The following is a 72,089-nucleotide window of genomic DNA, read 5'->3' as shown; positions in this document are numbered from 1 at the left end:
TGCATTTCCTTCTTGCACTTTAGTTTGACCAGGAGGTCCTTACTCAGCCATGCTGTTCTCCTGCCTTCCTTGCCTGATTTCTTACATGTGGGAATCAAGAGCTCTTGTGCTCTAAGAATAATGTCCTTGAAGAGCTGCCAGCTCTGTTCAGCTCCTTTGTCCCTCACGGCAGTTTCCCAGGGGGTCCCATCCACTAATTCCTTAAACAACTGAAAGTTCGCTGTCCTAAAATTCAGGGTCCTGACTCTACTCTTCACCTGGCCCATATCCCTCCACATTGTGAATTCTACCAGGGCATGATCTCTGCAGCCCAGGCTGCCACCAGTCTTGACATCCCCAATTAGTTCATCTGCGTTGGTAAGAAACAGGTCTAGTAACACATCTACTCTGGTTGGGCTATCTGTCACCTGGATTAAGAAATTATCCTCAGCACACTGCTTACAGCTTGCTGTGCTGCTTTTCCAGCAGATTTCAGGGTGATTGAAGTCCCCCAGCAGGATCAGAGCCTGCGAGCATGATGCTTCCTGTAGCTGAAGTAAGAACACTCCCCTTGATTGGGCGGCCTGTAGTAAACACCAGCCATGAGGTTTCCTTTGTTGGCTTGGCCCCTAATTTTTACCTATAAGCTCTCAACCTGTTCATCGCTGTTTTTCAAAAACAGCTCTGTGCAGTCAATCCATGTTTTTACATAGAGGGTAACCCCCCCTCCCCTCCTTCCTCGCCTGTCCCTTCTGAACAGTTTATAGCCATTGATTGTAGTGCTCCAGTTGTGCGATTTGTCCCACCATGTTTCAGCGATAGCAATTAGATCATAGCTTTCTAGATGCACAGTGGCTTCCAGCTCCTCCTGCTTGTTACCCAGGCTGTGTGCACTGGTATAGAGGCATTTCATTCAACCTTTTACTCTGGTTTTATATTCTTCCCTCTTTTTTTTTTTACACTTCACCACTTGAAAAAAAAAGAAGAAACAACCTCTGCTATCCTTTCTACTTTCATCTGTATCCCTACTCTATTGTATATCTTGTCAAGCCTTCCCCACTTTGTATTTATCTTTTGTGTATTTTAGATATTTCCCATTTTCCTTTCAACTAATTTCCTAACAGCAGGGTTGCTCAAAAGGTTGCTCAAGGTTTTCCTTTTTTGTTTTTTTGGTTTTTTTTTAATGCTACAAGCTGCTTTTGGAGCTCATAACTGGCAATGTTTAATTGTGAAATAGTTAGCATGTCACTCTAATTAGAGACCATCCATTAAAAGCAGAATTTATTGATAAAACTGTTTGTACATGACCGTGAAACTTAAGACAGAATGTTCTGTAACAATTAGGCTGTAATCAGACTGATTTCTAATGAGGGAACAGATTACCTTAGAAATGTATATAAACCTCACATATTTTTAAAGGTTATAGGAAACTCATTTTTGTGTTTGCATTGAAGACAGTACTGTCAGATTTTCTAGCAATTCCCTTGAAATATAACTCACTTTCTCTCAAGTCATGATTAAGTTTAAAGCATAGTGTTATTGCTTCTATTAGTTCCAGCATGATGACAGAGTGAGTCAAGACCACACATGTAAATTTAGTCCTCTACTTCCTGTGTAAAAAGAACACACAGTTTCAGATCTCAGATAATGTTTTATTACTATTAAATCTAAATATCATTCGTTCCAAGGAATGACTCTAATTATTATTGTATTCTTGACAGTAAACATGGGTGGTGGTGTTCTTTATTTGACCATGACATCCAGAATACAATGCAAAAGATGAAAGACAGGCAAACTAAGACACCCCCATACAAGTCTGTAATTCACAGTTGACCTGCCTTGTACAAATCATTACTTGTACAAATCATTCAACACTTTAAATATGACTGTAATCATATGATATTTACTAAAGCCAGTCTTTTTATGGTCTACTGCAGTAATGGTCTTTAGATGATCTGCTTGCTAATTACTGTGAATACTTTTTAGATGTTTTGAATGTCTCACAATAAGGAGTAAAATTAGCTAATATAAAGTACATTGTTCATAGAATTATAGAATAATTGAGGTTGGAAGGGATGTCTGGAGGTCTCTAGATGAACCCCCTGCTCAAAGCAGGGCCACTTAGAGCAAATTGCTCAGGACCTTGTCCAGTCCATTTTGAGTGTCTCGAAAGATGGAGACTTTACAACCTCTCTGGGCACCTGTTCCAGTGTTGACCACCCGCCTTGACAAAAAGCTTTTCCTTACATCTCATTGGAATTTCCCATGTTCCAACTTGTGGCTGTTTGCCCCTTGTCCTATCGCTGTGCACCTCAGAGAAGAATCTGACTTCGTCTTCTCTGTAACCTCCAGTCAGGTAGTTGTAGATGTCACCCTTGAGCTTTCTCTTCCCCAGGCTGAACAAACCCAGTTCTCTCAGTCTCTCCTTGTATGTCATATGCTCCAGCCCCCGATGTCAATGTCCTTCTCACACTGGGGAGCCCAGAACTGGACACATTACTCCAGATACAGTCTCAAAAGTGCCAAAGAGAGGGAAAGGATCACTTCACTGAACTGCTGGCTACACTCTTGCTAATACAGCCCACAGTGCTGTTGGCCTTTGCTGCAAGAGCCCACATGTCCAACTTGTGGCCCACCAGAACCCTTAGGGCTTTTTCTGCAGAGCTGCTTCCTAAGCAGTCAGCCCCTAGTCTATACTGTTGCATGGGATTATTCCAGCCCAGGTGCAGGAGTTGGCATTTATCCTTGTTGAACTTTAAGAGGTTCCTATCAACCCATTTCTTCACCCTCTCCAGGTCCCTCTGAAGAGCAGCCCTGCCCACAAGCATATTGACTGGCTGCCTCTGTCCTTTGGCATCATCCACAAACTTGCCGAGAGTGCACTCTGTCCCATCATCCAGGTCGTTAGTGAAGACCTTAAACAGTACTGGCCCCAGTACCGATCCCTGAGGGACCCCACTAGTTACCAGGCCCCAGATGGACTTTGCACCACTGATCACAAGTCTTCGAGCCTGGCAGTCTACAGAATTTTCCACCCACCTTACTACCCATTTATCCAGCCTATATCTCACCAGTTTGGTGATAAGGAGACTACGGGAGACTATGTCAAGGAGCTTGCTACAGGCAAGGTATGCAGCATCCACTGCCTGCCCCTTGTCCGCAGCCCAAGTCACTTCATCATAGAAAGCAATCAGGTTGGTCAGGCATGAGTTCATAACAAGGTTTTGCTCGTCAAACTTTCCAGGGACTGAGGTGAGGCTGTGTGCTGATTTTGACTGGGATAGAGTTAATTTTCTCCATAGTAGCTGGTATGGGGCTATGTTTTGGATTTGTGCTGAAAACAGTCTTGATAATACAGGGATGTTTTAGTTATGTTGAGCAGTGCTTACACAGAGTCAAGGCCTTTTCTGCTTCTCACATCGCCTCGTCAACGAGTAGGCTGGGGGTGCACAAGAAGTTGGGAGGTGGCACAGCTGGGACAGCTGACCCCAACTGACCAAAGGGATATTCCATGCCATATGACATCATGCTCAGCAATAAAAATGCTGGGGGAAGAAGAAGAAAGGAGGGACATTTGGTGTTATGGCGTTTGTCTTCCCAAGTGACCACTATGCGTGATGAAGCCCTGATTTCCTGGAGATTGCTGAACACCTGCCTGCCGATGGGAAGTAGTGAATAAATTCCTTATTTTGCTTTGCTTGCGTGCGCAGCTTTTGCTTTACCTGTTAAACTGTCTTTATGTCAACCCATGAGTTTTCTCACTTTTACCCTTCCGATTCTCTCCCCCATCCCACTGGAGGGGGAGTGAGCAAGTGGCTGTGTGGTGCTTAGTTGCTGGCCGGGGTTAAACCACAACAGGCTGACTGTCCCATAGTTCCCTGGAACCTCCTTCTTGCCCTTCTTGATGATAGGAGTGATGTCTATCTTTTTCTAGTCATCAGAAACCTCACACCTTTTGAAGATAACAGAGTGGGCTCATCAGCCAGGTCGCTCAGCACCCTTGGATGCATCCCATCTGGTTCCATGGACTTGTGTATGTCCAAGTGGGTTAAGTGATTCCTAACTCTTTCTTCCTCTACTGTGGCTACTGCTTCACTCCCCCAGACTCTTCCAGGTGGCTCAGGGACCTGGGAGGCCTGAGGACAAACCTTACCAGTGAAAAATGAGGCAAAAAAGGCAATGAGTACCTCAGCCTTTTCCCTGTCGCTTGTCACTAGGTTCCGTGCCCCATTGAGCAATGAGCCCACACTCTCTTTCCTTTGCCTTTGTTTTTCTAATGATGTACTTTCTTGTTGCACTTCACCTCCCTTGCTAGGTTCAACTCCAGATGAGCTTTGGCTTTCCTGACTGCATTTCTACTTGCGCGCACAGTGTCTTTATATCCCTCCCAAGTAGCCTCTCCCTGCTTCCACCTTCTGTGTATTTCCTTTTTTTGTTTGAGCGCAGTGAGGAGCTCACTATTCATCCATACTGGCCTTCTGCAAGGCTTGCTTGACTTCTTGCACATTGCAATGCACCATTCTTGTGCTCTGAGGAGTTTGTCCTTGAAGATCAACCTGCTCTCCTGGGCGCCCTTGCCTTCCAGGGCAGTTTCCCATGGGATCCTGCCAAGCTGGTCTCTGAACAGGCCAAAATCTGTTCTTCTGAGGTCCAGGGTTGTAATTCTGCTGTTTATCTTGATCATGCCTCTCAGGATCTTAAACTCCACAGTCTCATGGTCGCTGCAGCCAAGGCTGCCCTCAACCTTCACACCATCAACCAGTTCTTCCTTGTTTGTGAGTAGCAGGTCCAGCAGGTCCATTTCTCTTATTTGGTTCATCAGTCACTCGCATCAAGAAATAGTCTTCTATACGTTCCAGAAGTCTCCTGGATTGCTCGTGTCCTGCCATATTGTCCTTCCAGCAGATACTGGGGTGGTTAAAGTCCTGCAAGAGTACCAGGACCTGTGACTGTGAAGCTTTCTCCAGCTGCCTAAAGAAGGCTTCATCTACCTCTTCTTCTTGATCAGGAGGTCTGTAGCAGACACCTATTACAACACCACCTGTGCTGGTCTGGCTTCTAATCCTTAACCCACAAGCCCTCAACTGCTTTGTCATCTGTCCCAAGGCAAAGCTGCATGCCTTCAAGCCACTCACATAGAGCATAACCCCTCCTCCTTCCCTGCTTACCCTATCTTTTCTGAAGAGCCTTTATCCCTCCATTGGAGCACTCATGATTGGAGAGCTTTCCCACCATGTCTCCATAATCCCAATGAGGTCATAGCTCTGCAACTGTGTGTGGATTTTGAATTCCCCCTGCTTGTTCCCTGTGACCTGAACATTTCTGTTCAGGCATTTGAGATGGGCCCCAAGTCGTGCTGCTTTTACAGGGCAAGTGTGAGAGCCTCCCCTGTCATGCTGTCCCCCAGATACGTTTGCTCTGCCCCTTGTGCCTTCACTGCTTTTCAGGTTATGGTAACCCTCCCCTGGCATACCTAGCTTAAAGCCCACCTTACTTTGTTAGCAAGCCTGTCTGCAAAGATACTCTTGCCCCACTTTGTCAGATGTATCCCAGTCCTTGCTCTTCAAAGTCTTTTCAAAGTCCTTGCTCTTCAAAGCCCCAGTGGTGGGGCTTTCCCATTCAAAGGCAAATACGCCTGGCTATCTTTGTCTAGAGGTATGCAGAAGAAAGCATCCTTGAGATCAAGTACAGTAAACCACTTCTGTTTTTCTTTTAAGGATGTCAGCAAGGTATATGGGTTAGCTACTACTGGGTGAATGTCTTGAACAATCTGATTTACCGCTCTTAAATCTTGAAGTAGCCTATATTCCTTGCCATTCTGCTTTTTCAATGGCAATATCAGGGTATTACATTCTGATTCACATTCTGTCAATAATGCATAATTAAAAAAATTCGTTATTAATTCTTCCAACCCCTTTCTAGCTTCCCACTTAATAGGATACTGGTTTTGTCTTACCGGTTTAGTTCCAGATTTTAGAACAACTTTTACTGGTTCCGCCAATTTAGACCGACCTGGGATTCCACTAGCCCATACCAAGGGTGTTACTGCATCCTCCACTTCGGCAGGAATTTCTTCCTTCGGTCTTGGTGTGTTCTGTAACATAAAAATTCTTGCTTCCACAGCTTTTGATTCAGGTATTAACAGCTGAGTCTCCCCATTTTTTATTTTTATTTTTAAAAAATTATTTTGTGCATTCAATTTACTCAATATATCTCTTCCTAACAAAGATGATGGACATTCTGGCCTATACAAAAATTGATGAGTTACCCATTGCTTTCCCAATTCAAATTTCAAAGGTTGTAAAAACGGCCAATTTTCCTTCTGCCCTGCTCCCCCAACAACACTTATATCTTTATGACTAAACCCCCCTTTGCATATATTTAATACCGACTATGTTGCCCCTGTATCAACTAAACATTCTACTTCATCATTCCCCAGCTTTAATGTAACCAGGGGTTCAGCTGGGGTTGACTCCCCTGGTCTCCTTCAGTCCTCATCATTCAGAGTCATCAACGTAATTGCCTGTAGCAAAAGATCCAATTCTCTCACTTTGGGACATTCCCTTTTCCAATGCTACAGGCAGAGCAACATCATCTTAAACTCTTATTCCTTCCCTGTTTTTTTCCAAAGTCAATGCCATAAAATCTTACTGGATAATCCCACACTGTTTTTGCCACTCCGGATGATTTCTCAAAACAAAAATAAATACCTCATAAGGTATTTCATCCCATTTACCTTTCCTTTTGCAAAATAACATTAATTGCAAGATGGTATTATATTGCAATGGACTATTCTTTGGCCATCTCTCCCCACCTTCCAAAGTATACAATGGCCACCAATGATTACAATATTCAATTAATTGTTTCCGAGTCAAAGGATCACCCCCCAGATCTTTCCAATGTTTTAAAATACATCCCAAAGGTGTTCTTTGCGGGATGGGTTTTTTTACTCGGAAATGTACCCATCTCCCAAAAGACTAGTGGTTGTGATTGTGCACTATCAATCACAGGCACTAGTCAGAGGGACCCCAACCCTTGTTGGAGCTCCCTCTGGGATTCCAGCCCCCTGCCGGAAATCCCAACCTTGGAGACTTCAACCCCCCATTGAAGACTCCCCCTTGGGCCCCGCTCCACAGGCTTTCGCCTAGCAGAGACTTACCAACCGAGGTACCTCTTAGCCCAACCCTGCGTAGCTTTCGCCGCGCCTTACGAGCAGGCTTTAGTGGGACTCTAACCCACGTCCTACCTAGAGTGGGACTCTAACCCATGTCCTACCTAAAGTTCTGTTACCCGTTAGAAGAATGCCTTATTACCTTGTTCCAGGGGATCTTTCTCAGAATTCTTCGGTCCGGGGATCGGAGGTTCTCCCCGAGAATCCCTTGGTGCCGGCTGGAGGTCCTGCAATCCCTCAGATCCGTCGAAATTCAGAAGCAGGGTCCCATCTGGGTCGCCAAAACTGTCACCGAAATCGGGAATCAAACTCCTTAACACCAATGTAGTATTAAGAAGCAGGCATTCTTTATTACGGCGCCGGATGCACGGGGCATCGTTCCACCTAGCGTGCATACCGCAGGTTACATCAGCCAAAACTTATATTGTCCAATTACATACATATGCACCAAATTTCCCGGAATGACCATACATATTCATTCTATTTCCCAGAACTAATTATCATATTTGCGTGGCCATTACGCATGCGTCCTTGAGCTCCGAGGGGCTTCCGTGGGGGTCTCTGGTGGTCCTTGGTGGTCGTACAGGTGTGTCCTTTAGTTGGCCCCTTCTTCTGGGCATGCGCAATCCCACCTTGCTTATGTAACTTGCTCCCCTTCTTCATGGTGCATGGTCCCTAACAATGATTTGGCACCCTTAACACAAACCAATTATTCTAACTACCCTCGACTCGTCAAGATGGGCTGGGGCTGTACTGGGAACATAGCAGCATGACCGTACTACTCCTTGTCCAATTGTCTTTGGGCACAGTAGCATATCCATAGCCATAGATGTAAAAACACAACATTAAAGCATTGTTTAACCTGCTCCTATCTCTATGTTGCTTAGTTAAAAAAGAATGAACTAATCATTTTGGTTACGTCTGGTTACAATAATACATTTTCGCCTTCTTCCTCCTCCCCTCCATTTCAGACTTAATATCAGTTCTCTCATCTAGGGTCAAGCCACCTTTCAGTCAACTTTTCTTCCAGGCAAAAATCAATTCTTATTTCCCACACTTGAAAATAAATTCTAATCACAATCAGTACTCCCACAATAACATCTTTCCCAACTGAGGCTAACAGAATTGCATCTCCTTGCAAATATTATCTATTTTTCACAAGCAACCTCTCTTTCACTGAAGAAATCAAACTTTCCTCATCATAATCAACATCATTTCTACCCCAACTGAAAAATCAATTCCTCCTCTCACACATTCTGAATATAGTTTAGCACAGCTTGCAAATACAAAGATTTTTGACAAATTCAGAAATTTCTTGAGCAGAATATTTTTCTTATGTAATGTTGCCGTGAAAAGCCGAAATCAGGACTCAATAGTCGGGATGACTATTAAGCAGGTATTCTTTATTGCAGCGCTGGGCAGCACTGGGGATCGCTTTGCCAGGTTAGCACAACACATCAGTTCATATACAGAAAAATCATACATATTCATCAGATTTCCTGAAAAGGGCAGTTTTATGGTGATGAGTTCCCAGAATTCATTTACATAGTCCAAGCATGCGCAGTAAAATTAGGGTTAGGGTCTTTTCACCCTCCCGGTGATCGTCCATAGTCTTCCTCACATTGTCCGCTAGTTGAACTTTGGGCTTCCTTTGTCCATATATAGTCACTGAATTAGCTCATCAGTCCTTCGGCCTTAGAATGTCATAAGGGGGTCGATTTAAACTAGTTCTTTGGTGCTTATCTTCGGCACAAAGGTCCTGAGTTCCTGTTATCAGTGATTTAATTAGGAAGCCTAACGAGCTTGCTCAAGGCCTGTTTAGTCCTATCAGGTAAGAAGTCACAGGAAATGTCCTATCATCAACTCTGCTCAGCAGGTAACCAAAACTATCTTTGCAGGGGAAGAGAACAAAAGAGAACAAGGATGCAAGTGAAACTCACAGGAAGGTCTTAGTCAGGGATTGTCAAGGATTTAACCCTTTCAGTAATATGCCTTGTTTTTATTCCTTTCTTCCTATTTTCCCCATCCAGATGCCCTCACAACTTGGCTGCATGCAGACTTGTGATCTAGGAACAGAGTCCTTTGTTCCACATAGTGGATGACAATCTGGAGGAGAACAAGGACCCAGAAACACAAGTATTTAATCAATGGAAGCTGAAAGCCTAAGTAGTTGGCTGGATCTGGGTCCCAAAGCTTGCTCCCAGGTAGGTCAGACCTTACCTTTCAAATCTTGATAGCAGTCAATCTTAAAAACTACTTGAATCTGGGAGCAACTGTGCAGTTAACGGCTCCTCTATTAATGGAAAAAAAGGATTGTAGGAGAGTCTTTTAAGTGCAATGTGACACAACAGGAGAGAAGTGACTGAACACAACAAAAACTAGAGTTCTGAAAAAGGACAGTAAAAAGGTGGCAAGAAGGTAGGAAACAGAGGGGCAGCTGGCAAGATAAAGGGAAAAAATCTGATTATGAACTTGCTCCCTCCTTACCTTATGTGGTGGGTTGACCCTGGCTGGATGCCAGGTGCCCACCAAAGCCACTCTATCACTCCCCTCCTCAGCTGGACAGGAGAGATAAAATATAACGAAAGGCTCGTGGGTCAAGATAAGGACAGGGAGAGATCACTCACCAATTACCATCATGGGTGTCCTGGTTTCAGCTGAGATAGAGTTAATTTTCTTTATAGGGCCTGGTATGGGGCTATGTTTTGGATTTGTGCTGAAAAAAGTGTTGATAATATAGAGATGTTTTAGTTGTTGCTGCACTAGTCAAGGACTTTTCAGCTTCCCGTGCTCTGCCAGGTGCAGAAGAAGCTGGGAGGGAACACAGCCAGGATAGTTGATCCAAACTGACCAAAGGGCTATTCCATACCATATGACGTCATGCTCAGTATATAAAGCTGGGGAAGAAGAAGGAAGGGGGGACATTCGGAGTGATGGTGTTTGTCTTCCCAAGTAACTGTTACGTGTGAGGGAGCCCTGCTTTCCTGGAGATGGCTGAACACCTGCCTGCCCATGGGAAGTAGTGAATGAATTCCTTGCTTTGCTTTGCTTGTGTGCGTGGCTTTTGCTTTACCTATTAAACTGTCTTTATCTCAACCCATGAGTTTTCTTACTTTTGCTCTTCCGTTTCTCTCCCCCATCCCACCGGAAAGGAGTGAGCGAGCGGCTGCGTGGTGCTTAGTTGCTGGCTGGGGCTAAACCACGACAATGGGCAAAACAGATTTGACTTGGGGAAATTAATTTAATTTATTGTCAATCAAATCAGAGTAGGATAATGAGAAATAGGAACAAATCTAAAAACACCTTCCCCCACCCCTCCCTTCTTCTCGGGCTTAACTTTACTCCCGATTTTCTCTACCTCCTCCCCTCCCCCCCGAGCGGCGCAGGGGGACGGGGAATGGGGCTTGCAGTCAGTTCATCACGTCGTTATCCCAGAAGTGTGAGGTCGTTTACCCGGTGTGCGAGACGCCACTATACACACAGGGCAGAGGTATTTTATTTCATGTATGCACAGAGATGGGTGCTAGGTGGTAGCTCCACAAAGCTAGCACACAGTTCGGTCATACAGGTACAGTATTTATACAGTCTAGTTATGCATATGCATAAGTAATTACACAAAGCAGTTTTCTATTGGTCTACATTTCTCTTGTTTCAACTTAAAGCTACAGTGCTACTTTAATATTCTGCGCATGCTTGAAGGAAGTGGGGGGGTAGCTTTCTTTGGTCTTTAATTGAGTCGGTGGTCGTGATCTCCCCCTGCCGCCTTTACCTTTTCCCTAGTTTCTGTAAATCTTGTTGACTTCATGTAGTGCCGTATCCTCCCAGCCTGGCAATCTCCCTTATAACAAGATGTTTCCTTTATCAGTCCTTGAAGTTCCTCGTCTTAGTTTCTTCTTCAAAGGTTAGTGATTAACGAGGCCTGCATATTCCCCTTTTATCAGTCTCTTAGTTTTTCTTCAAGGGCACAGTCATTAGCAAGGCATGTGTTGTTTATACAAAAAGTGTCTTGTTTCATAAGGCCTCTATGGCCCTTACATCACTCTCTCTGCCTGCAATTGCGCAGGTTTTTTTTCCCCTTCTTAAATATATTATCACAGAGGTACTACCACCATTGCTGATTGGCTCGGTCTTGGCCAGCAGCGGGTCTGCCTTGGAGCTGGCTGGCATTGGCTCTATCAGACATAGGGGAAGCTTCTAGCAGCTTCTCACAGAAGCCACCCCTGTAGTCCCCCCACCAAAACCTTGCCACGCAAACCCAATACACCTTACATAATTTCCTTTTCAGAGTCCTGTTGAATACCTGCTTCTGGCTATAAACTGATCTATTCTTTCACTAGTGCCAGGAAGGAAAGCAACAGCGTTTTTGCTCTTGTGGGAAAGGAAGAAGATTCCTTTTATAGAGCAACAGACCATAAGGAATGTAGCCGTTTGGAAGCAATAAGGACTTATGTTCTCCCCATAATTTATTGCCACAAAGCAATGATGAAGCAAATGGCAAAGAACCAATAGTAGAAGAGGGTTGATTTAGGGACCATCTGTAGAAATTGGATGTATACAAGTCTATGGGACCTTACATGATACATCCAAAGGTGCTGAGAGAGCTGGCTGATGTCCTTGTGAGGCCACTCTCCATCACCTTTGAAAGGTCATGGATATCAGGAGAGGTCTTGCATGGCTGGAGAAAGCAAACATTGCACCCATCTTCAAAAAGGGCAAGAAGGACTCTTTGGGGAACTACAGGCCAGTCAGCTTCACTTTGGTCCCTGGGGAAATAATGGAGTAAGTCCTCTTGGAAACAATTTCTGGGCACGTGGAGGAGAAGGTGATTGGTAAGAGCCGCCATGGATTTACCAAGGAAAAATTAGGCTTGACCAACCTGATTGCCTTCTATGATGAAATTACTATATATGTGGATGAGGGGAGAGCTGCGAATGTCATTTATCTTGAGTTTAACAAGGCTTCTGACATGGTCTCCCACAGCATCCTTGTATCCAAAATCAGAAACTCTGCTCTTCTTCCTTCTGCAGATCCACTGAGTGGAGAAAGATATTGCCACACATATTTAACCTAGTCTTTTAACAGTATTATGAAGGACACTTGAGGCCACTTCCTCTTGGGCATTCTCAGTCAGAAAGTTCAGTTATACTGTGACAAATCAAAAAAATGCAGGCTTTCTTAGCCCAAACAGACTTTAGATGTAGAAGAAAAAGAAAAAATAATTTGACACATGAACACAAAGTGGCAAGTGTAGGTTACATGCAGTTTGAAAATAAAGCTTTTCCATACTGTAAGAACTACCTTCAACTAGCCTAATTTTATAGTTTTATAACTGCTTTATAGCAGTTACTGGGCAGGCCTTGCATGGCAGCAGAGTAACTCAGCAAGATGCAGTTATTTGGAGACTAACCTTCAAAACGCAGTAGAATAAATATTTGAAAACAAGTCAGTTGCAATTTTTTTTCCAGGAAGTCAATATCTATCTATCATTGTATGTTGCTAACTGCTGCTGTAGTAACAAGTAATAGAAATTTTCAATGTTCTTTAAAAGAATCTAACCATAAAAAGTGCTACCTGAAACATTATTTTAATCACTGCAGAAAATCTTAAATGTATTTTTTTAGCCTATTCAAACACTTTAAACTTAATTCCAAGAAGAAAAAAAGCATATTTTTTTGTACCAAAACTCACAAAACAACCATACAACTGCTTTATATTACAATCTTCAGGAAAAAACGCATAATTGTCTCTTACATTTTACAAAGTTAGTACATTCACAAATAACATTACTAATAAGCTATCTGTCCAAGAGCTCTGCCACTGGCTTAGAAAACAGGCTTGGAGAAGTACTGATGTCCAAGAGAACTGTAGTAATGTTTAAGTCTGCTGCTGTCAAGATATCACTGTAAACACACATAGTATACCTGAGCCAGCTTGGGTACCAAAAGCAACATTAAATTTGTGAAGTACCCACTACAGTTCACACTGCTGAGGCTTCCCACCCACTGAGCCATTAACTAAGCTCAGGTACATCTTTGTATGTTACACTCACATTTACAACTGTATTGTAAAAAATAGCCTCAAATTGATTTGGCTTTCATTTATACCAATGTAATTTCATTAACCTTAGTCTAACTTCTCCTAGTTTATTTCTTCTCCATTTTGCCCCAGTTCTCCACTTTGTCCTACTGCTTTTATGCCAATAACTATGCAATGACAAACAGTGAAGAATCCAGCTCATCTTTTACACTCACCTTGAAGAGGTCTACAATACAATGAGCTCATTAGGTCTAAGAGAAGTTGCATGTTGTCACAAGCCATCTTGGAAGTCTAATATGCTTCTCCCTAACTTCTGCATACCAGCTCCCAAGTTACTCATGTAACTCTGTGACACTCCATTATCCTTTCAATACCCAGAGAACCATATTTTTGTGTACTGGGCTCCAGTTTTAAGGATTCCCACATACACGGGAATGGAATGTCCTAATGTTAGCCAGTTATCTTGAAATAATAAAATAGTTGTAAAAGCTTATAAAGACACGTATAGAGCAATTAACCCTGTACCTAACTACTTAGTTCTTAGAACAAATCCAAAGCCTCAACTGATGGAACCCAGCTGATGGACTGATACATGCTTTATAGTCCATAGTTGAGGATCTGTTTCTTATACAATCCCATGTTCTCAGATTCTACTGGGGACACGCACTTTCTTTTATAGCTTAAATGTATCCTTGGGATTGTTCAGGATGAGGTTACACAATATGTCGTCTTTGGCAGTGAAGCCAGCTTAAGAAGTTGTTCTGTCCATTCCCCTCGCCACTTATTCCAGAAAGTTTTTATTTTAACTTAAGTCATTTCAGTTATCCAGTTTACAGCACAGCCTTACCAACTGCTGTGTTGAAAACTGAGGGTGGAGCAAATTCCAGTGTTTCCAAGAGGCTGGCTGAGGAAAGAAACTTCTTAAGACAGCTCCGACACACAAGGAAACATATTGCAAAACTACAGTCTCAGATTCAAAAACGTCTCCTTTTACATCTCTGGGATTTCTTAGTCTACCCTGGGACAGAAAGGCAAAACTCTTTCTCTCTTCAGAACACTGTCTGCCCCCTCGAGCTTTAGAAACATTTGTGTCCCTTGGGCATGGCTAGGTGTAGTTACCAGTTGCCCAGAAGGCAGTCAGCTCTCTATTGTTCAAGGCTTGGCTAAAATATCAGTGAATTATCAAACTTAGGTGAATTAAAACACTCTTTCTAACCTAATAAAACATCAGTGGGAAGCTGTCGTGATCCTGACCAGAAGACCATTGTACATCGAGGAGTTAGTGATCCACATAACAGTTAACCTGAGCAGGCCCAGGCCTGTGCTGTGCTGCACTGTGCTGCAGGTGTACAACTTGGCCTTCAGGCTGTGTTGTGCTGCACAAGTCCCTTGGCCGCAGGATAAACTCAGCCAGCTCATTGTAACAGAGGAGCCTGCAGGCAGCTCCCACTTGGTACTGGTGATTACGCCACCTGCGTGGCCTCGCCTTTACCTAACAGTGCGGCAAGAAGTTCTCATGAGAACGTAGTTTCTATTTGACAGTAAAAAACATGGAGCTGTTTCCTCATAAGAAAATCCTATAATAGCTTGAATGATCAAAATGGGAGAATCTCTGCTATGGACAGTGTCTGTATGGTGTGCTACGCGTGGATCGGAGGTCTGTTCAATGCTACACTGCTCGGGGTTCCCAGCATCTAAAGAGGCATAAGATTATCTATGATATTCTCTATTATGAAGGGACTGGAGCGTCTCTCCCATGAGGAAAGGCTGAGAGAGCTGGGACTGTTCAGCCTAGAGAAGAGAAGGCTCAGGGGTATCTCATCAATGTATACAAATACCTGAAGGGAGGATGTATAGAAGATGGAGCCAGGCTCTTTTTAGTGGTGACCAGTGACAGGACCAGAGGCAATGGGAACAAACCGAAACACGGGAGGTTCCATCTGAATATAAGGAAACACTTTTTTTACTGTGAGGGTGGCTGAGCATTGGAACAGGTTGCCCAGAGAAGTTGTGGAGTCTCCATCCTTGGAGATATTGAAAAATCATCTGGACATGGTCCTGGGCAACTGGTTCTAGGTGGCCCTGCTTGAGCAGCAGGTTTGGACCAGATGACCTGCAGAGGTCCCTTCCAACCTCAACTATTCTGTGATTCTGTGATTCTGAATCCTCACTTGAAAGCTGGAGCTGTAAGAGCCTTTTCTCTTTCTATAGTCAAAGCCGCCTATGTAATAATAAATTACAATTTATTATTATTATTATTTTGTTCCAGTTATTAAACTGTTCTTATCTCAACCCATGAGTTTTCTTACTTTTGCTCTTCAGATTCTCTCCCCCATCCCACCGGGGGGGGAGGGTGAGCGAGCGGCCGTGTGGTGCTTAATTGCCGACTGGGTCTAAACCACAACATGACCCACTGCCAAGTGAGGAAGTAGCGGACCAGGTTGGCAAGCCAAGGGTGCAGTGTGATGGGTACAAGAAAGACCTTGTGAAGAATAAAACAGGGCAGAAGGGGGCTCACCTCAAGTGTAGGTACAGAAATGCACGCAGCTTGGGTGTACTGGGTCTGGTTGGGATGGAGTTAATTTTCTTCATAGCAGCCCGTATGGTGCTGTGTTTTGGATTGGTGACCAAAACAGTGTTGATAACACACCGATGTTTTAGCTATTGCTGAACAGTGCTTGCACAGCATCAAGGTCTTCTCTGTTTCTCACTCTGCCCACACCAGGGCAGAGTGGGCTAGGGGTGGGCAAGAGGTTGTGAGGGGACACAGCTGGGACAGCTGACCTGAACAGACCAAAGAGATATTCTACACCTTATGATGTCATGCTCAGCAATAAAACTGGGGGGGGGGGGGGGGGGATTTTTTCCAAGGTGGCTGATGCTCAGAGACTGGATGGGCATTGGGTGGTGACTGATTGCTTTTGTATCACTTGTTTCTTTTTCTTTTTTTCCCCCTTCACTTATTAATCTGTCTTTATCTCGACCCACAAGTGTGAGATTTTTTTTCTCTCACTTTTGCCCTTCTGATTCTCTCCCCCATTCTGCTGAGGGGGAGTGAGCAAGCGACTAGGTGGGGGCTTACCTGCCCTAGAACTAGAGCACTGCATGTGGTCACGAAGCTGTGACATTGTTGGAATAACTGAGACATGGTGAAACAGCTTGCACAATTGGAGTGCTGCAATGGATGGGTACAAGCTCTTCAGGAAAGGCTGGCAGGACAAATGTGGAGGGGGACTTGATGTCTGCAAAGGATTAGCTCAGAAGTATGGAGCTCTTCTATGGGACGGATGAAAATCTAGTTGAGAGCTTGTGGGTCAAAATCAGAGGAGATGCCAATAAGGATGACGTTGTGCTGGGAAATTGTTACAGACCACCTGATCAGAGTGAGAAAGTGTCTTTAAACAACTCAAGGAAGTCTATGAGTCTTTCCAATTTCTTTCCAGTTGTTGTGGTTTAACCCCAGCCGGCAACTAAGCACCACCCAGCCGCTCGCTCACTCCCCCTCCAGTGGGATGGGGGAGAGAATCAGAAGAGTAAAAGTAAGAAAACTCGAGGGTTGAGATAAAGACAGTTTAATAGGGAAAGCAAAAGCCGCACACGCAAGCAAAGCAAAATAAGGAATTCATTCGCTACTTCCCATGGGCAGGCAGGTGTTCAGCCATCTCCAGGAAAGCAGGGCTCCATCACGCGTAATGGTTACTTGGGAAGACAAATGCCATCACTCCGAACGTCCCCCCCTTCCTTCTTCTTCCCCCAGCTTTATATGCTGAGCCTGACGTCATATGGCATGGAATATCCCTTTGGTCAGTTGGGGTCAGCAGTCCCAGATGCGCCCCCCCCGCCTCCAACTTCCCGTGCACCCCCAACCCACTCTCTAATGGGGTGGTGCGAGAAGCAGAAAAGGCCCCGACTCCGTGCAAGCACCGCCCAGCAACAACCAAAACAGCCCTTTATCATCAACACTGTCCTCAGCACAAATCCAAAACACAGCACCATATGGGCTGCTATGAAGAAGATTAACTCCATCCCAACCAGACCCAGCACACCAATTTCTCTTTCTATAGTCAAAGCCGCCTATGTTAATTTGATTCTCATAATAGCTCTCTATAGCATCTTTAACTCACCAAAAAAACCGCTACTTTTTTCATCACACACAAATGGTTGTTTTCCAGCAGCCTCTGTCTTGAAATGCTCTTTTATTAGTTGCTTAGTCAAACTTTACTGATACACTCAATGAAATAAGATACAACTGAGGTCCTGTTCACGTAATTGGATCCATGCAAGCAATCCCAGTTTTGTTTTGAAATCAGTAGGGCTGCCAACCTAGATGCAGTTGCACAGCTAAGGCCTCCAAAGGTTGCTTGAGTAATACAGGTGCATAAACAGTAAGGTTTGTGTATGTAGCAAGATTATATATTTCAAATAAATGTTTTTTCCTACTGTAAAAGAAATCATCTTGCAGTGCTAGAAACCTAGACAGCAGCACAATAAATTAATAGAGGATTACGAGCAAAACTTATAGTAAACAGGAATTAACCAGTCTAATTAGCCAAGATTAATAGAGAACATCAACTAAAAATACTCATGTAAAGTATATAAACCATGTCCATGCTTAACTAGAAAGATTTAGCCATGTCCCTCTTAAAATATTCACACAAAAAAAAATCACCAACAAAACCCTTAGTAACATTTCATGCTGTTTTTTAAGGAACAGGATAAATTATACCTTGCAAAAGAAAAATCAACCAACTCTCAACCAAAAATCTCACCAACTGCTCTCTTAAAAATAAAAAAACCAAAATTGTTGTGACTTCATTACTTTTAATGTTTTATTTATGTAGCATTTAATGGGAATAATTAGGAAAGCTATTTTTAACTTATACATGCAAAGAGTTTGACTCATGTCTCTGAATTTGCGCATATAAACATTGGTGCAATATAAGCTTAATTACTGTTACTTGTAGAAGTCATTCTTATCCCCTGAAATCCTTTGAGCACATAAGCAAGATAGTGAATAAAGGGGAACCAGCTAAAATACCTGTCCACCCCCCCCCCCAAAAAAAAAAACCCAAACCCTCACATCGAGAATAGCTAATAGTTCTGGAAATGAGATAAAAGTAACAGAACTAGTAACTATATGGGGCAGCACACACAGAGCAAGGAATAAATTTTCAATCCTGCACATATTTACACATGCATATAAGCAGAGTCCCAACCTAAATAATCAATTTTCAGCCTAATATGTTTACAATAAAATGCTTCAGCAGTATTTCTAAGTCTGGCATTTAATATATTCTCCCTGAAATGTACAGAACAGAACTAGAAACAACTTTGGTGATATACTGTGGAATAATTGCTGGAGGTGACTTAGAAATTAAACTTATATTCACACTTTTAGGTAAGGTACAACATTGAAGAAGCTTCCTGGGTGGAATGCGGCTGACATGCAAGGAATCCATTCCATGGGAGTTCCCTAGGCCTGCAACCTTAGATGTCGGCAACGCCAGGGGAACTTGGTGTGCTGACTCTAAGAGGCACTGCTCGGAGGGTGGAGCGGTGTGGAGATACCGCGGCCAGGCTCTGCGATTATATGGGAACTTAAAGGTATTATGGAACTGATAAGCTGCATATTTGCTACCCTGGGCCAACAGCCTGTCATGTTTTTGACGAAATGCTGTCCTTTTGGTGAACCTTGCTCATTATAACATCATTATAATACCAAAACACACCTCCATCCCAAAAGCTACCTGCCTCTAAGGTGCGACCACCCCTCACTGAGCTTGTGCTTTGAATTTTCCTAGTTTATACCTTTAAAAGCGAAGCGAGAAAACTTTACACCAATCCTAAACAAAGGTATGTATGACTAGAGTCACTCAAGCTCCACCTGAAAGGTGAAAAATAGTATAAAATAGCTTAAGAGAGAGAGAATGTTAGGGAAGACACCATCGCATACCACTCTGACCTCTGGGATCAGTTGACGGGCTGAGCCTCTCTTCCCCCCCATCGGGACGCCTTTGGGTAAGATTCGAACACTTGGTTATTCCAAGTGCCTCCCCGGGAAACTTAGAAATCTCTATAGAGTTGCTTTATTATCTTTTAACGCATTTGTAGCCGGCGGTGTTACTCATACTCTTGGTATTTGCACATGCTTTGCAGACAGTAAATTTATCACCGGTAATCCAAAAGAACCTGTGTGTCTGTTGCTCTAATAAACTGTACTCTTCATTAATCTAGCCGTGATAGTTCTCCTTGAACACGACCAGACTCTTTAAGTGTGGCCGTGGTAGTTCATGCAACACGACTAGACTGGGGGTGCATCGCGTTATTTGTGAATCCGTGTCGTGAAGTTCAGTACGCTGAACACGACCGGACTTATAACATTGTCAAATTAACGCTGTTGCCTTAATCGACTTTGCAAAGCTGTTTCAGTGAAAGCCCTGAGAGAGCTCTGATAGGCAAACGTTGACTCTGATGAGTGGCTACGTATACAGTCCTTAGAAAGTAAACCGTTGACCAAGTCTGAGACTAAGACTGGACTTAGCCGCACCTAGACTCCTCTCTGAGAAGGAGTTTAGAAAGCAAGGGGGTCCTGTCTGAACCTCGTGACTCAATGGGAGGGTTTCCCCCCCAGCCACTCCTCAGACTCCTACGCGACAGTAACTCTTAACGCAACATATACTAATTGGTTAACTTGAGACTAGAACAAGACTAGGAAATTCCAACAGAGCTAGTGGAGTAAGAAACACAATGGCAAATAACATTTTATGTTAATAAATACAACATAATAAACTCTTTAAAGAATAATTTGCAGCTATTCGCATGTTGTATTTTAAGTTTAATTGTAAGCAGTTAAACAAAACATCCATGCAACTGAGTACATAGGTCCACAGAATCTCTGCTTAATACACCAAGGCGTAAGCAAAGCAAGAAACAGAACATTCAGATGAATAAAGAATGGGATTGAAAACATTCTAGTTTCACTTGGAATGGTGTCTCTTCCTATTTCACAGAAAAAACAGAGAAGTAGAAGGGATTCATAAACAAGTAACACAAGTTTAAGGACAGGTATTAATGACACTGGGACAAAGCACATAGAAAGCCAGAAGAGACAAAGGTATACATATATATTCATGCTTGAGCATGTAATAGTCACTGCATAACTGAAATCAGAGGGACATTTGTCTTAGAATGACCTTCCTATACTTGTCTAATCAAGAATTATTTGTACTTTCTTCCAAAAAACAAAAAAAATACCACTGGTATTATTGGGCACATAGCCTGATATTCTGAAACATTGTGTATTAATAAATGAAATGCTTCTTCATTAATAACTGTCCATTCCTAGGTAGCACACTTCTTTAAAAGATTGTGTAAGGGTCAAGCAAATACACTAAACCCTGGAATACGTGCTTGCCAGAATCCTGAAGTTCCTAGGACTTGTCAGAGCTCCTTCTTATTGGAGGGTGAATCTAACTCAGATATTTGCTGTAAGGTATCAGAGGGAATACACCATCTGACACCTTGCCAAGTTATGTCTAAAAATGGAACCGTTTGACTAGGACCCTGTTGTTTAGCTTCAGGGATAGTAATCCCCTTATTTTCCAGATGGACTAGGATACGATCACGCATTTTTTGTACCTTATCAGGGGAATCCCCTCTGATTAAAATGTTATCTATATATTAATATACTATCATCCCTGGTTCCTGTGGGACTTGTTCTAATTCCTTAGCTAAAGCCTGATGTGACAACGTAGGGCTATGTTTGAATCTTTGGGGTAAAAGTGTACTGCATTCCACCGCAGGTAAAGGCAAATCTCTCTTGATCCTCAGGTTGTAATGGGACCATGAAAAACATATCTTTTATATCCAGGGCAGCCATCCAAGGATGGGCCACTTGTCCTATAGCAAAAATAAGATTTGTAATAGATGAGATGGCTCCATTGGGCAGAGTCAATTTTATCCTGGCTACAGGGAGCTCTTGTCCTTTTCCAGCAATCCCTGTTATAGAAATCCTTTCTCAACTTTTCTGAATTAATCCAGGGATGTCCTCAGCTTTAATCATTGATATTGAGGCTCCCGTATCCATGGGAAAAGAAACAAAATATTTATCATTTACTATTAATGGGATACAAGGGCTTTTGCTAATATTAATTCCAAAAATTTCGGCCACTTGGGATGGGTTGTCGGAACACCTTGGGACAGAACTTGGGAGTTCTGCTATTAGTTTCCCAATAGTAGGATCAGGGGAACAGATGGGGGATTTTCAAGTATTTTGTCCCTTATTATTCTGACCTCCCTTTGGCATTTGGACGACCCTGAGCCATCCTTCCTTTTGACGGACTGTCGTTTCAGGAGTGGTTCCCATAAAGGCTGTCCAGTTCTGCAGCCCTCAAGCCATTATGGTGTTCCAGTCATGGGCTCCACCATGTAACATCAAGGCTAAGCCCTTTGGTCCCCTGGGTGCTGTATTTTGCAATAGTTTTGTTTTCCCTGCTGCTGTTGCTATCATAGACATCATGTCCTGGGGTATAGCACCTTGTCCATTAAGGACATCCTGGGCAGCCAGTCTCAGTGTCCACTCAGAAAACCCATCAGGAGTATTCCAGGGAGGGGAAGGGTTATATCCCCATGGTCCTGGAATTTGTATTATTGAAGATAATAGAAAGAAGGTATTCTGTCTGGCCCCTGCATCAGAATTCTGAAGAACTATTACTCCTTCCAGGAATATTTGTCTAGTCTCATTTTGATTAAGAATGACGGTTCCAGCCCCCAGTTGGTAGCATCATGCCACCCATCCTATCCAGTCCTCATTCGGCTTTTTGCCATCGTGTAAGGACATGTGCCTTAGCTGTTCTGCATTAAAGTTTGCAGAGGTCATCGTGACCTGAGGTGGCATGGGAAGGGTGTCTCCATCTCTGGCATGAGCTGGGAGGTGTACCCTGGAAGTTGTAATGATAGGGTACTGTGAAAGGCAAGGCGCTAAATGCAATATGACTTGCTTAGAAGAGTAAACACTACCTGAGACTATGAGCTTTTACCTCAGGGTCAATGTGACCTGAAGATCCAACCTAAGCCAGCTCTTACTAGCTGAGAACACCCCATATCGACAATAAAACAGTATGAGATTTTCCTTTCAAAAAAACCCAGGCATATAACCATGGCCAGAACAGCAATCAACCAGAATCCAGTATAAAAACCACTCCACCTGCACAGGACATCGGTTTAGAACAATGGAGATTAACACACCACTGACCATACGTCTACACCACCTGCACGGGGGAAGCAGATACTGATTACGCGAGCAATAGTAACTGATTAGCCCACCCCTTAACATGAGCAATTTGATTGGTCTACACAACTGTATTGTAACATATATAAACCCTGCCTTCCTCTATATCAGGGGCCTCCATGCATTAGGCTGGGGCACTGCTATGCACATAGCTAATATGAGATAATAAATTCCCTTGATAATTCTATGCTAAGCATCCTTGTCTCCCTCCTCAGTCAGCGAAGAACTGACTTCTACAGTACAAGGAGGCTGTTTTATCCGGATTAGGTTCAGATAACGAGGTGGGGGCAGAAGGCCCTTTGCCAGAATCAGAATCATCCTCCTCATCATCAGTTTTCAGTGTTGTACTGGTTTCAGGTGAGATAGAGTTAATTTTCTTCATAGTAGCTTGTATGGAGCTATGTTTTGGATTTGTGACCAAAACAGTGTTGATAACACACCAATGTTTTAGTTATTGCTGAACAGGGCTTCCACAGCGTCAAGGCCTTTTCTGCTTCTCACACTGCCCCGCCAGCAAGTAGGCTGGGAGTGCACAAGAATAGGGGCTTGTATCAGGAATAGTGTGGCCAGCAGGACCTGGGAAGTGATTGTCCCTTTGTACTCGGCACTGGTGAGACTGCGCCTCGAATACTGTGTTCAGTTTCGGGCCCCTCACTACAAGAGAGACATTGAGGTGCTGGAGCACGTCCAAAGAAGGGCAATGAAGCTGGTGAAGGGTCTAGAGAACAAGTCCTATCAGGAGCGGCTGAGGGAACTGGGGTGGTTTAGCCTGGAGAAAAGGAGGCTGAGGGGAGACCTTATCACTCTCTACAACTACCTGAAAGGAGGTCGTAGCAAGGTGGGCGTCAGCCTCTTCTCCCAAGTAACAAGCGATAGGACGAGAGGAAACGGCCTCAAGTTGCGCCAGGGGAGGTTTAGACTGGATATTAGGAAAAACGTCTTCACCGAAAGGGTTGTCAAGCACTGGAACAGGCTGCCCAGGGAAGTGGTTGAGTCACCATCCCTGGAGGTATTTAAAAGACCTGTAGATGTGGCACTTAGGGACATGGTTTAGTGGTGGACTTGGCAGTGTTGTTAGGTTTACGGTTGGACTCAATGATCTTAAAGGTCTTTTCCAACCTAAAGGATTCTATGATAAGAAGTTGGGAGGGGACACAGCTGGGACAGCTGACCCCAACTGACCAAAGGGATATTCCATACCATATGACATCACGCTCAGCAATAAAAGCTGGGGGAAGGAAGGAGGGGATGTTCGGAGTCATGGCGTTTGTCTTCCAAGGAACTGTTATGCGTGATGAAGCCCTGCTTTCCTGGAAATGGATAAACATCTGCCTGCCGATGGGAGGTAGTGAATGAATCCCTTATTTTGCTTTGCTTGTGCGTGCGACTTCTGCTTTACCTATATAACTGTCCTTATTTCAACCCACGAGTTTTCTTACTTTTATCCTTCCGATTCTCTCCCCATCCCACTGGCGGGGAATGAGTGAGCGGCTACGTGGTGCTTAGCTGCTGGCCGGGGTTAAACCACAACAAGTGTATATATTTTATCAGTGATCTCACTCTCTAAGCTGTCGTAAAGACAAAGGTCTGAGGTTAGTTTCTAATTATCAAATTGGCTCTTAACATGACTATGAGATTCAAAGACAGCTGCTCTAGCTCGCTGTGAAGCGTCTTGAGCTTCCTGCCTAATGTCTTTTTGAGAAGCCCAATACTTTCCTGCCACTTCTGAATTTCTGCTTGTAGAGTTTCCCAATTAAGACAATTCTCAGCGACCCAATTCCCATCCCACCTAGGTGTTTTCCATCCCTTATCCTCTTGGCATTTTTACTGTTTACTATTTTACTGTTTTACTGTTTACTGTTTTACTGTTTTACAGCTACCAAAACCTTGCCACATACACCCAATATAAATCCAAACTTTTATTCAAAGTGGGTCTTTAAATCTGATCTGGTTTGTAAATAATAGGGGTACCATTAGAATAGTAATAGATCACCATAGAAAGGCTTGTGGATACTTATCCCACCCAAATAAACTGATCAGAAATTTTTTTTTCAACATCCTAAAGTGACTGTATTTATTTGTGTCTCCACATATTCCACCTTCATTCTATTCTACCAAAAGTGAATCTCTAAGGTAAGTCGGTTGCAGAAAAAGTGTGTATTTATTAATGTTTGATTGATTATAGTTTTTCCTGACTTCAGTAGCCCTCTGGAGGAAAAAATGCATCTAGTCCCACAGCAAGAGATAGGCCTAAACTATTATTACTAGTAATAAAATACTTTACAGTTAATTGTAGTTACTAGAACTACTTCAAAGCAACTCAATTGTACTCGGTTCACTTGTTTGAACTGATGCATCCTTGGGTACTTCTATGATCTCTGAGGTTTTGTCATGACCTAAAGGGTTACCCAGCCTGCGGGTGTGTAGAGATCGCGACTGTGGGTTCATAGGATTCCGTAATACACAAGAACACAGAGGCTTTTATCTAAATTTCTCTACTTTATTACAGATTACCACAAATACCACACAAATCACCACTAGCAAATATACTACCACAAATCACCACTAGAAAGTATACCTATGACTAATAAAATTAATATATATATATATATGTATATCAAGCCATTACAAATTACTATCAGCAATCAATAATACCAACAATCAATATTATAGCAACAACCAATAACAGCAACAACCAAGTAGGTATATACTATTACAGGTTACTACAAACTTATCCTTACTGAAGCAAACTTATCAACAATATAAAACCAGATATACTTATGATTGATAGATTACTTATATGGATAACACTGGTATCAAGTGAATTAGACAGATCTCAAAAGGGGCCAAACCATCCCAGAAGTGGGAGGACAAACCGAACTGCCCCCAGAAGTGGGCCCAGAGGGGGACCAATAAAATAAAAAAGAAAGTTCATGCAGAGAGCTCAACCTGTTTAGGAAAAGGAAAAGTAAGTGCAGCACAGGAAGTTCTCAGAGAGAGAAGCTCCATTTTGGATAAAAATTAAGTCATTTTTATATCACACAGACATAAGAGGGCGTGGGACATACTTTTTCAAGCAGCCAATAGATGCTGTTCATTTCTGGTTTTCACCTGAAACAGCCAATAGATGATGATGTTTTCTGTTCTTTCAGACCAATTTTTATTTTTCCAGACTGTTTTCCTGTTCTTGCAGTTAGACCAGCCAATGGCAGTTACCGATTCCTACTTCCTCGGGATGTTTTCCCCTTTTTCCAGACTATTTTTCACCTTTTCAGATGATAAATTGCTGTTACAGTTTATGCTCTTATCGATGGTATCTCAGGATGTCTCTGGTTTCAAGGTACCCAGCTGTACTTCAAGGATGCTTTGGGTTCACAGGCCTAGTTCCCAGGCTAGCATTTCCCAGGCTGGCAGGCAATTTCTTCTGTTCAGTAATTTCCCCCTTCTAACCAGGTTGCCTTTATGGCTGCTCATATCAGGTGTAATAACTACAGTATTTGGCCCACTCAGAATTATTTGGTGTATTGAGAGTCTTGCAGAAGATATGGTATTTGAGGAGTTAGTGATCTTGGGCAAGCCGTGTCAGCCATATTAGGTCTAGTAACCCATATGTTAGCATGAGTGACTGCTATATAGCCCTATGTATGTAACAATGCCAGAGAACATGGGACTCTTCCAAGCAGATCTTTGAAGAGGCCAAAGTCTGCTCTCCTGAAGTCCAGGGTTGTGATCTTGCTTTTTGCCCTCCTCCCTGCCCTCAGAATCCTGAACTCCACCATCTCATAATCACTGCAGCCAAGGCTGCCTTTGACCTTCACCCATAAGCTCTCAGTTGAATGCAAAAAGGCTTTATGCACAAGGAGAGACAAGCTACAAAGGTAGATTAAAGAAATATTGCCTGGGCATGTAGAGATGGTGTCAGGAAAGCCGACTGTGGTGGGTTAACCTTGGCTGGCTGCCAGGTGCCCACCAAGCCGCTCTCTCACTCCCCCTCCTCAGCTGGACAGGGGAAGAAAATAAGATGAAAAAAAACTCGTGGGTCGAGATGAAGACAGGAAGATTGCTCACCAATTACCATCATGGGCAAAACAGACTCAACTTGGGGAAGATTAATTTAATTTATTGACAATTAAAAATAGAGTAGGATAGTGAGAAACAAAGACAAAACTGAAAACACCTCCCCCTTCTTCCCAAGGTCAACCGCACTCCTTCATTCCTGACTCTTCTGTCTCCTCCTCCCCATCTTCAAGAACTACTCCAGTGTGGTTATGTTCCATGGGGTGCAGTCTTTCAGGAACAGATTGCTCCAGTGTGGGTCCCCTACGGGCTGCAGTTCCTGCCAGAAAACCTGCTCCTGCGTGGGCTCCTCTCCATGGACTGCAGTTCCTGCCAGGAGCCTACTCCAACGTGGGCTCTCCACAGGCTGCAGCTTTCTTCAGGGCACATGCACCTGCTCCGGCGTGGGGTCCTCCACGGGCCGCAGTGTGGATATCTGCTCTGAGGTGGTCCTCCATAGGCTGCAGGGGGACAACCTGCTTCACCATGGGCTGCAGGGGAATCTCTGCTCCGGCGCCTGGAGCACCTCCTCCTCCTCCTCCTTCTCTGACCTTGATGTCTTCAGGGTTGTTTCTCTCACATGTTTCTCACTCCTCTCTCACAACTGCTGTGCAGCATTTTTACCCTTTCTTAAATATGTTTTCACGGAGGTGCCACTAGCTGCACCGATTGGCTCATCTTTGGACAGCGGTGGGTCTGTTTTGGAGCTGGCTGGAACTGGCTCTGTCCGATATGAGGGCAGCCCCTGGTCTCTTCTCACATACGCCACCCCTGCAGCCCCCCCCTTCCCCCCAGCTACCAAAACCTTGCCACGTAAACCCAAGACACCAACGCTCACCTGAACTTTAGACTTGCAAGGGACATCAAGGGCAAAAAGAAGAGCTTCTACTGTAGGAAATATCGTAGCAACATTGTATCAACAATGTAGCAAATATCTACGTGAGACCTTATAGGAGGGGAAGGTGATTTTATTTAAAATAAAAACTGAAAGAAAACAAGTGTCAGTCACAGTCTCACACTCACAAGCAGCACAGTAAGTGTCCAAGAAGTCTGTCCAGCAGTCAGGCACCTGTCAGGGTCCTGAGTGCACTAGTAAACCTTAATGGCCCTGATCAGCCTCAACTGAGGTCTCCACCCACACCCCCTACCCTTGGGCCCAGGAGCTCCATTTAAGCTCAGCCATGAGCCATGGGTCTTCTGTCCCTGCCTGAGCTACATTGTAGAAGTGCCTGTCTCCAGCTCAGCTACAGCCATGGCTGTGCCAGGCTATTGCCCCCATTGAACTGGACCCTGAGCCACAGACTGACTTTCTGGCTTGACCTCGGACCTTCCCCATCATCATGAACTTGCCTGATGACCTAGACTCTTGGTTGACCCTGGCTACCCTTCTCAGGTCTGCCTTGGTTGGGTATTGTGGGACTGGGCCCTGGCTGGCAAGGCCTCTACCCTGCTGGCCTTATTATCATGCCTAGCTCCTTGCTCCCCATCCCTTAGGGAGCAGCTAGCCCTCCTTGCTCCCTGACAGCACCAGGGCTATGCATGTTCAAGCCATCCATCCAGCAGTCAGGCAGCAAGATGCCAGATGTTAGATGATGACATGGAGGACAAGGGATGCCAGCTGTCAAGTCCTTCTAATGTATCCTGGGTTATTCTTAGATTAGTGACCATGTGCAGGTTTTGGATATGCCTTTTTGTACCCTTTTGGAGCTGACAGTGATCAGTGTCTCCACCCTATCCCACCCCTGTGATTGTCACAGGTGAGCAAACAACCACCCGTACTGGATCTGGATACTGGGGTTTATTTAAGAAACAATGAAATGAGAGCTTTTTACCCTACTTGGTTGTCTTACACACTCATTCACTCTCCCCCCCCACCCCAGCAGTACATTCACTATGTCTCTACTTCCCTTCCCTTCCCATCAGGAAGATCGCTGCTGGTCCAGGAAGGTTGAGCAGAAAGTCATGTTGGCTTTGTGCTGTGCAGCTGCTCCCAGTTACCAGTCTCAGACATTACTGGCCAGGGTTCCTGCATGTCCCCCTGCGTTTGTCTCCATGCATCTCCCTGATCTCTCCCACTTCTAGGATCTTTCCTCCAGCCAGAATCTTCACCTTCTTCTTTCCAGGCCCCCTTCTTCTTTTTGGTAACCCAAGCCCTCAGTTTTCCCAATTTAAATAGTCTATGTGCAGAAGCACAACACATGATCAGGCTCCTAATTGGTGGTTCTGTCTCTGAATTGGAGGATTCAGGATGTGACACTTCTGTTTAGTTCAGGTGTTTGTTAGTTATCAAAATTTACAACCAGCCTGTACTGGTTGCAGCTAGCAAGTGGCAGTCTTGTGCTTGAGAGTTCTAAAGTTCAGTTTTGGACGTTCACCCCCACACAATTATCTGCGGCCTGTCAGCATTCACAATTTAAGCTCACAATTTTTTCTGCCTACCACAATGAGTCATCAGGATTTGTTCACCGTTCTTTGTTTCCAGATCTGGACGTCTTCTGTAATGGCTGGTAGATGTGCTGGGGTCTTGATGATCTGCTAATCTGGGTGCCATTAACACATTCAATTCTGAGAGCCCTTGTCCTGCTTCATGTTCCTTCTGGTATCTCCACACAGAGGTTCCCATTCATTCTCTATCCACGCTAATCTTAGCCTTTCTATCGAAACTCTCTATGCTACTGCTACAATAGTAGTAAAAGGCTGACTAAGGAAAAACTGGGACCATTGCTGAATAGGGAAGATGGTTTAGTGATAGTGGACACAGATAAAGTTGAGGCACTCAGTGCCGCCTTTGCATCCATCTTCACTAACAAGGTCTCCCCAGGCCTCTGTGCTTAGTGAAAGGGTTCAAGGAGGAGAACTACCAGCAGTGGATGAGGATCGAGTCAGGGATTATTTGCGAGAACTCTACCCATACAAGTCCATTAAACCTGACAGGATGCATCCAAGGGTGCTGAGAGAGCTGGCTGATATCCTTGCAAGGCCATTCCATACCATTTCTGAAAAGTCATGGTTGTGTCATTGGAAAGGGGGAGGTTCCTGATGACTAGATGAAGGCAAATGTTGCATCCATCTTCAAAAATGGACAAAAGGACAATCTAGTGAACTACAGACTGGTCAGCCTCACTTCAGTCCCTGAGAAAATCATGGAGCAAGTCCTCTTGGAAAACAGTTCTGGGCACGTGAAGGAGAAGGCTACTGGAAACAGTCATCATGGATTTACCAAAGATAAATCATGCCTGACCGACCTGATTGCCTACTTTGATTAAAATAGTTACAGTTGTGGACATTTACCTTGACTTTATCAAGGTTTTTGACACTGTCTCCCACCTATTCTTGTATCCAAGTTAGTATGTTATGGTCTGGATGGGGGGGAAGGGGGGGCAACTAGATTGGTGAAAAACTAGTTGGATGATCGAGCTCAAAGGATAGTGGTTGATGGGTCATATTCTACCTGGGGGCCAGTGACAAGTGGAGTACTGCAGGGGTCTATCCTGGAACCTGTCCCGTTGAACATCTTTATCAATGACCTGGAGGTGGCAACAGAGTGCACTCTTGTCAAGTTTGCAGATGATGCTCTTAAGGACAGGGCTGCCATTCAGAGAGACCTAGACAGGCTGGAGGAATGGGTCCATGGGAACGTCATATAATTCAACAAGAACAAGCACCTAGTCTTGCACCTGGGAAGGAAGAACCCTTGCAAAGATACAGGCTGGGGACTGCCTGGCTGGGGAGCAGCTCTGCTGAAAAGGACATGGGAGCTCTTGATAGACAGCAAGCTGAACATGAGACAGTAGTGTGCCCTGGCAGCAAAGGTGGCCAACAGCATCCTGGGCTCTATTAACAGTAGCATAGCCATTAGATCAAGGAAAGTGATTATCCCCCTTAACTTAGCACTCATTAGGCCACATCTGGAATACTGTGTCCAGTTTTGGGCCCCATACAATACAGGAAAGACATTGATCAACTGGAGCGTGTCTAGTGGAGGGCCACTGAGATCATCAGGGGCCTGGAGCACATGCTCTATGAGGAGAGGCTGAGGGAACTGGTCTTTTTCAGCCTGAAGAAAAGGCTTTGGGGGGGATCTAACAGTAGCCTTCCAGTACCTACAAGGAGGCTATCAAGAAGGCAGAGCCAGGCTCTTCACAGTGGTGCATGGTGGGAGGACGGGAGTCAACAGGCATAAGTGGAAACAAGAGAGGCCCTGACTGGATAGAAAGAGAAACTTTTTCACTATGAGGATGGTCAAGCATGGGATCAAGGTGCCCAGAGAGGTTGTTCAGTCCCCATCCTTGGAGGTTTTCAAGACCAGACTGGATAAAGTCCTGAGCAACCTGGTCTAACCCCATAGCTGACCCTGCTTTGAGCAGGAGATTGGACTAGAGACCTCCTGAGGTCCCTTCCAACTGGAATTTTACTATGATCCTATATTAAGGAAAGTTAAGTCCTGTTGTGTTCTCTTCTTCTCTGGAATGCCTGTGAAATACTTAACTGGGTTCAGTAGTAGAGAAATATATTTCGTTATCTGCAGTTTGCAGCTGAGACGGCTGCTGCCCTTGCAGATGTAGGGAAAACACGTAAGATATTTGTTATCACAAGGAGCTAGTGGCCTTGGACAAAGGTCCAGCAACATGTTTAGTGCTAGTTTGCTCTATATAAGGAAGGGACATAAAAACAGTGGGGAAGCCACTGTTTTAAAGTGGGGAAGCCCCTGTCAGCTTGAGCCTCGGTACAGACAGGACTATGCAGCATGCTGTACACCAGAAGAGAGAACCATCTGATGCCATCACCTTGGGGCTCCTGGTATCAGAAGGGATGTAAGACACCATCTAATTCAATTACTATCATCAGTTCCATATAGCTTCTGGTTTTGTGTCAATAAACCACCTCTTTTGCTCACATCCTGGATGTGGTGTGTTGTTTCCATGAATCCTCGTTGTCTGCCCAATAGCTAGACAGAACAGCAGATAACCTGAGGATAAAACACAATTGTTCCAGACAGTAGTACTAGGGCCAAGAAAAGAGCTTCCATCAGCTGATCTATTGCTCATTTTTTACTAATACTTATCCCACTGTATACTACAACAGACTTCGACTTCACTATATCATAATTAGAGCCTACAAGAAAAAATAGCTAGTGTTGCATAACAGCTAGTTTGCTTGTGTCAGCAACTGTGGGTAGACTCTATGAGAACTAGTTATACCAACTCATTTACTTGGGTTAGTCAAACTATTATTCTAAAATGCATTCCAAACCCTGTATGCAATCAGAGCAATGCAGCAGAGGGCCAAGTAAACAATAGAAGATCTGGCTCAAGGAGCATACAAATAATAGACTCCTGTAAAAACATGTGAAGCAAACATTTATACTGATATTTGAGGTACAGACTCTCCCTTGAAATAGCTCAGCTACAGAGTACATGTTTATGGACAGAGCTGCTATAGAAGCAGCAAGTTTGAAAAGTTTGGTAGAAATTTTGGATTGCAGAGGCTCTGACACCAGGCTTGTTCTGGGAATAGCATTTGGACCTAAGATTCTAAAACAGGAGGCTTTTAAAGATCTTCCTATTTCTCAATACTTAAGTTGATAATTTCAGAAATCATTCACTTAATAAAAAGAGCTTTAGTTTAGCAGTGTATGAAATACCTGCCAAAACCTGACTTACAAGTGCTTGGCTCTTGACTGTGATCAAGCTTTTGTTGAAAGCAGAGTCTCATCCCACCCACTGTACCTGAAGGTCCCCTTTTGTTCTCTTCATCTAACACTTTTCACCCCATTACAGATCTAGCTTTAAAAAATTAGTTTTAAAAATTTAGTTAATTTAAACTACAGTCATCTTAAAAATGAAAAAGAAAGTTTCTCAGTGACCATACAACCCAAAGTTCATATGTAAGCAATTGTTAATTATATGGGGGGAGGGGAACAACACACAAGATTTTTTTATGAAAGCAAAATGTAACATTTAAATCCTCTTAGAAGAGGTAGAGAGCCACTGTTTTAACTGACGCCATCCAGATCTGCAGTACTGATGTCATACCCATTTATTGCTATTAATGATAAAACAAGATTTAAGAGCTATACCAGCAATATAGCAGAAGTATAATTGTGATCTCCAATATTCATAGAATAAGACATACCCATATCTAATAACAATAGCAGATTCCACCAGAAATCTATCGCTTATTGTAAACATTGTATTTGTGCAATTTCTTTTTCATACTTTAATTCCCAAAATCATGAAAGGCAAATTTAGTAGCATAAAACACATCCAGTTTCACGTTTGGCAATGAAAACCCCATTCTTCATAGACAACCAAAAACCTAGCAGCACATTTTCAAACATTATTACAAGTATTTCTGGATTACCCTCCCTCCACAATCCCCCTCCAAGCACCAAAAATAAAGTGCAGTACCCATAAAAATGTGTCAAGAAAACAGCCACATTCTTTTCTTTGTAATTAAAAAAAAAAAAAAAAAAAAAAAAAGAGTACTTTGCCTCAGTCTTAACAGTGCTATACTGTGTCCATCATTTTGGGTTCTTCATCTTTTTGTAGCATTGAGTTTAAATTGCAGACACTTCTGTTTATGCAACCTTGTAGATCATTTGCATTCTGCAACAAATGAAGAATTGAAAGCTTAATCTCAATACATACATACACTTACAGAGAACTAAGTCAAGCTCTTTATTTTGTCTGTCTTAACATAAGTTTGTAAAAAAAATATAATTTCTTAAAAAAACCCCAGACGGTATTATCATAATGTGAATGTCAAGAAGCTTCTTTAAATTTAGCTAGCATACTATCACCTTATTGTGCATTTACTTGGTAAGATCTGGTAACTGAACCCTAAACAGGTACCTTGACCAAATTTATTTCAAAGTAAAGTACTTTAAATTGTGTCTCCTTCCCCAACATCCAGCTTTTAAAAGCCTTTAAAATTTTCTCTTCAGTCCAAGATGTGATCATCACTAACACTGAAACCAAAGAACCCAGTGTTCCAAGATAAAGATAAAAACAAGGGCAGAATATCGTAACATAGTGTAAATTTTCCTTAGACTTGACTACCTGTGGGTTTCCATTAATGGGATTAGTCATTTTCAGTTGAAAACTCATTTCACCTCCTGTGATACAAAGTATATTTAATTCTAGTACCTGAACAGGTTAATGATGCAGTTTTCCATTTAGCACAATTATTCAAGGGCACTGAACTAACATATGCCTTTTGACACTACAAATTGTGAGAGCTTTGAGAAACAATCTCTCTTGAATATTGATAATAGTGCACATTAGAACTGACAGTGCTCCAAGTAGAGAGGCCTATTCCTAGATCTCAAAAGTACATCTTCTCAAGAGTGTAGCAAAAATCTATTCCTAATAGAGTTGTTATATTCATTTCTGGAAATAAAAAGCCTACCTGTGACAAAGACTCCAGTCCTTCTACAATACCAGTATAGACACTGGGATTCTGTATTGACATAGCTTGAAAGCCTTGAGACTGTGAACAGATTCTCACTCTTGATTTGAATGCTTCAAGCTCAGTTTTAAAAGCTTCCAAATAGCCGCCTTCCCCTGCCTGTAAAGAGAAGAGTGAAATATTTTTCATCTCAGCCAGATTTACTTCTAGTTGTAAGCATACATACTGCTAAAAAGAAGTCCTGCAGTAATGCATATTATACTCATTGAAGGATAATGGTTCGGACAAGTCAATAACAATATCACAGAATCAGAATCACAGAAGGTAGGTTCGAATCACAAACTATTACTATCACAAATATTAGTACCAGTCAGCTTAAAAAGAAGATTCAGGTATGCTGGTGTTTGTTTGTTTGTTTTGTTTTAAAGAGAGACTTTACCATTTGACGAGTATAGGAACTGAGTTATTAATTCATCTGAGAACATGTAAGAACAAAACAAATATAATTTTAACCCTTCCTTTATTCCATCTCAGAAGCCAATACCCTTAAGAGAAAAGGTACTCATGGCAGCACTCAATTCAAAAGCAAAGCATGAATCAAAGTGGGTGTCAACTTAAGTCCTTAAGGCAGCATTAAGATCAGCATGACTTGATTCTTCAGTCTTGTATAACTTAATATAGAACCTGCATCAAACCGCAGCTTCAGTCTTCTCACATCTCTCTCTCCCTCTCTCAGCATTCCAGAGCTAACTATGACTGACTAAAGAGAAACAGACTCCAAATTGGGCCCTGCCATGAACTGCATAGAGAGGCATTATGATAAGCGAAATAGGACACTCAGTCCTTAGACACATTCGTGTTTGCTGCTGTAATTTAGGTGGTAGTTCACTATTCCACACTCCTGTAGTTCCCATGCTATGTTCTGCTTTCCCTCCGGCCTAACAAGAATCCATGGAACTTCCATTCTCAAGATCAAAATTACACAAAGCATTCATCCTAGAATGAACTGCCAACAAAACAACACTTCCCCATAAGCTTGATTCAGTCAGTAACATATTTAACCCCCAACTGTCAGGAAGAAAGCTCCTTCAGAACACTGATCCCTTGCAAGGGTATCAAGAGTTTCTCTCAGTGTTATACAAGTTCTGACTTACTTTGGCTCTTTGGAAAAATAGACGAAAACAGCCTCTTGGATCCACATTACAACTTCTGGCCATTTCTATAATAAACTGCATCACAACTGCTTGGTGTGCTATTTGTTCCATCAGAGCTCTTTTCTGAAAAAAGAAATTACATAATTATAGAAAATATCTTTAAAAGTATAACTCTATCTAAAATTCAGCAACATCTTTGCATTTGATTCCTAAAGAGAAAAGAACTGATGCTGACAGAAGCAAAGGGACTGTTAATTAGCTGAGACTAGATCTAACATAGTAATGTGTTTTGGAGGCTTCCTTCAATAAGATAACATGGACATGGGAAGACAGGGAGAAGAGTAATTAAATGGCTCATCAATTTGGACAGCTTTTCTGTAGTGTAAGTAGGAAACTGCATACTTTTAAGCAGTTTAAAGGTCTTCCTAGTACCTGTTCAGCTTCTAGATGAAAACACCATAAGATGAGATATTTAGCTGTTTCTTCACATACAAGATATGGGTGGTCAGACAAAAATCTTTGACTGTCATCCCATCTGCCCAGCATACCTGATTAAAAAAAACCCAACAACATGAATTAACACATTCAATATGAAGTGATTTAATGCAGTGAAGACGTTATTCAAATTTACATACTACTACAATCTCTATCACACTTCATTGTTACCTCAGAAGAACAGCATGCAAATAAAACTGAAATTTTTTTTGTTGCTTTTAAAACACTTCCCGGTGCTGAAAGAGCATTACCAAGAAGGTATGCTCGGACTGTAAAGATACTGAAATATAGTTAGCTGCTACTGTTAAAATCTTATTTTTATTGTATCTCTGGCAGTGTTAAAAACAGGTTAACTGTAAATGGTTTTCACACACTGTAACAAAGTAGTACCCATACCTATTTGTTAAGAATTTGATAGTATAACTAATTTGATGGTGGAGATTTACATTCAGTGATTTTGACAGAAAAGTTCTTTAAGTGCTTGCAAGTAAGACAAATAGAAATGAAAGCATAATCATAGTCTAAAATGAATATGCTTCTGACATGGTTTGCTAGGTTTTAGGTAATACAAAGCTATTTTTATAACCAAGTTCAAGCATTAAGGTCAAAACAGGAGAGCCAACTCATAGGCTGAAAGTTAACTAAAAGACTGAACTGTAGTAAGTAGCATGAAACTACCTTCATGGAAAGAGCTGCAGGTTGAAAGTCACAACTGAAAATTCAAGCAGTGAGATCACTTCCCCCCCCCCCCCCCCGTCCTTCATATGAGTTAATTGCCCTAATATACATATTAGTGATATTTTACTGCTTGCCAGTGCTAGATGCAAAGTTTTACCCTTCTATCACTCATATAAATATATCTTTAAAAATAAAAGATCGGTTCCATCTCTACATAGTCTTAACAGCTGTTTAGCAGATATTTACCTTTTATCATTCATCCCCCTCATGGATTAACAGACAGCAAACCCCTAGCTATTTATAGGAGGCAGGTACAGACAGTCCTAGGCACTTTTACATGCAGGAATTGCATCTCCATTAATGCCCCTATCATTTCCCATGGAACAGCAGAAAAAGTTGCTAGAATTTTAATTTTCATGACTTGAAAAACTTTTTCAGTTCTATGTTGACTCAAGAAGTTCTCATTGATCATAGGAACCAACAGGCTTCTGCGATTTACAATTTCCTTTACTTTGAAATGGTTATTTGTTACGATGCCACATCTCCTGTCCTGAGAAACAAGAATCTAGATACTCTCCTTGCCAGATGTTTCATTTGTTAGTATCCATTTTGTACAATAATAATGAAAAAAATAAATAGTCCTACACAAATTCTACAGGAGGTTAAACTGCAAAATGTTGGAAGCAACATACTTACCAAAGTATCTAATCTTTTGTTCATGCTTCTGTATAAATGATTTAGATATATCTTCATCTTCTACTTCTTTTCTTTTATATTGACTAATAAAACTCTAAAGAGGAGAAAAAACTATCATAGAATCTCCACATATACCTTTTTTGAACTATAAGATTATTTTAATTCATTACTATTTAAAGGGCAATGTTCTAGTTTTAAGCATAGCCCAGCAAACACATATGTATACACTTAATGTACCCAAGAAGGTTATTTACCAAAACACAGCTCGTCTAATTAATAATAGGGTGAAAAATGCCTTATATTCTTCTTCTGAGCAATAATCTATCTCAAAGTTCTACGCACTAGTAGGAACTTACTGATCTATAAACAAAGAGAAACATCTACACCATCTAGCCCTGATGAAGCTAACTCAGTGGAATTATGAAAAACAATGCATTAACAGTTCATATTCAAGTTAAGTGCCGAAAACAAAACTGGCATTTACTATGAAGACAGTTTGTGCTAAAATAATCTGTATTAAGAAATTCACATTATTAGAGGCAAACTGTGCATGTTTCAAATGTGAGAATTTGGCATAACAAAGAAGCAAACTTCATGTGAAGAACTATTGCTCATCCTTGTTTTTTGCAACACTTGCTATAAGGGACAAATAAGTTCTATAAGTTCTACAAATTCTGATTCCCAATTAAAGGAGAAGTGTCATACACATTCATGATATTGATGCAACATGTCCCCTTTAATAGGGCAAAATAAGAAAGAAAAACATTCAACACATTACAATAAGCACTATACTAGATATAGAAAACACTCAAGATGAGAAATAAATGGAATAAAAAAGGCTTATAATTGTTTTCATACTCATTTATACATGTCATACCTTATTAAATACCTCCTTACTAAAAGAATCTGTATTCCACAGATTCTGTCTTTCCCTCTGTATTAGCGCTTCTTCTTTTCTTCTCCACTCTTCCTCTCTCTGTCTCAGTTCTGAAGCTTCAGTCTGTGCTTTGGCATATTCCTGATCCGTGGATTCCGAATTATGCAGTGCTAAACTACCAAGTTTCTGCTGGGCTTCTGCTAGATTCCATTTGGATTCTACAGAGCTCTTCACAAACTCTTTTTGTTTTTGACAGATTAATTCAATCCCTTGACCATAGGTCTGTGTGGAAAACAAAACATGCTGTTTATGGAAGGAAAACTGAGAGAATTTATGAAGCATATAGAAACAGAAGGCTTTGACTCCCAAATAGAACACTGAGATGGAAGGCATCTTAAAAGCAGTATTATATTCACAACAGTGACTAAACATGATACTGTGCAGCTAGATGATTTTTAAAGGAAACTTCTACTTCAAGCTTTCTAAACTTAACTGAAAGATATTTACAGAATCATGGATCAAGTATTGCCACCAGTAATACAATCTCCAGACTGCATATCATAAAATTCTTTTGTAGATGAAAGGATTTTCCTCACTCTCCTCTGGCTATCTTTATTCTGCAAAATTAACAATCGCCAAAATAGCAGAATACTTGTAAGACATACTTCTGAGAAAAAAGCATTTGCTTTATGATGTCAAATCATAACAATAGAGTAACTATTACTACCTACCTTCCAGCATGGATTAATATTACTGTGGTGGGTTAACCGTGGCTGGCTGCCAGGTGCCCACCAAGCTGCTCTATCACTCCCCCTCCTCAGCTGGACAGGGGAAGAAAATAAGATGAAAAAAAGCTCGTGGGTCGAGATAAAGACAGGAAGATTGCTCACCAATTACCGTTATGGGCAAAACAGACTCAATTTGGGGAAGATTAATTTAATTTATTGACAATTAAAAATAGAGTAGGATGGTGAGAAACAAAGACAAAACTGAAAACACGTTCCCCTCCCCCTTCCCAAGCTCAACTTCACTCCACTGTTCCTGACTCTTCTGTCTCCTCCTCCCTCTCCTGAGCAGCGCTGGGGGAATGGGGGTTGCGGTCAGTTTGTAACAGTTCCTCTTTGGCGCTCCTTCCTCCTCACACTTTTCCCCTGCTCCAGCCTGGGACCTTCCCACAGGCTGCATTTCTTCAACAACTGCTCCAGTATGGTTCTGTTCCACGGGGTACAGTCCTTCAGGAAAAGACTGCTCAAACATGGGTCCCCCATGAGCTGCAGCTCCTGCCAGGACCCTGCTCCAGCGTGGGCTCTCCACAGGCTGCAACTTCCTTCAGGGCACATCCACCTGCTCCAGTGCAGTGTCCTCCATAGGCTGCAGTGCGGATATCTGCTCCAGCATCGTCCTCTCCACGAACTGCAGGGAATAGCTGCTCTGGCATGTGGTCCTCTCCATAGGTTGCTGGGGGACAACCTTACTTCACCATGGTCTTCTCCACAGGCTGCAGGGGAATCTCTGCTCCGGTGTCTGGAGCACCTCCTCCTCCTCTTTCTTCTCTGACCTTGATGTCTTCAGGGTTGTTTCTCTCACATTTTTTCCTCACTCCTCTCTCTCACAACTGCTACACAGTATTTTTTTGCCCTTTCTTAAATATGTTTTCACAGAGGTGCCACCAGCTTCACTGATTGGCTCAGCTTTGGCCTGTAGTGGGTCCGTTTTGGAGCTGGCTGGAACCAGCTCTTGTCCGACACGAGGGCAGCCCCTGGTCTCTTCTCACAGAGGCCACTCCTGCAGCCCCCCTGCTACCAAAACCTTGCCACATAAACCCAATACAATTACTCAATGCATGTCCTAGCATCTTAGCCTGGACTATCAGTGAAAGTGGAATTTAAGCTATGAATTAGTATGAATTTAAGCTATGAATTATGTTGTGACATAAGCATCCCTTTCCTTCTACCAAATATATTGAGAGGGTCACTAACAGCTAGGAAATAGAAGTGATTTCTTAAACCACAGTATTTATATTGCCTACAGATGTACACTAGAAACAGCAATTTAAGATTTTTTTCTTTCTCTAAACCATCTACAGGCTACAAAGAGGATGCAGGCTCTCTCTTCACAAGGACCCACATGGACAAGACAAGGGGCAATGCGTACAAGTTACACTGGGAGAGGTTTCATCTCGACATAAGAAAGAAATTTTTTACAGTGAGAACAATCAATCACTGGAACAACCTCCCCAGGGACATGGTAGAATCCCCATCACTGAAGGTTTTCAAGATGCGATTGGACAGGGTGCTAGATAATCTCATCTAGGCTCCCTTTCCCACGATAGGTTGGACCATATGATCTTTCGAGGTCCCTTCCAACCTGGGCTGTTCTATGATTCTATGATCTGTCCTGCCCTCCCACCAGAAGTGAGAAATGAAATGTAAGTGTGTATTAGCTTCTCAGCCTTCCAGTGCAATATTCTGAAGTTAGTGATGGCGACCATCTTTGGTAGAGGGATAAGAAGGACACTAAGTTCTGAGAGCTTATCTGGAGGAAACTTCAATGCAGATTAATCAAAGCTCTCATGCCAACTTTGTTTCAGAATCACAGCAAATCTCTTTTTAAAGAACAATTGACTACTTGCAATTTGGAAAAAAATTACAACTTCTTATAAACAATGCAGTCTTCCTAATGACCTACTTATGCTATTTATAGCTATATAGAAAGAGGGACAGCTATAGGCAATGTTCAAATGAGTGCTGGATGGATACTCCCAAGACTGGGAAAAAAGGAAGCTTCTGACTCCTGGCAATGTGAGAAAGGCTCTTTCTCTGCCCACAGATTTGAATTTACAGAATACATACAGTACCCTAGTAAGAGGTGAGAAGGAACAAACTGTGTTAAGGAAGGCTTCAGAGACAGCTGAGCCTGAACAAAATGACAGCACCAAGAGAAAACAGCAGGCGATAGTGGTTGGAGATTCCCTTCTGTAGGGGATAGAGGGACCTATCTGCTGATCAGACATGCTGTCTCAGGAGATTTGTTGCTTGATGGGGGATCAAATACAGGATGCTGCAGAGAAACTGCTGAGGCTTGTCCAGCCCTTGGACTATTACCTCTTGCTGCTCATCCATGTGGGTAGCAGTGATACTGCAAGGGATGACCTTGAATGTATCAAGAGTGTCTACAGAGCTCTGGGGACAAGGGCAAAAAGCATGGGGCTCAAGTGGTGTTCTCCTTGATCCTTCCAGTGAAGAAGGCACAGCTAGAAGTAGGTGCATCCAGCAGGTCAACATCTGTCTCCAGAAGTCCCTTCCAACCTACAGTATTCTTTGATGTATCATGGGAGGATTATGAGAGATCATGTTCTGGCTTTGGGAAAATGAAGTATACAAATACATAAAAAGAATTTAAGTCATATTATTTTCAGCAAAAATCCTTTTTTTTTTTTCTAATAAAAAATGGGTACAGTCAGTATAAAAGTTTTCTTACTCCCGTGTATTGGACACCTACAGAGCCACATGTTAGTAAAAACTGTAAAGGGGTCTGGCTCATAAGTGAGTTTGTCGAGATGAAAAAGACTGGGGCTCTTGGCCCTTGCCTGCATCGCACTTGGAGGTGTGCTTGTAGCAAATGTAGACATATCTAGCTCCAGTTTAACTTGCTTGGCTATCAATAGTAGCGAAGCCATTGAATAGGAGCTACTTGTGGAAGTATATCCTCTGGTCCCAGGATTCCCTGTACATCTACTGGGGAAAGCCACTACTAGCACGTTAAAACACCCTAGTTGATTTGAGACCAGTTCAACATTTTGTCACGTGCTGTATTCATACATTTGACTATTGTACAAATATACCCAAAAACTTGTAGCTGTGACAAACGTACAGTGTTTCACACAGTTGTAGCCAAGACAAACATAGTAAAGGGATAGAGAACTGTTTTCCTCTATATCATAAATTTGGATCTAATCTTAGAGTAGCAGCAACAGAAAGTAATTCCTATCTATCAGCTGTTTGGAGAGGAGACTCTATCAAATTAGAGAGCAACCCTTGTCTGGGCCAATATTAATTTAAAAACTCCGCCTGGGCTGTGGCTAGTTTCCTAACCAATAACTTTAGCCAAAACACCCCAAGAAATTACTAGAGATAGAATTATCTCACCTGACTCTACTGAACTTAACTGAGCCACACTGAGGGGACAGAGTTATGAGGTTTGCATTCCAGTTCTGCAATACACAGAAGTTGCACAGTCTTTCACCAGTTCTAAATTAAATTTAAAATATTTAAATAGTACGTAGTGCTGGCAAAAAGTATAGGGGCAAGAAAAGGCTCTAGACACATTACTCTACATCTGCAGGTATAGCAATTATACTGAAAGGCTCTCCATACTGTTCAAGTTTGTGAAGCATTACCCTACCTATATGTCAGAATCTATTCTTCATGTTCATCATTCATTGGCCATTCTCCCTGTCCATTAGTCCCACAGTATTCTTCCTATCCATAATTTGTTGATCTCTCCATATCCATTCTTTCAGTGGTCATTCTCCCTCCCCATCATTCATTGGCTATCCTCTGTGTTCATTTAGACCCTGGCTTTTGTAGCAAGTGACTTCCAGGCTCACAAGGTGGTGATTAGTGGTATAAAGTCCAACCATTGGTTGATTTCCAGTGGCATCCCTCAGGGGTTAATACTATATAACATCTTTATTAAGAAGCTAGAGAATGGGATGGAGTGCACACAACAAGCTTGTGGATTATACCAAATTGGGGGGAGTGGTCAATATGCTGAAGGGCCAGTCTACTATTTATAGGGACCTGGATAGGCTGAAGAAATGAGCTGAGAGGGACCCCATGAAGTTCAACTAGGGCAAACGCCAAGTCCTGGATCTGGAATAACCCTATGCAACAGTACAGGCTGGAGACCGACTGGCTATGAAGCAGCTTTGCAGAAAAGGACCTGGGGGTCCTGGTGGACAACAAGTTGAATGTGAGGCAGCAGTGTGCCCTTACAGCATGGAAGGCCAACTGCATCCTGGGCTGTATTAGCAAGAGTGTAGCCAGCAGTTCCAGGAAAGGGATCCTTCCCCTCTGTTTGGCAGTTGTGAGACCACACATGAAGTGCTGTGTCCACTTCTGGGTTCCCCAGTACTAGACAGACACAGACATACTGGAGCAGGTCCAGCAGAGGACTACTAAGATGGTCATGGCCTGGAGCACGTGACATATGAGAAGAGGCTGAGAGAGCTGGGTTTGTTCAGCCTTCACAAGAGAAGACTCAAGAGGAATCTTATTGTTGTCAACAACTACTTAATAGGAGAATGTGGAGAAGATGGAGTCAGACTCTTCTCGGAGGTGCAGGGACAGGATGAGAGGCAATGGACACAAGCTGCAACAAGGACAATTCCAGTTAGTTTTTTTCCAGGAGGGTGGTCAAACCCTGGAACAGGGGCCCAGAGAAGTTGTGAAAACTCTATCTGTGGAGATATTCAGAACTCAACTGAACAAGGCCCTGAGCAACCTGCTTTGAGCAGGGGGTTGGACTTGAGACCTCCAAACATCCCTTCCAACCTAGTTTGTTCTATGACTATAATTTAGTTATTTAGAGAAGATTTCTCACCTACAGAGAAATGCACTGTATCAGTGTTTATTTTTCAGTCATGAGAATGTTTGAGTAACTCCTACACTCCAGCTCTTGTAAAATGCTCAACTGTTACTGTGGGTGTATGAGGTATAAATTGCAGGGTTTCAGTAGCAATGGGTTGCAGGGGTGACCTATATGGGAGGAGGCCATGAACTGCCTTGTGCCAGTCACAGCCAGTTCCAGCCAGCTCTGAAACTGATGTAAACAACCCATCGCATGCCAAAACTTCAGCCAGTCAGAGAAGCACATAGCATCTCTGCTCAAGCACATTTAAGAGATGAGCAGCAGCTGCTGGAGGAAGAAAAATGGATGGGACACATGAAAAAAGACATTGCTGGGGATGTGGCTGGAGATGCACCCTTGGAAGGAGGTGCTCCATGCCAGAGCAGGCACATCCCCAAAGGGACTGCAGCCTGTGGAAGAACCCAGAGTAAGAAGCAAGTAGAAATAAACTATTATACAACAACCCCAACCTTCTGTGCCACCTGTCACCGCATCAAAGGAATTGTTAGGGACTGAGGGTAACCTGACAAAAACAAGGGAAGTTGAGACTTGGAAGAAGGGAGGAGAGGTGTTTGACTGAAGCTGAGTCCGAGGAAGGGAGAGGAAAAGTGTTTCCCTAAGTGTTTAATGGTTTATGTTTTCTTCCTTCAATACTGAATCAGTAATTAAGTTTGTGTCAATTGGCAATAAACTATATGAGGTAAAATTCCGAGTCGAGACTGTTTTGCCTATGAAAGTATTGATGGAGAATACAGGCAACACTCAGACCTGGCACAGCCTGGGACTGGAATAATTAGAGTGACTTTGAAAGTTACAGTGTTTAAGCAGACCTATGGAAATGGGAGCATTGCTCCCCAGAGTATGAGCACTCAGCAGTCCTTTACTCAGAGTGAAATTATAGAAATGCAGGACACCTACAGCTGCTGCCCCAGGGAGATGCCCCTACAGTGGCTATGATGGTGCTGAGAAATCAGAGCTGCTGGGATACAGCCAATAGCTCAAGTGAGCAGAGCTCTGGGGAGTTTGGGGCCCATGCCACTTGCAAACACAGCCCTGTGCAAAGGAGGAGGGCTTTGAGATCGGCTGATGGAGGGATATGCTGAGCAGTGGCCCAATCCTGCAAATGAAATTACTCCCTTCTTCCCAGGCCCTCCATGGGGTTATCAATTGCAGTTGCTTGGGCTGCTGGAGTGTATTTACAGGCGAGAAGGGAGGGACCCTGAAAAGGTGGTCATCACTGACACCATGGCCCAAAATCTCTGATGGCTAGACACAGTTACTAACACCCCTCTGGTATCACCTGACAACCTGGTGGGATGCCTTGTTGATCAAGGAATGACCTATATGTACCATACTGGAGGGAGCATGCCAGAAGAATGGTGCAAGATTAGCAGCATGGCCAAGGATAATACTGAGGATCTGGTAGTATGGTTAACCTTGGGAAAAACATCAGGAAAGAATGGGAATTCTGCATACCCCCCTCCTACATGCTGGGACTTACGGCTGTTGTCAAAAGAAAAGGAAGAGGATATGACAGAGCAGGATGGAAGGCCCTTTAGAGATCTAGCACTGTGAGCTAAGGAATTGCAAGAACAGGGGAGAGGTCAGAGTTCAGTTAAACCATAGCCTTCTCCTACCCCCATCTCTGGACCAACAAATTGTTCTGACAACTGATTTGAATTTACTGCATTTGGCGGGAGGGGCGGGGGGGATAACTGAATTTATTGGACTATCTAGGTAGGGTGGCCAAGCACCCCTTTGCCTCAAGAATATGGCACCCTAGTGAATACTGGCACTGAGTGCACCTTATTGACCTCATTGTGTAGCAGTGATGAAGTGTAGTCATTCATGGAACAACTGGATGAGAGACATGCCTAACTCTAGTGGAAGGGAGCCTCAGTTTGAATAGACAGGATTGGTACCACCTACCTGCTGCCACTGGCCCTACTGCCCCTGCCATCCTCAGGATTGACTTTCTTAACCACTGCAGATGGACAGAAAAGCTTTGGGGTTTTGGAATAGGAAGAAGTGTGGTTTGCACAGGAGGGAACCAACTACAGCACTCTCTACTGACGCCAATGTTGTTGCATGTACTCAGATAGACCCAGTTGTCATTCCCTTGGCAACCCAAGTAATTTGCTCAAAGCAGCAGTAATTTGCTGCATGTAGTGTATGTAGAGTTTATAATGTATGTAAATTAAGATTGTGATGATATTGAAAGTAGAGTTTATAATGGATTATGTTCAAACAGTTCTTAAATACGTGTTTCACAGAGGTAAAGGGTGGAATGTATTGGGCATAAAGTAAAGGGTTTTGGTAGCAGGGGGCTGCAGGGGTGACCTGTGCAGGAAGAGGCCATATACTGCTATGTGCCAGTCATAGACGGTTCCAGCCAGCTCTGAAAAGGATGTAAACAATCCATTGCACACCAAAATTTGGCACATCTGGTGCCTCTGCTCAAACATATTTAAGAAAGAGTGGCAGCTGCTGGTGGGAGGAGAAATGGAAGGAGACAATGTAGGTACCAGCTGGAGATGCAATCTTGAAAGGAATTACTCCACACCAGAGCAGCTATGCCCCGAAGGGACTGTGTCCTGTGGTTAAGCCATGCTGTTGTGGTTTAGCTTCAGTCAGCAATTAAGCACCACACAGCTGCTCGCTCACCCTCCCCTCTCCCAGGGGGATGGGGGAGAGAATCGGAAGAGCAAAAGTAAGAAAATTTGTGGGTTGAGATAAGAACAGTTTAATAATTGGAAAAAGAAAAAAAATATATGCAATAATAATAATAAATTGTAATGAAAAGGAAAACAATGAGAGAGAAAGAGGAACAAAACCCAGGGGGAAAAAAAACAAAACAAAACAAAACAAGTGATGCAACCCCACACCACCTGCTGACCTATGCCCAGCCAGTCCCTGAGCAGCAATCGCTAGCCCCCTGGCCAACTCCCCCCAGTTTATATACTGAGCATGACATCATATGGTATGGAATAGCCCTTTGGCCAGTTTGGATCAACTATCCTGGCTGTGCCCCCTCCCAGCTTCTTGTGCACCTGGCAGAGCACGGGAAGCTGAAAAGTCCTTGACCAGTGTAAACATTACTTAGCAACAACTAAAACATCAGTGTGTTATCAACATTATTCTCATCCTAAAATCCAAAACACAGCACTATACCATCTACTAGGAAGAAAATTAACCCTATCCCAGCTGAAACCAGGACACATGCCTAAGCAGGCACACTCTCAAAGGGCCTGCAACCCATGGAGGAACCCACGCTAGAGCAGAGGAAAACGAGTAAGAAGTAAGGAGTGGTGAAAGAAAGTGAGCAAGTAGCAAGGAGCTGCAGAAAGAAACCATTATGCAGATGACCCCAACCTCCCTTGTGCCACCTGTCACCAGACCATAACCCAGCAAAAACAAGGGAAGTTGAGACTAGGAAGCAGGGAGGCATTTGATTGAAGTTGAACCTGGGGAAGGGTGGAGAAAAGGTGTTTCCCTGTTTGTTTAATGGGGGGGGGTGTGGTGTGTGTGTGTGTGTGTTCCCCTCAATACCTGAATCAGTAATTGAGTTTGTATCAGTTTGCAATAAATTAAATGAAATAAAATTCCCCGAGTTGAGACTGTTTTGCCTGTGACAGTGGGCTAATAACAAATTCCAATATTACATATAGCATTACTACACAAGTCCTTTCTGACACGTCCAAGGATAGCTAAACAGATCCAAGATAAGCATGCACTTATGCATACCTGTTTACACCCCACCCCCAATGCACCAGACTCAGTGATTATTTAAGAAAAAAAAAGTTTAATCACTTCTCAGACTCACATCTTTGCACGTCTTCAGTGGTTTCATTTTATATTTTACACCACATAGCGCAAACAAAGTACACGTATATAAGCCCAAAACAGATCCGGCTCTCTGTAAATTGATTCTGTAAACTGATAGTCAAAAGCCCTTCCCCGAGAACCCAGAGAGCTGAAACCAGGCACGAGCCCTGGAGGTGCAGGCACTGGCAACGTAGAATGCCCCAGCGGCCGGAGTCACGCGTGTTTCCACCTAAGGTTCGGTCGAGCAACGGAAACCCACGCCACTGGCACGTGCGGCCGAAGACCCCCCCGCCGGAGGAAGGAAGGAGCACACGGAGCCCCGTACAAACTCAGCAGAACAAGAAAACGGCATGACAAGCAGTACGGAGAGAGATGTACCTGTGTTTCCGACAGGCGCTGGATAGATGTGAGAGTCAATTCCCGTTCCTCATCCTCCTCAACCGAGCCAAGACCCTGAAAGGAGGAAGACCACAACGCCATCCTCACCACAAACTACACAATAGCGACTGAGCCTCCCTAACCCTGAACCGGATATTCCTGTTGCTTGAGGTCGTTACAAGCTTCCCCGGAAATTACATTACACACTACTTCTAACGGCAGACGTAAGGCTTATTTCCCCTCCCTCGCCCTGCACGTTACACCGCCACTGGTCCAGGTCACGTGGGTAGAGCCGGCCCTGCCTCTTCCGAGCTAGGGGAGTCTCAATTCAGTGTGACATGGAGGCTGCGGTGTGCGTGGTCTGTTTATCATTGAGCCTGTTTTGTTGGGTCAGTGACTCTGAAAAGTTTTTTAGGGAAATAGCCTTGCTGAAGTTGTCGCTGGGTGGAACGTGATCGGTTGTGATCTGTTTGCAAGCGGCCAAGGGAAAGCCTTCAGTGCAGAAGTCCCAGGAGCAGCTCAGTCTGCTTCACCTGGTCCTCTGCCTTCTGAGCTGGTTGCTGTATGTGTATCTCAGATCTGCTTCACAGTCACAGGTTTGGATGTTGTTACAGAGCAAGAAGTGATCGTTGTATCAGTGTGGGAAATGGTTCTTTATGCTGAATCAGTTTTGTAACATATGCAGGTCAATGTTTAGCTTTTGCTAAAAAGGAGATGTTTCTGTGTTTTCTTTTCAGAGTTCCATGAAATTTTTCTGTAAAGATGGAGGGCCAGTTAGCAGTCTTTGCTCCCTTATCATAATCTAGAGGCTACTCCAGGAATTAATCAAATGTGTATACGTGCCCAGGTCTGCTCTAGTGTTGTAACATGTGCGTGCAGGTTCTTTGAAGGTGTATGCATGTACCCAAAGGATTGTCTGTGCAGACAGCACTGCTAAGCACGTTATACACATCACGTTGGGCTGGCAGACGTCCGAGTTTACGTCTCTCCCTCTTCTCTGCCACCGCGAGCAGTGCTCAGTGAGAGCTCCCTGCACCGCGCGCCTAGTTACACCGAGCTGCAAAATCCGCGTGCCGGCAGCCATGGCGTTCTGGCATGGAATGTTTGAGTCTCCATAGCAACGCGATGCGTCCCCGTGAGATGCCGCAGCGGCTGTAGTGGCAGCTCAGTGAGCTGTGCGCAGGGGCTGGAGAGCTGCCGGGCTGAGAGCGGCTGGGGTCTTTTTTGCGCCCCCTCCTTCTATATCCCGGTCCCCTTGAGTTGCTAGGACCTTCCACCCCCCTGTGGCTGGCACCGGGACCAAGATGCCTTTGAAGTAGGTAGTGAGCTGCATATTCACACCATGAAGTGGGAGCCACGTCTGAGAGAAGGAGCAGGGAGAGCATGGACGAAGTTCAGGGACGGGGGAAAGGAGCTGGGGGAACGCCTGGAAATTCTACCTCTGATACAGGTACGGTAAGGTCGTAGAAATCTACCTTCAGTACTGCAGATCCCTGAAATGCGACACTCCTGTGAAATGCAAGAATATACACACATATCTATGCATTTATAAATAGATGGGTGCACATATATATTTGTATGCACGTACATACATATATGCACCATTGAAGAATTTCTGTCACCAAGAGGTCCTGGTGGAGTTATCCATTTAATAACAACTTGGTTTCTATTTGGGAATGAAAGTTAAGGGAAAACAAAAGTTTAAAGGATACTATGAGGCAGTACATTTGAGGGAATAATAACAACTGTAAATTTTACAGGGGCATGTGCTTTTCTGTGCCCTAGGCAGTTTTGAAAGTCCCTTTTCAGAAGATCAATTCTGTAACTGCCCCTGGCACAACTGAAGACGGAATTAGATCTTATCTGGCACCCTTGCTGACAGCTTCAATAAAGAAGCTAAGGACCTACTAAACTCCTTTCTGAGAAAGAGGATAGTTTTATAGACTGAGTTTGAGGCATGGATGTAGGAGAGATTAGAGTAAAATAATTTTGTTTCACTGTTAAATGTATTTTTTTTTCTCAAGGTCATGTGTCCTGGTATGTTCCTGCCAGAGAAACGTGACATTTATCTCAGTGTTTTATGTGCAACTTGATGAAGAATTAAACCCACTGCTATGAAGGAACAGATTTTAACATGTCTTTAAGATTTTGCAGTGGTTGTGGGAGGACAGACAATAGTATGTAAGGATACTTGCTCTGGATTTATTCTGTTTCAAATTTATTTTTGTGGGGAAAAAATGTGTTCTAATATGACTATCATCTGTTCAAGATTTGTATGATATCAGCAGGCATATGACTTAAAGATCCAAATAAATGACTAATGCTTTTACTAACATTTTACATTCCATCTTAACATGTGAAATCAGTGAGAAGACAAGTCTTCAGCTTGATTATTCCTGTACTGTATGCCTATTAGTTATGACTCTGAGTGGTGATTTATGTTTGAAAATTGTTTTGAAAAAATGGTTTAGCACAATATGATTTTGTCTCTAGTGGTTAGCAGAACCATGCTGAAACCATTGCAAAACAGGAATAGACACGGTTTAGGAGAACTGTGTATTTTTCTCCTTATTTATTTCTTACTGACTCTTCAGCTGCTCCAATATCAGAATCCCTTCTTTTTGCAAACCACTTGCTGAGTGGCTCTGTTTCTCTAAAACTCTTTCCCCATTGCTCACAATATTCCTTTTTCTGGGGAATGTGTTTACTTTCCCTTTTCCTCCTGAGGCCTGTGGTTACTATTGAAGGTTGAGGATGAATCAGTAGACATAGTAACCTTGTTACTAATAAGCTAACCTTTTTTTTTTTTCTAGCTAACCTAAGGCACCAAATACAAGGTACATACTAATGAAGAGAAATTGGTTATATTTTTAAAAGTGAAGGTAAATTCACCTATCCTTTGTTTTGACCTCCTAACACACATGTGAAAACTACAAACTGCCATCTTCATTTGGACTTTACTGCATGTTAGGGTGAAATTAGCTGTCATCTTACAGCATTTCAGCCCCTCTACAATAAATACCCTTATGCACATTCTGACTGTGAAGTTGAAGTGAAATAATTTAACCCACTTTTATGGAGCAGTAGTCTATCTTACATTCACCAAGTGGTAAGAGCAGGAGTATGGGTGTTAGAACTGCAGGCAAATGACTAGGCCGCTGTCTAGGCCCTGAAGCCACTAGGCCCTAGGCTAGCTGGATGGGACATGGAAAATTACTGGACGTGACATGAGCAATTGCTGGACATAACAGATAACAGTGTGAGAAGCTGACAAAAGTTACAGGCAGTGCCATGAGGGATAGATGGATTGCACAGGTGGTTAAGGAGGTGTGGTGTGAGAAACAGCCAGACTTCACAGACACCTGACGCAGAGCATTGGGGACCTTTTGGGGAGCAGAACCTTGTAAAGCCAACAGTGCCCAGGTAATCGTATCAGTAATAGCATATAAGGCCAAGAGTGCATAGGGACCAGTATCAGAAATACCAAATTTGGGCATGGACATAACAAAACTGGGACCAGTGGGGAAAAAGTAATGAGGGATGGGTTGTTTATTTGGGAGGACACTGGGGTGGAGAAACAGAGGGACAAGGGTAGCAAAAAGGAAGGTCAATAACAGAACCAGCTATACAGCTATTGGACTTATGAACCTATTGATACCTCCAATAGTGCTGTTAGTCTTTGCTCTTACTGTGTTGTGGTGGGTTAACCTTGGCTGGCTGCCAGGTGCCCACCAAGCTGCTCTCTCACTTCCTCTCCTCAGCAGGACAGGGGGAGAAAAAGATGAAAAAGATCATGGGCGGAGATAAGGACAGGGAGGTTGCTCACCAATTACTGTTATGGGCAAAACAGACTCAGAATCACAGAATGGTTGAGGTTGGAAGGGACCTCTGCAGGTCATCTGGTCCAAACCCCCTGCTCAAGCAGGGCCACCTAAAGCCAGTTGCCCAGGACCATGTCCAGAAGATTTTTCAATATCTCTAAGAAGGGAGATTCTACAACCCCACTGGGCAACCTGTTCCAATGCTCGGCCACCCTCACAGTAAAAAAAGTGTTTCCTTATATTCAGATGGAACCTCCCGTGTTTCGGTTTGTGCCCATTGCCTCTGGTTCTGTCACTGGGCACCACTGAAAAGAGCCTGGATCTGTCCTCTTTGCTCCCTCCCTTCAGGTATTTATATACATTGATGAGATCCCCCCCGAGCCTTCTCTTCTCTAGGCTAAACAGTCCCAGCTCTCTCAGCCTTTCTTCATATGTGAGGTGCTCCAGTCCCATAAACATCTTCATGGCCCTTCATTGGACTCTCTCCAGTATGTCCATGTCTCTATTGTAGTGGGGAGCCCAGAACTAGACACAGGACTCCAGGTGTGGCCTCACCAGTGCTGAGTAGAGGGGAAAGATCACCTCCCTCGACCTGCTGGCGACACTTCTGATGCAGCCCAGGATGCCATTAGCCTTCTTTGCCTCAAGGGCACGCTGCTGGCTCATGTTCAACTTGGTGTCCACCAGGACCCTCAGGTTCTTTTCTGAAAAGCTGCTTTCCAGCCAGTCAACCCCCAGTATGTACTCTGTGCCTGGCGTGGTTCCTCCCCTGGTGCAGGACTTTGCCCTTCCCCTTGTTGAACTGCATGTGGTTCCTGTCAGCCCATTTCTCCTGTCAGCCCACATGTACTCATTGAAATTCTACCTCTTGCCCCTGCAAAGCTGATTACAGGGGCTAAAATCATCACAATCTGAACTTTTATCTATTGCAAACTATCGTTTGCCCCTGCAAAGCAGACTATAGGGGTTAACACCACAACAACATGAACACTTATCTATTACAAACTCCACTGCTTGCCCCTGCAAATTAGATTATCAAGGTTAGCATCATAATAATCTGAATACTTATTAAACACTGCAGATCTTGTACTTGTGAAACACATAGCCAAGAAGATTATAACAGTAAGTTATTCATGATACCTTAGCATACAAGCAAATGATTAACATATGTATTTGGTTTATGTAGTGTCTTGGGTTTATGTGGCAAGGTTTTGGTAGCTGGGGGGGGAGGGGGGGCTGCAGGGGTGGCGTATGTGAGAAGAGACCAGGGGCTGCCCTCATATCGGACAGAGCCAGTTCCAGCCAGCTCCAAAACAGACCCACCGCTGTCCAAAGATGAGCCAATCGGTGCAGCTGGTGGCACCTCTGTGAAAACATATTTAAGAAAGGGTAAAAATGCTGCACAGCAGTTGTGAGAGAGGAGTGAGAAACATGTGAGAGAAACAACCCTGAAGACATCAAGGTCAGAGAAGGAGGAGGAGGAGGAGGTGCTCCAGGCGCCGGAGCAGAGATTCCCCTGCAGCCCATGGTGAAGCAGGTTGTCCCCCTGCAGCCTATGGAGGACCACCTCAGAGCAGATATCCACACTGTGGATAATAAAGCTCTGTCCATAAACATGTACTCTGTAGCTGAGCTATTTCAAGGGAGAGTCTGTACCTCAAATATCAGTATAAATGTTTGCTTCACATGTTTTTACAGGAATCTATTATTTGTATGCTCCTTGAGCCAGATCTTCTATTGTTTACTTGGCCCTCTGCTGCATTGCTCTGATTGCATACAGGGTTTGGAATGCATTTTAGAATAATAGTTTGACTAACCCAAGTAAATGAGTTGGTATAACTAGTTCTCATGGAGATTGTAGTAGTATGTAAATTTGAATAACGTCTTCACTGCATTAAATCACTTCATATTGAATGTGTTAATTCATGTTGTTGGGTTTTTTTTAATCAGGTATGCTGGGCAGATGGGATGACAGTCAAAGATTTTTGTCTGACCACCCATATCTTGTATGTGAAGAAACAGCTAAATATCTCATCTTATGGTGTTTTCATCTAGAAGCTGAACAGGTACTAGGAAGACCTTTAAACTGCTTAAAAGTATGCAGTTTCCTACTTACACTACAGAAAAGCTGTCCAAATTGATGAGCCATTTAATTACTCTTCTCCCTGTCTTCCCATGTCCATGTTATCTTATTGAAGGAAGCCTCCAAAACACATTACTATGTTAGATCTAGTCTCAGCTAATTAACAGTCCCTTTGCTTCTGTCAGCATCAGTTCTTTTCTCTTTAGGAATCAAATGCAAAGATGTTGCTGAATTTTAGATAGAGTTATACTTTTAAAGATATTTTCTATAATTATGTAATTTCTTTTTTCAGAAAAGAGCTCTGATGGAACAAATAGCACACCAAGCAGTTGTGATGCAGTTTATTATAGAAATGGCCAGAAGTTGTAATGTGGATCCAAGAGGCTGTTTTCGTCTATTTTTCCAAAGAGCCAAAGTAAGTCAGAACTTGTATAACACTGAGAGAAACTCTTGATACCCTTGCAAGGGATCAGTGTTCTGAAGGAGCTTTCTTCCTGACAGTTGGGGTTAAATATGTTACTGACTGAATCAAGCTTATGGGGAAGTGTTGTTTTGTTGGCAGTTCATTCTAGGATGAATGCTTTGTGTAATTTTGATCTTGAGAATGGAAGTTCCATGGATTCTTGTTAGGCCGGAGGGAAAGCAGAACATAGCATGGGAACTACAGGAGTGTGGAATAGTGAACTACCACCTAAATTACAGCAGCAAACACGAATGTGTCTAAGGACTGAGTGTCCTATTTCGCTTATCATAATGCCTCTCTATGCAGTTCATGGCAGGGCCCAATTTGGAGTCTGTTTCTCTTTAGTCAGTCATAGTTAGCTCTGGAATGCTGAGAGAGGGAGAGAGAGATGTGAGAAGACTGAAGCTGCGGTTTGATGCAGGTTCTATATTAAGTTATACAAGACTGAAGAATCAAGTCATGCTGATCTTAATGCTGCCTTAAGGACTTAAGTTGACACCCACTTTGATTCATGCTTTGCTTTTGAATTGAGTGCTGCCATGAGTACCTTTTCTCTTAAGGGTATTGGCTTCTGAGATGGAATAAAGGAAGGGTTAAAATTATATTTGTTTTGTTCTTACATGTTCTCAGATGAATTAATAACTCAGTTCCTATACTCGTCAAATGGTAAAGTCTCTCTTTAAAACAAAACAAACAAACAAACACCAGCATACCTGAATCTTCTTTTTAAGCTGACTGGTACTAATATTTGTGATAGTAATAGTTTGTGATTCGAACCTACCTTCTGTGATTCTGATTCTGTGATATTGTTATTGACTTGTCCGAACCATTATCCTTCAATGAGTATAATATGCATTACTGCAGGACTTCTTTTTAGCAGTATGTATGCTTACAACTAGAAGTAAATCTGGCTGAGATGAAAAATATTTCACTCTTCTCTTTACAGGCAGGGGAAGGCGGCTATTTGGAAGCTTTTAAAACTGAGCTTGAAGCATTCAAATCAAGAGTGAGAATCTGTTCACAGTCTCAAGGCTTTCAAGCTATGTCAATACAGAATCCCAGTGTCTATACTGGTATTGTAGAAGGACTGGAGTCTTTGTCACAGGTAGGCTTTTTATTTCCAGAAATGAATATAACAACTCTATTAGGAATAGATTTTTGCTACACTCTTGAGAAGATGTACTTTTGAGATCTAGGAATAGGCCTCTCTACTTGGAGCACTGTCAGTTCTAATGTGCACTATTATCAATATTCAAGAGAGATTGTTTCTCAAAGCTCTCACAATTTGTAGTGTCAAAAGGCATATGTTAGTTCAGTGCCCTTGAATAATTGTGCTAAATGGAAAACTGCATCATTAACCTGTTCAGGTACTAGAATTAAATATACTTTGTATCACAGGAGGTGAAATGAGTTTTCAACTGAAAATGACTAATCCCATTAATGGAAACCCACAGGTAGTCAAGTCTAAGGAAAATTTACACTATGTTACGATATTCTGCCCTTGTTTTTATCTTTATCTTGGAACACTGGGTTCTTTGGTTTCAGTGTTAGTGATGATCACATCTTGGACTGAAGAGAAAATTTTAAAGGCTTTTAAAAGCTGGATGTTGGGGAAGGAGACACAATTTAAAGTACTTTACTTTGAAATAAATTTGGTCAAGGTACCTGTTTAGGGTTCAGTTACCAGATCTTACCAAGTAAATGCACAATAAGGTGATAGTATGCTAGCTAAATTTAAAGAAGCTTCTTGACATTCACATTATGATAATACCGTCTGGGGTTTTTTTAAGAAATTATATTTTTTTACAAACTTATGTTAAGACAGACAAAATAAAGAGCTTGACTTAGTTCTCTGTAAGTGTATGTATGTATTGAGATTAAGCTTTCAATTCTTCATTTGTTGCAGAATGCAAATGATCTACAAGGTTGCATAAACAGAAGTGTCTGCAATTTAAACTCAATGCTACAAAAAGATGAAGAACCCAAAATGATGGACACAGTATAGCACTGTTAAGACTGAGGCAAAGTACTCTTTTTTTTTTTTTTTTTTTAATTACAAAGAAAAGAATGTGGCTGTTTTCTTGACACATTTTTATGGGTACTGCACTTTATTTTTGGTGCTTTGAGGGGGGGGGGATTTGGAGGGAGGGTAATCCAGAAATACTTGTAATAATGTTTGAAAATGTGCTGCTAGGTTTTTGGTTGTCTATGAAGAATGGGGTTTTCATTGCCAAACGTGAAACTGGATGTGTTTTATGCTACTAAATTTGCCTTTCATGATTTTGGGAATTAAAGTATGAAAAAGAAATTGCACAAATACAATGTTTACAATAAGCGATAGATTTCTGGTGGAATCTGCTATTGTTATTAGATATGGGTATGTCTTATTCTATGAATATTGGAGATCACAATTATACTTCTGCTATATTGCTGGTATAGCTCTTAAATCTTGTTTTATCATTAATAGCAATAAATGGGTATGACATCAGTACTGCAGATCTGGATGGCGTCAGTTAAAACAGTGGCTCTCTACCTCTTCTAAGAGGATTTAAATGTTACATTTTGCTTTCATAAAAAAATCTTGTGTGTTGTTCCCCTCCCCCCATATAATTAACAATTGCTTACATATGAACTTTGGGTTGTATGGTCACTGAGAAACTTTCTTTTTCATTTTTAAGATGACTGTAGTTTAAATTAACTAAATTTTTAAAACTAATTTTTTAAAGCTAGATCTGTAATGGGGTGAAAAGTGTTAGATGAAGAGAACAAAAGGGGACCTTCAGGTACAGTGGGTGGGATGAGACTCTGCTTTCAACAAAAAGCTTGATCACAGTCAAGAGCCAAGCACTTGTAAGTCAGGTTTTGGCAGGTATTTCATACACTGCTAAACTAAAGCTCTTTTTATTAAGTGAATGATTTCTGAAATTATCAACTTAAGTATTGAGAAATAGGAAGATCTTTAAAAGCCTCCTGTTTTAGAATCTTAGGTCCAAATGCTATTCCCAGAACAAGCCTGGTGTCAGAGCCTCTGCAATCCAAAATTTCTACCAAACTTTTCAAACTTGCTGCTTCTATAGCAGCTCTGTCCATAAACATGTACTCTGTAGCTGAGCTATTTCAAGGGAGAGTCTGTACCTCAAATATCAGTATAAATGTTTGCTTCACATGTTTTTACAGGAGTCTATTATTTGTATGCTCCTTGAGCCAGATCTTCTATTGTTTACTTGGCCCTCTGCTGCATTGCTCTGATTGCATACAGGGTTTGGAATGCATTTTAGAATAATAGTTTGACTAACCCAAGTAAATGAGTTGGTATAACTAGTTCTCATAGAGTCTACCCACAGTTGCTGACACAAGCAAACTAGCTGTTATGCAACACTAGCTATTTTTCTTGTAGGCTCTAATTATGATATAGTGAAGTCGAAGTCTGTTGTAGTATACAGTGGGATAAGTATTAGTAAAAAATGAGCAATAGATCAGCTGATGGAAGCTCTTTTCTTGGCCCTAGTACTACTGTCTGGAACAATTGTGTTTTATCCTCAGGTTATCTGCTGTTCTGTCTAGCTATTGGGCAGACAACGAGGATTCATGGAAACAACACACCACATCCAGGATGTGAGCAAAAGAGGTGGTTTATTGACACAAAACCAGAAGCTATATGGAACTGATGATAGTAATTGAATTAGATGGTGTCTTACATCCCTTCTGATACCAGGAGCCCCAAGGTGATGGCATCAGATGGTTCTCTCTTCTGGTGTACAGCATGCTGCATAGTCCTGTCTGTACCGAGGCTCAAGCTGACAGGGGCTTCCCCACTTTAAAACAGTGGCTTCCCCACTGTTTTTATGTCCCTTCCTTATATAGAGCAAACTAGCACTAAACATGTTGCTGGACCTTTGTCCAAGGCCACTAGCTCCTTGTGATAACAAATATCTTACGTGTTTTCCCTACATCTGCAAGGGCAGCAGCCGTCTCAGCTGCAAACTGCAGATAACGAAATATATTTCTCTACTACTGAACCCAGTTAAGTATTTCACAGGCATTCCAGAGAAGAAGAGAACACAACAGGACTTAACTTTCCTTAATATAGGATCGTAGTAAAATTCCAGTTGGAAGGGACCTCAGGAGGTCTCTAGTCCAATCTCCTGCTCAAAGCAGGGTCAGCTATGGGGTTAGACCAGGTTGCTCAGGACTTTATCCAGTCTGGTCTTGAAAACCTCCAAGGATGGGGACTGAACAACCTCTCTGGGCACCTTGATCCCATGCTTGACCATCCTCATAGTGAAAAGTTTCTCTTTCTATCCAGTCAGGGCCTCTCTTGTTTCCACTTATGCCTGTTGACTCCCGTCCTCCCACCATGCACCACTGTGAAGAGCCTGGCTCTGCCTTCTTGATAGCCTCCTTGTAGGTACTGGAAGGCTACTGTTAGATCCCCCCCAAAGCCTTTTCTTCAGGCTGAAAAAGACCAGTTCCCTCAGCCTCTCCTCATAGAGCATGTGCTCCAGGCCCCTGATGATCTCAGTGGCCCTCCACTAGACACGCTCCAGTTGATCAATGTCTTTCCTGTATTGTATGGGGCCCAAAACTGGACACAGTATTCCAGATGTGGCCTAATGAGTGCTAAGTTAAGGGGGATAATCACTTTCCTTGATCTAATGGCTATGCTACTGTTAATAGAGCCCAGGATGCTGTTGGCCACCTTTGCTGCCAGGGCACACTACTGTCTCATGTTCAGCTTGCTGTCTATCAAGAGCTCCCATGTCCTTTTCAGCAGAGCTGCTCCCCAGCCAGGCAGTCCCCAGCCTGTATCTTTGCAAGGGGTTCTTCCTTCCCAGGTGCAAGACTAGGTGCTTGTTCTTGTTGAATTATATGACGTTCCCATGGACCCATTCCTCCAGCCTGTCTAGGTCTCTCTGAATGGCAGCCCTGTCCTTAAGAGCATCATCTGCAAACTTGACAAGAGTGCACTCTGTTGCCACCTCCAGGTCATTGATAAAGATGTTCAACGGGACAGGTTCCAGGATAGACCCCTGCAGTACTCCACTTGTCACTGGCCCCCAGGTAGAATATGACCCATCAACCACTATCCTTTGAGCTCGATCATCCAACTAGTTTTTCACCAATCTAGTTGCCCCCCCTTCCCCCCCATCCAGACCATAACATACTAACTTGGATACAAGAATAGGGTGGGAGACAGTGTCAAAAACCTTGATAAAGTCAAGGTAAATGTCCACAACTGTAACTATTTTAATCAAAGTAGGCAATCAGGTCGGTCAGGCATGATTTATCTTTGGTAAATCCATGATGACTGTTTCCAGTAGCCTTCTCCTTCACGTGCCCAGAACTGTTTTCCAAGAGGACTTGCTCCATGATTTTCTCAGGGACTGAAGTGAGGCTGACCAGTCTGTAGTTCACTAGATTGTCCTTTTGTCCATTTTTGAAGATGGATGCAACATTTGCCTTCATCTAGTCATCAGGAACCTCCCCCTTTCCAATGACACAACCATGACTTTTCAGAAATGGTATGGAATGGCCTTGCAAGGATATCAGCCAGCTCTCTCAGCACCCTTGGATGCATCCTGTCAGGTTTAATGGACTTGTATGGGTAGAGTTCTCGCAAATAATCCCTGACTCGATCCTCATCCACTGCTGGTAGTTCTCCTCCTTGAACCCTTTCACTAAGCACAGAGGCCTGGGGAGACCTTATTAGTGAAGATGGATGCAAAGGCGGCACTGAGTGCCTCAACTTTATCTGTGTCCACTATCACTAAACCATCTTCCCTATTCAGCAATGGTCCCAGTTTTTCCTTAGTCAGCCTTTTACTACTATTGTAGCAGTAGCATAGAGAGTTTCGATAGAAAGGCTAAGATTAGCGTGGATAGAGAATGAATGGGAACCTCTGTGTGGAGATACCAGAAGGAACATGAAGCAGGACAAGGGCTCTCAGAATTGAATGTGTTAATGGCACCCAGATTAGCAGATCATCAAGACCCCAGCACATCTACCAGCCATTACAGAAGACGTCCAGATCTGGAAACAAAGAACGGTGAACAAATCCTGATGACTCATTGTGGTAGGCAGAAAAAATTGTGAGCTTAAATTGTGAATGCTGACAGGCCGCAGATAATTGTGTGGGGGTGAACGTCCAAAACTGAACTTTAGAACTCTCAAGCACAAGACTGCCACTTGCTAGCTGCAACCAGTACAGGCTGGTTGTAAATTTTGATAACTAACAAACACCTGAACTAAACAGAAGTGTCACATCCTGAATCCTCCAATTCAGAGACAGAACCACCAATTAGGAGCCTGATCATGTGTTGTGCTTCTGCACATAGACTATTTAAATTGGGAAAACTGAGGGCTTGGGTTACCAAAAAGAAGAAGGGGGCCTGGAAAGAAGAAGGTGAAGATTCTGGCTGGAGGAAAGATCCTAGAAGTGGGAGAGATCAGGGAGATGCATGGAGACAAACGCAGGGGGACATGCAGGAACCCTGGCCAGTAATGTCTGAGACTGGTAACTGGGAGCAGCTGCACAGCACAAAGCCAACATGACTTTCTGCTCAACCTTCCTGGACCAGCAGCGATCTTCCTGATGGGAAGGGAAGGGAAGTAGAGACATAGTGAATGTACTGCTGGGGTGGGGGGGGAGAGTGAATGAGTGTGTAAGACAACCAAGTAGGGTAAAAAGCTCTCATTTCATTGTTTCTTAAATAAACCCCAGTATCCAGATCCAGTACGGGTGGTTGTTTGCTCACCTGTGACAATCACAGGGGTGGGATAGGGTGGAGACACTGATCACTGTCAGCTCCAAAAGGGTACAAAAAGGCATATCCAAAACCTGCACATGGTCACTAATCTAAGAATAACCCAGGATACATTAGAAGGACTTGACAGCTGGCATCCCTTGTCCTCCATGTCATCATCTAACATCTGGCATCTTGCTGCCTGACTGCTGGATGGATGGCTTGAACATGCATAGCCCTGGTGCTGTCAGGGAGCAAGGAGGGCTAGCTGCTCCCTAAGGGATGGGGAGCAAGGAGCTAGGCATGATAATAAGGCCAGCAGGGTAGAGGCCTTGCCAGCCAGGGCCCAGTCCCACAATACCCAACCAAGGCAGACCTGAGAAGGGTAGCCAGGGTCAACCAAGAGTCTAGGTCATCAGGCAAGTTCATGATGATGGGGAAGGTCCGAGGTCAAGCCAGAAAGTCAGTCTGTGGCTCAGGGTCCAGTTCAATGGGGGCAATAGCCTGGCACAGCCATGGCTGTAGCTGAGCTGGAGACAGGCACTTCTACAATGTAGCTCAGGCAGGGACAGAAGACCCATGGCTCATGGCTGAGCTTAAATGGAGCTCCTGGGCCCAAGGGTAGGGGGTGTGGGTGGAGACCTCAGTTGAGGCTGATCAGGGCCATTAAGGCCTACTAGTGCACTCAGGACCCTGACAGGTGCCTGACTGCTGGACAGACTTCTTGGACACTTACTGTGCTGCTTGTGAGTGTGAGACTGTGACTGACACTTGTTTTCTTTCAGTTTTTATTTTAAATAAAATCACCTTCCCCTCCTATAAGGTCTCACGTAGATATTTGCTACATTGTTGATACAATGTTGCTACGATATTTCCTACAGTAGAAGCTCTTCTTTTTGCCCTTGATGTCCCTTGCAAGTCTAAAGTTCAGGTGAGCGTTGGTGTCTTGGGTTTACGTGGCAAGGTTTTGGTAGCTGGGGGGAAGGGGGGGGCTGCAGGGGTGGCGTATGTGAGAAGAGACCAGGGGCTGCCCTCATATCGGACAGAGCCAGTTCCAGCCAGCTCCAAAACAGACCCACCGCTGTCCAAAGATGAGCCAATCGGTGCAGCTAGTGGCACCTCCGTGAAAACATATTTAAGAAAGGGTAAAAAATGCTGCACAGCAGTTGTGAGAGAGGAGTGAGAAACATGTGAGAGAAACAACCCTGAAGACATCAAGGTCAGAGAAGGAGGAGGAGGAGGAGGTGCTCCAGGCGCCGGAGCAGAGATTCCCCTGCAGCCCATGGTGAAGCAGGTTGTCCCCCTGCAGCCTATGGAGGACCACCTCAGAGCAGATATCCACACTGCGGCCCGTGGAGGACCCCACGCCGGAGCAGGTGCATGTGCCCTGAAGAAAGCTGCAGCCTGTGGAGAGCCCACGTTGGAGTAGGCTCCTGGCAGGAACTGCAGTCCATGGAGAGGAGCCCACGCAGGAGCAGGTTTTCTGGCAGGAACTGCAGCCCGTAGGGGACCCACACTGGAGCAATCTGTTCCTGAAAGACTGCACCCCATGGAACATAACCACACTGGAGTAGTTCTTGAAGATGGGGAGGAGGAGACAGAAGAGTCAGGAATGAAGGAGTGCGGTTGACCTTGGGAAGAAGGGGGGGAGGTGTTTTCAGTTTTGTCTTTGTTTCTCACTATCCTACTCTATTTTTAATTGTCAATAAATTAAATTAATCTTCCCCAAGTTGAGTCTGTTTTGCCCATGATGGTAATTGGTGAGCAATCTTCCTGTCTTCATCTCGACCCACGAGTTTTTTTTCATCTTATTTTCTTCCCCTGTCCAGCTGAGGAGGGGGAGTGAGAGAGCGGCTTGGTGGGCACCTGGCAGCCAGCCAAGGTTAACCCACCACAGTCGGCTTTCCTGACACCATCTCTACATGCCCAGGCAATATTTCTTTAATCTACCTTTGTAGCTTGTCTCTCCTTGTGCATAAAGCCTTTTTGCATTCAACTGAGAGCTTATGGGTGAAGGTCAAAGGCAGCCTTGGCTGCAGTGATTATGAGATGGTGGAGTTCAGGATTCTGAGGGCAGGGAGGAGGGCAAAAAGCAAGATCACAACCCTGGACTTCAGGAGAGCAGACTTTGGCCTCTTCAAAGATCTGCTTGGAAGAGTCCCATGTTCTCTGGCATTGTTACATACATAGGGCTATATAGCAGTCACTCATGCTAACATATGGGTTACTAGACCTAATATGGCTGACACGGCTTGCCCAAGATCACTAACTCCTCAAATACCATATCTTCTGCAAGACTCTCAATACACCAAATAATTCTGAGTGGGCCAAATACTGTAGTTATTACACCTGATATGAGCAGCCATAAAGGCAACCTGGTTAGAAGGGGGAAATTACTGAACAGAAGAAATTGCCTGCCAGCCTGGGAAATGCTAGCCTGGGAACTAGGCCTGTGAACCCAAAGCATCCTTGAAGTACAGCTGGGTACCTTGAAACCAGAGACATCCTGAGATACCATCGATAAGAGCATAAACTGTAACAGCAATTTATCATCTGAAAAGGTGAAAAATAGTCTGGAAAAAGGGAAAACATCCCGAGGAAGTAGGAATCGGTAACTGCCATTGGCTGGTCTAACTGCAAGAACAGGAAAACAGTCTGGAAAAATAAAAATTGGTCTGAAAGAACAGAAAACATCATCATCTATTGGCTGTTTCAGGTGAAAACCAGAAATGAACAGCATCTATTGGCTGCTTGAAAAAGTATGTCCCACGCCCTCTTATGTCTGTGTGATATAAAAATGACTTAATTTTTATCCAAAATGGAGCTTCTCTCTCTGAGAACTTCCTGTGCTGCACTTACTTTTCCTTTTCCTAAACAGGTTGAGCTCTCTGCATGAACTTTCTTTTTATTTTATTGGTCCCCCTCTGGGCCCACTTCTGGGGGCAGTTCGGTTTGTCCTCCCACTTCTGGGATGGTTTGGCCCCTTTTGAGATCTGTCTAATTCACTTGATACCAGTGTTATCCATATAAGTAATCTATCAATCATAAGTATATCTGGTTTTATATTGTTGATAAGTTTGCTTCAGTAAGGATAAGTTTGTAGTAACCTGTAATAGTATATACCTACTTGGTTGTTGCTGTTATTGGTTGTTGCTATAATATTGATTGTTGGTATTATTGATTGCTGATAGTAATTTGTAATGGCTTGATATACATATATATATATATATTAATTTTATTAGTCATAGGTATACTTTCTAGTGGTGATTTGTGGTAGTATATTTGCTAGTGGTGATTTGTGTGGTATTTGTGGTAATCTGTAATAAAGTAGAGAAATTTAGATAAAAGCCTCTGTGTTCTTGTGTATTACGGAATCCTATGAACCCACAGTCGCGATCTCTACACACCCGCAGGCTGGGTAACCCTTTAGGTCATGACAAAACCTCAGAGATCATAGAAGTACCCAAGGATGCATCAGTTCAAACAAGTGAACCGAGTACAATTGAGTTGCTTTGAAGTAGTTCTAGTAACTACAATTAACTGTAAAGTATTTTATTACTAGTAATAATAGTTTAGGCCTATCTCTTGCTGTGGGACTAGATGCATTTTTTCCTCCAGAGGGCTACTGAAGTCAGGAAAAACTATAATCAATCAAACATTAATAAATACACACTTTTTCTGCAACCGACTTACCTTAGAGATTCACTTTTGGTAGAATAGAATGAAGGTGGAATATGTGGAGACACAAATAAATACAGTCACTTTAGGATGTTGAAAAAAAAATTTCTGATCAGTTTATTTGGGTGGGATAAGTATCCACAAGCCTTTCTATGGTGATCTATTACTATTCTAATGGTACCCCTATTATTTACAAACCAGATCAGATTTAAAGACCCACTTTGAATAAAAGTTTGGATTTATATTGGGTGTATGTGGCAAGGTTTTGGTAGCTGTAAAACAGTAAAACAGTAAACAGTAAAACAGTAAAATAGTAAACAGTAAAAATGCCAAGAGGATAAGGGATGGAAAACACCTAGGTGGGATGGGAATTGGGTCGCTGAGAATTGTCTTAATTGGGAAACTCTACAAGCAGAAATTCAGAAGTGGCAGGAAAGTATTGGGCTTCTCAAAAAGACATTAGGCAGGAAGCTCAAGACGCTTCACAGCGAGCTAGAGCAGCTGTCTTTGAATCTCATAGTCATGTTAAGAGCCAATTTGATAATTAGAAACTAACCTCAGACCTTTGTCTTTACGACAGCTTAGAGAGTGAGATCACTGATAAAATATATACACTTGTTGTGGTTTAACCCCGGCCAGCAGCTAAGCACCACGTAGCCGCTCACTCATTCCCCGCCAGTGGGATGGGGAGAGAATCGGAAGGATAAAAGTAAGAAAACTCGTGGGTTGAAATAAGGACAGTTATATAGGTAAAGCAGAAGTCGCACGCACAAGCAAAGCAAAATAAGGGATTCATTCACTACCTCCCATCGGCAGGCAGATGTTTATCCATTTCCAGGAAAGCAGGGCTTCATCACGCATAACAGTTCCTTGGAAGACAAACGCCATGACTCCGAACATCCCTCCTTCCTTCCCCAGCTTTTATTGCTGAGCGTGATGTCATATGGTATGGAATATCCCTTTGGTCAGTTGGGGTCAGCTGTCCCAGCTGTGTCCCCTCCCAACTTCTTATCATAGAATCCTTTAGGTTGGAAAAGACCTTTAAGATCATTGAGTCCAACCGTAAACCTAACAACACTGCCAAGTCCACCACTAAACCATGTCCCTAAGTGCCACATCTACAGGTCTTTTAAATACCTCCAGGGATGGTGACTCAACCACTTCCCTGGGCAGCCTGTTCCAGTGCTTGACAACCCTTTCGGTGAAGACGTTTTTCCTAATATCCAGTCTAAACCTCCTGGCGCAACTTGAGGCCGTTTCCTCTCGTCCTATCGCTTGTTACTTGGGAGAAGAGGCTGACGCCCACCTTGCTACGACCTCCTTTCAGGTAGTTGTAGAGAGTGATAAGGTCTCCCCTCAGCCTCCTTTTCTCCAGGCTAAACCACCCCAGTTCCCTCAGCCGCTCCTGATAGGACTTGTTCTCTAGACCCTTCACCAGCTTCATTGCCCTTCTTTGGACGTGCTCCAGCACCTCAATGTCTCTCTTGTAGTGAGGGGCCCGAAACTGAACACAGTATTCGAGGCGCAGTCTCACCAGTGCCGAGTACAAAGGGACAATCACTTCCCAGGTCCTGCTGGCCACACTATTCCTGATACAAGCCCCTATTCTTGTGCACTCCCAGCCTACTTGCTGGCGGGGCAGTGTGAGAAGCAGAAAAGGCCTTGACGCTGTGGAAGCCCTGTTCAGCAATAACTAAAACATTGGTGTGTTATCAACACTGTTTTGGTCACAAATCCAAAACATAGCTCCATACAAGCTACTATGAAGAAAATTAACTCTATCTCACCTGAAACCAGTACAACACTGAAAACTGATGATGAGGAGGATGATTCTGATTCTGGCAAAGGGCCTTCTGCCCCCACCTCGTTATCTGAACCTAATCCGGATAAAACAGCCTCCTTGTACTGTAGAAGTCAGTTCTTCGCTGACTGAGGAGGGAGACAAGGATGCTTAGCATAGAATTATCAAGGGAATTTATTATCTCATATTAGCTATGTGCATAGCAGTGCCCCAGCCTAATGCATGGAGGCCCCTGATATAGAGGAAGGCAGGGTTTATATATGTTACAATACAGTTGTGTAGACCAATCAAATTGCTCATGTTAAGGGGTGGGCTAATCAGTTACTATTGCTCGCGTAATCAGTATCTGCTTCCCCCGTGCAGGTGGTGTAGACGTATGGTCAGTGGTGTGTTAATCTCCATTGTTCTAAACCGATGTCCTGTGCAGGTGGAGTGGTTTTTATACTGGATTCTGGTTGATTGCTGTTCTGGCCATGGTTATATGCCTGGGTTTTTTGAAAGGAAAATCTCATACTGTTTTATTGTCGATATGGGGTGTTCTCAGCTAGTAAGAGCTGGCTTAGGTTGGATCTTCAGGTCACATTGACCCTGAGGTAAAAGCTCATAGTCTCAGGTAGTGTTTACTCTTCTAAGCAAGTCATATTGCATTTAGCGCCTTGCCTTTCACAGTACCCTATCATTACAACTTCCAGGGTACACCTCCCAGCTCATGCCAGAGATGGAGACACCCTTCCCATGCCACCTCAGGTCACGATGACCTCTGCAAACTTTAATGCAGAACAGCTAAGGCACATGTCCTTACACGATGGCAAAAAGCCGAATGAGGACTGGATAGGATGGGTGGCATGATGCTACCAACTGGGGGCTGGAACCGTCATTCTTAATCAAAATGAGACTAGACAAATATTCCTGGAAGGAGTAATAGTTCTTCAGAATTCTGATGCAGGGGCCAGACAGAATACCTTCTTTCTATTATCTTCAATAATACAAATTCCAGGACCATGGGGATATAACCCTTCCCTCCCTGGAATACTCCTGATGGGTTTTCTGAGTGGACACTGAGACTGGCTGCCCAGGATGTCCTTAATGGACAAGGTGCTATACCCCAGGACATGATGTCTATGATAGCAACAGCAGCAGGGAAAACAAAACTATTGCAAAATACAGCACCCAGGGGACCAAAGGGCTTAGCCTTGATGTTACATGGTGGAGCCCATGACTGGAACACCATAATGGCTTGAGGGCTGCAGAACTGGACAGCCTTTATGGGAACCACTCCTGAAACGACAGTCCGTCAAAAGGAAGGATGGCTCAGGGTCGTCCAAATGCCAAAGGGAGGTCAGAATAATAAGGGACAAAATACTTGAAAATCCCCCATCTGTTCCCCTGATCCTACTATTGGGAAACTAATAGCAGAACTCCCAAGTTCTGTCCCAAGGTGTTCCGACAACCCATCCCAAGTGGCCGAAATTTTTGGAATTAATATTAGCAAAAGCCCTTGTATCCCATTAATAGTAAATGATAAATATTTTGTTTCTTTTCCCATGGATACGGGAGCCTCAATATCAATGATTAAAGCTGAGGACATCCCTGGATTAATTCAGAAAAGTTGAGAAAGGATTTCTATAACAGGGATTGCTGGAAAAGGACAAGAGCTCCCTGTAGCCAGGATAAAATTGACTCTGCCCAATGGAGCCATCTCATCTATTACAAATCTTATTTTTGCTATAGGACAAGTGGCCCATCCTTGGATGGCTGCCCTGGATATAAAAGATATGTTTTTCATGGTCCCATTACAACCTGAGGATCAAGAGAGATTTGCCTTTACCTGCGGTGGAATGCAGTACACTTTTACCCCAAAGATTCAAACATAGCCCTACGTTGTCACATCAGGCTTTAGCTAAGGAATTAGAACAAGTCCCACAGGAACCAGGGATGATAGTATATTAATATATAGATAACATTTTAATCAGAGGGGATTCCCTGATAAGGTACAAAAATGCGTGATCGTATCCTAGTCCATCTGGAAAATAAGGGGATTACTATCCCTGAAGCTAAACAACAGGGTCCTAGTCAAACGGTTCCATTTTTAGACATAACTTGGCAAGGTGTCAGATGGTGTATTCCCTCTGATACCTTACAGCAAATATCTGAGTTAGATTCACCCTCCAATAAGAAGGAGCTCTGACAAGTCCTAGGAACTTCAGGATTCTGGCAAGCACGTATTCCAGGGTTTAGTGTATTTGCTTGACCCTTACACAATCTTTTAAAGAAGTGTGCTACCTAGGAATGGACAGTTATTAATGAAGAAGCATTTCATTTATTAATACACAATGTTTCAGAATATCAGGCTATGTGCCCAATAATACCAGTGGTATTTTTTTTGTTTTTTGGAAGAAAGTACAAATAATTCTTGATTAGACAAGTATAGGAAGGTCATTCTAAGACAAATGTCCCTCTGATTTCAGTTATGCAGTGACTATTACATGCTCAAGCATGAATATATATGTATACCTTTGTCTCTTCTGGCTTTCTATGTGCTTTGTCCCAGTGTCATTAATACCTGTCCTTAAACTTGTGTTACTTGTTTATGAATCCCTTCTACTTCTCTGTTTTTTCTGTGAAATAGGAAGAGACACCATTCCAAGTGAAACTAGAATGTTTTCAATCCCATTCTTTATTCATCTGAATGTTCTGTTTCTTGCTTTGCTTACGCCTTGGTGTATTAAGCAGAGATTCTGTGGACCTATGTACTCAGTTGCATGGATGTTTTGTTTAACTGCTTACAATTAAACTTAAAATACAACATGCGAATAGCTGCAAATTATTCTTTAAAGAGTTTATTATGTTGTATTTATTAACATAAAATGTTATTTGCCATTGTGTTTCTTACTCCACTAGCTCTGTTGGAATTTCCTAGTCTTGTTCTAGTCTCAAGTTAACCAATTAGTATATGTTGCGTTAAGAGTTACTGTCGCGTAGGAGTCTGAGGAGTGGCTGGGGGGGAAACCCTCCCATTGAGTCACGAGGTTCAGACAGGACCCCCTTGCTTTCTAAACTCCTTCTCAGAGAGGAGTCTAGGTGCGGCTAAGTCCAGTCTTAGTCTCAGACTTGGTCAACGGTTTACTTTCTAAGGACTGTATACGTAGCCACTCATCAGAGTCAACGTTTGCCTATCAGAGCTCTCTCAGGGCTTTCACTGAAACAGCTTTGCAAAGTCGATTAAGGCAACAGCGTTAATTTGACAATGTTATAAGTCCGGTCGTGTTCAGCGTACTGAACTTCACGATTACGGATTCACAAATAACGCGATGCACCCCCAGTCTAGTCGTGTTGCATGAACTACCACGGCCACACTTAAAGAGTCTGGTCGTGTTCAAGGAGAACTATCACGGCTAGATTAATGAAGAGTACAGTTTATTAGAGCAACAGACACACAGGTTCTTTTGGATTACCGGTGATAAATTTACTGTCTGCAAAGCATGTGCAAATACCAAGAGTATGAGTAACACCGCCGGCTACAAATGCGTTAAAAGATAATAAAGCAACTCTATAGAGATTTCTAAGTTTCCCGGGGAGGCACTTGGAATAACCAAGTGTTCGAATCTTACCCAAAGGCGTCCCGATGGGGGGGAAGAGAGGCTCAGCCCGTCAACTGATCCCAGAGGTCAGAGTGGTATGCGATGGTGTCTTCCCTAACATTCTCTCTCTCTTAAGCTATTTTATACTATTTTTCACCTTTCAGGTGGAGCTTGAGTGACTCTAGTCATACATACCTTTGTTTAGGATTGGTGTAAAGTTTTCTCGCTTCGCTTTTAAAGGTATAAACTAGGAAAATTCAAAGCACAAGCTCAGTGAGGGGTGGTCGCACCTTAGAGGCAGGTAGCTTTTGGGATGGAGGTGTGTTTTGGTATTATAATGATGTTATAATGAGCAAGGTTCACCAAAAGGACAGCATTTCGTCAAAAACATGACAGGCTGTTGGCCCAGGGTAGCAAATATGCAGCTTATCAGTTCCATAATACCTTTAAGTTCCCATATAATCGCAGAGCCTGGCCGCGGTATCTCCACACCGCTCCACCCTCCGAGCAGTGCCTCTTAGAGTCAGCACACCAAGTTCCCCTGGCGTTGCCGACATCTAAGGTTGCAGGCCTAGGGAACTCCCATGGAATGGATTCCTTGCATGTCAGCCGCATTCCACCCAGGAAGCTTCTTCAATGTTGTACCTTACCTAAAAGTGTGAATATAAGTTTAATTTCTAAGTCACCTCCAGCAATTATTCCACAGTATATCACCAAAGTTGTTTCTAGTTCTGTTCTGTACATTTCCAGGGAGAATATATTAAATGCCAGACTTAGAAATACTGCTGAAGCATTTTATTGTAAACATATTAGGCTGAAAATTGATTATTTAGGTTGGGACTCTGCTTATATGCATGTGTAAATATGTGCAGGATTGAAAATTTATTCCTTGCTCTGTGTGTGCTGCCCCATATAGTTACTAGTTCTGTTACTTTTATCTCATTTCCAGAACTATTAGCTATTCTCGATGTGAGGGTTTGGGTTTTTTTTTTTTGGGGGGTGGACAGGTATTTTAGCTGGTTCCCCTTTATTCACTATCTTGCTTATGTGCTCAAAGGATTTCAGGGGATAAGAATGACTTCTACAAGTAACAGTAATTAAGCTTATATTGCACCAATGTTTATATGCGCAAATTCAGAGACATGAGTCAAACTCTTTGCATGTATAAGTTAAAAATAGCTTTCCTAATTATTCCCATTAAATGCTACATAAATAAAACATTAAAAGTAATGAAGTCACAACAATTTTGGTTTTTTTATTTTTAAGAGAGCAGTTGGTGAGATTTTTGGTTGAGAGTTGGTTGATTTTTCTTTTGCAAGGTATAATTTATCCTGTTCCTTAAAAAACAGCATGAAATGTTACTAAGGGTTTTGTTGGTGATTTTTTTTGTGTGAATATTTTAAGAGGGACATGGCTAAATCTTTCTAGTTAAGCATGGACATGGTTTATATACTTTACATGAGTATTTTTAGTTGATGTTCTCTATTAATCTTGGCTAATTAGACTGGTTAATTCCTGTTTACTATAAGTTTTGCTCGTAATCCTCTATTAATTTATTGTGCTGCTGTCTAGGTTTCTAGCACTGCAAGATGATTTCTTTTACAGTAGGAAAAAACATTTATTTGAAATATATAATCTTGCTACATACACAAACCTTACTGTTTATGCACCTGTATTACTCAAGCAACCTTTGGAGGCCTTAGCTGTGCAACTGCATCTAGGTTGGCAGCCCTACTGATTTCAAAACAAAACTGGGATTGCTTGCATGGATCCAATTACGTGAACAGGACCTCAGTTGTATCTTATTTCATTGAGTGTATCAGTAAAGTTTGACTAAGCAACTAATAAAAGAGCATTTCAAGACAGAGGCTGCTGGAAAACAACCATTTGTGTGTGATGAAAAAAAGTAGGGGTTTTTTTGGTGAGTTAAAGATGCTATAGAGAGCTATTATGAGAATCAAATTAACATAGGCGGCTTTGACTATAGAAAGAGAAATTGGTGTGCTGGGTCTGGTTGGGATGGAGTTAATCTTCTTCATAGCAGCCCATATGGTGCTGTGTTTTGGATTTGTGCTGAGGACAGTGTTGATGATAAAGGGCTGTTTTGGTTGTTGCTGGGCGGTGCTTGCACGGAGTCGGGGCCTTTTCTGCTTCTCGCACCACCCCATTAGAGAGTGGGTTGGGGGTGCACGGGAAGTTGGAGGCGGGGGGGGGGGGGGGGGCGCATCTGGGACTGCTGACCC

The 72,089-nt window shown here is 43.0% G+C and overlaps 2 protein-coding genes across 8 annotated transcripts; one reads left to right on the top strand and one right to left on the bottom strand.

Moving 5' to 3' along the window:
* Positions 1–32,916: 32,916 nt before the first annotated feature.
* Positions 32,917–47,845, bottom strand: LOC140651134 (hsp90 co-chaperone Cdc37-like 1). The gene is made up of 7 exons (XM_072860263.1): positions 47,676–47,845; positions 37,842–38,123; positions 36,965–37,058; positions 35,528–35,643; positions 35,096–35,218; positions 33,942–34,100; positions 32,917–33,139 (listed from the first exon to the last, which is right to left on the bottom strand). Exons 1-7 carry the CDS (start codon positions 47,775–47,777, stop codon positions 33,041–33,043), a joined length of 975 nt encoding a protein of 324 aa, XP_072716364.1. The 5' UTR covers positions 47,778–47,845; the 3' UTR covers positions 32,917–33,040.
* A 146-nt stretch (positions 47,846–47,991) lies between these two features.
* On the top strand, positions 47,992–56,100 carry LOC140651135 (hsp90 co-chaperone Cdc37-like 1). 7 transcript variants are annotated; one of them, XM_072860268.1, is made up of 7 exons: positions 47,992–48,271; positions 48,992–49,125; positions 50,489–50,512; positions 53,447–53,562; positions 53,872–53,994; positions 54,989–55,147; positions 55,949–56,100. In XM_072860268.1, the coding sequence occupies exons 2-7, from the start codon at positions 49,059–49,061 to the stop codon at positions 56,045–56,047; spliced, it is 588 nt and encodes a 195-aa protein (XP_072716369.1). In that variant the 5' UTR covers positions 47,992–48,271; positions 48,992–49,058; the 3' UTR covers positions 56,048–56,100. The 7 variants fall into 7 exon arrangements, with proteins under 7 accessions (XP_072716369.1, XP_072716368.1, XP_072716366.1 ...); XM_072860267.1 differs by having other exon boundaries at positions 48,943–49,125; XM_072860265.1 differs by having other exon boundaries at positions 48,413–49,125.
* Positions 56,101–72,089: the final 15,989 nt, after the last annotated feature.

Source organism: Ciconia boyciana, chromosome 4, assembly GCF_034638445.1.
Source record: "Ciconia boyciana chromosome 4, ASM3463844v1, whole genome shotgun sequence".
NCBI lineage: Eukaryota > Metazoa > Chordata > Aves > Ciconiiformes > Ciconiidae > Ciconia > Ciconia boyciana.
Note: the sequence above shows the minus strand (reverse complement) of the source record. Positions and strands in the feature narration are given on the sequence as shown.

Coding starts and splice junctions, on each gene's coding strand:
- LOC140651134 (XM_072860263.1), bottom strand. CDS start 47,777: ATGGCGTTGTGGTCTTCCTCCTTTCAGGGTCTTGGCTCGGTTGAGGAG. Junction 37,059..37,841: donor GTAAGGAGGTATTTAATAAG/GTATGACATGTA, acceptor TCTCCTCTTTAG/AGTTTTATTAGTCAATATAA. Junction 35,219..35,527: donor TTCATCTAGAAGCTGAACAG/GTACTAGGAAGA, acceptor TTCTTTTTTCAG/AAAAGAGCTCTGATGGAACA.
- LOC140651135 (XM_072860268.1), top strand. CDS start 49,059: ATGGACGAAGTTCAGGGACGGGGGAAAGGAGCTGGGGGAACGCCTGGA. Junction 49,126..50,488: donor AAATTCTACCTCTGATACAG/GTACGGTAAGGT, acceptor TTTTTTTTCTAG/CTAACCTAAGGCACCAAATA. Junction 53,563..53,871: donor TTCATCTAGAAGCTGAACAG/GTACTAGGAAGA, acceptor TTCTTTTTTCAG/AAAAGAGCTCTGATGGAACA.